At 43.7% G+C, this 72,089-nt stretch overlaps 1 long non-coding RNA gene across 1 annotated transcript; it reads left to right on the top strand.

Annotated features, from left to right (window-relative positions):
• Positions 1-40,229: 40,229 nt before the first annotated feature.
• Positions 40,230-46,068, top strand: LOC140708922 (uncharacterized). Its single transcript, XR_012089236.1, has 3 exons — positions 40,230-40,845; positions 42,014-42,260; positions 43,011-46,068. It is a non-coding gene; the product is annotated as an uncharacterized lncRNA (long non-coding RNA).
• The last annotated feature ends 26,021 nt before the right edge of the window (positions 46,069-72,089 follow it).

Raw genomic sequence — 72,089 nt, 5'->3', positions numbered from 1 at the left:
CTAATTTTTTGTATTTTTAGTAGAGACAGGGTTTCACTATGTTGGCCAGGCTGGTCTCGAACTCCTGACCGCGTGATTCGCCCGCCTTAGCCTCCCAAAGTGCTGGGATTACAGGCATGAGCCACTGCGCCGGACCTGCCGAGTCTGTCTTTGAAACAAACTGCTTTTATGTAATGAATGACCAGGAGGGAAACCTATGCAAACCTAAATTAGGAAAAGATTTGGAAGACTTCCTAAGAACGCAATTGCAGTACGTCATGTAGCTTTAATCAGTAGTCAGTTTCTCCCTGTTGGTCTTCAGAAGAAACCAAATTCGTTCCCAGCTGCCAAGCACAACATTTCTTCATCCGCGTCTACTGTAGTTGGTTTCCTAGGAGGCAGTTTTTTGTCCCAGTTCCCAGCCGTCTTCCAGGCAGAAGAGCGTGCTGATTAATCACTCATTCATGGTTCTAGGTGAGCTCAGTGTTTGAAGGAAAAGCATTTTCTTCGAAGGTCCCTATAAAACAACCACCCTCACAAATGACCTGTGAGTTCTCTGGTCCCCAAGCATCTTCCTCTCACCTCCACCCCAGCGAGCCCCTTATTGCTGCGCTTATAGACGACCAAGTCCTCACCAACCAGCAGGCTCCATCTCATGACTGAGCGCGCTCCCAGACATGACCATCTCTCTACCACCCCGCCAATTCCATCTCAAGCCAAACCTCATTCCAGACAGTGACTCGTCGAGGTCCCCTCTGAACTCCAATCCCTCAGTTTCTGAGAGCTGGCTCCTGACCGTTCTGCAACACTGCCCCATTTAAACTGTGTGCCGCAGCCTGATGACCACATAGTCTGGTATCACATCTGAAGTATTTCATCTATTTCCCTTCAGGGACATCAATAATATATTTTTTCCTACCTTCAATGAATGCCCTATTGAAACGCCTCCGGAAAGACAACTAACTGTTAAGGACATTTACCATCAGCATGGAAGTTCCGAGGTTTTATGATGTGCCTGACAGAACCAGACACAGATATCTTATACTGGGCGTTTATAATTTCCTGGAAAGCCAGCGTTGCCCTGCTGACACCTGGAGCCCTGCTGAGTGTTGCTGACTGGCGATTGTACCCAGATGTCATACTTAACTGTTGATGTTCAGTTTCTGGGTACTGGGTCATGTAAGAGGAAGACAGGCCCAGCAAAATCTGCTGTAAGGAGATGGTCTCCGTTAGTGTTTGTGCATATGTGTGTGTTGTGTGTGTGCAGATACAGATGCGTGTGTGTGTGTGTGTGCGAGCATGTGTGTGTGTGTGTGCGAGCATGTGTGTGTGTGTGAAGGGGTAGTATTCTAGCAGGGAAGGATTAATTCTTCAGAAGGACTAGGGAACCCAGGAGAAGACAGATCTGATAACAATGATTAGGGGAAAAAATTCTTTGAAAAGTTCTAAAGGTCAGCATGCTGTTCCTGGAGAGGAGGGTGAAAGCAGAGATGTCCTCTCACTTCTATCACATCTCCTTCCCTCAGTGTCACACTCAGCTCCTTACTGGAAGGGGGTGCTCTTTGCACCCACCAGTTCAGGACAGCCCCTTGTCACCAAAGTGCCGGGAAGATGAAAGGAGACAGCCTGTCTTCCTGAGCCAGTTCCCAGCTTCCTGCAGACGCGCCCAGCCCCATGCACACCAGCCATAGCTGTGTCCCGGGTGACTTTCTACATAGACACAGCAGAAAGGCCGCTGGGCCCATTCACAACCCAAGACAAGGCCAGGGGTAACAAACACCAAGCAGATGGAAGAGAAGAAAGGGGCTTGGGGAAGGACCTGTGTAACTCCCATGAAGAAGCTGAAGTCAAAACTTTGCTGGGAGAAAAACGATCGTTTATCAACTATTGGAAAAATAATCCACTACTGCTTGGTGCTAAGAAAAATGAGTGGTATTTATTATTTATTATTTTGAAATAATTCCAGACTTAGAAAAAAGTTGCAACAGAACAAAATATTTCCAAAATAACTACACCACATCCCCGAATGTTAATATTTTGCCTTTATCACATTTTCTTTGTCGTATTCTCTGTGTGTGTGTGTGCACATACATATATATAAATCATTTTAATATATCTAAGATATATAATTTTCTTTTCTGCACTTGATCTTAGCCAAAAGACCGAGAAGCAGTATATAATTTTCTTTTCTGAATTGTTTAAGTTGCAGGCTGACATGGTTTGGCTGTGTCCCCACCCAAATCTCATCCTGAATTATAGCTTCCACAATTCCCACGTGTTATGGGAGGGACAAAGTGGGAGGTGACTGAATCATGGGGGTGGGTCTTTTCCATGCTGTCCTTGTGATAGTGAATGAGTCTCATGAGATCTGATGGTTTTATAAAAAGGAGTTCCCCTGCACAGGTTCTCTCTTCCCTGCTGCCATGGAGAATGTGACTTGCTCCTCCTTGCCTTTAGTCACGATTGTGAGACCTCCCCAGCTCTGAGCCAATGAACTGTGAGACCTCTCCAACTGTGAGCCAATTAAACCTCTTTTCTTCATAAATTACGCAATCTCGGGTACGTCTTTATCACCAGCGTGAAAACAGAGTAACACATAGGCATTATGTCCTTTTACTCCTAAATTCTTCAGTTAATATCATGTAATTCATAGACTTCGTCCAAAGTTTTAAATTCTCCTAATCATATACTTTATAGCAAAATAATTTTTTTTTCTGGCTCAGGATTCAGTCCAGGATTGTGTGTTGCATGTAATTGTTTTGTCTTTTTAGTCGCCTCTAAACTAGAACAGTTCTGGAGTCTTTTATAGTCTTTGTCTTTCATGATCTTGAAATTTTTGTAGAATGTCCTTCAAATCGGATTTGTTTGCTGTTTTCCCTGTGATTAGATTAAGATAATGTGCTTTGGGCAGGGATGCCACTGCACAAGATGTGACTTCCTCATGCATTGGGTCAGGAGGACAGGACACCTGTTTGCTGGGTAAGTGATGAGATTGACTTTGATCATTTGGTTAAAGCTCAGCCTGTAGGTTTCTCCACTATTAAGTTACAATTGGGCCTTCATAATTAATAATAATCTTGTGGCAAGATACTTCACAACTAGGTCAATATCCTGTTTGTCATCAAACTTTCACTCACCAATTTTAGCACTCACTGATGATTCTTCCCTGAATCCACTATAACCATGATGTTTGTCAAATGATAATTTCCTAATTTTATTATTCCTGTAACACTTATTAGTTGGCATTCCACTTCTTTTTCTCTTATTTTTTATTTTTATTTGTATCTATGTGGACCCATAGATTCTGATTTTATTCAATAGATAATAATCTGTTAATGTGGTACTGATTTTTAAACAGCGACAGTAAAACATTGGGATCTGGAAGGCCACACAGAAGGGTTGCCTGATTGTTTAAGAGTCCTGGGATATAGTTTCCTTAGAGATAACTGGGAAATGGATCTTGGGAGATGTTGAGATGTCGTGAGACGAGTGAGATGTTGGTTTGGATTGTGGTCAGTGAAGGAAACTGAGTCCATGTGCCCAGCCTGGAGCTGTCCAGACTAAGTGGAATTAGGAGAAATCATTTCCTCCAGAAACCCAGTATTTGGGCCTTTAAAAGGTTACTGTACTTAATGGAAGTCAGAAAGCAGGAGCTGGAGGGTATGCTGGTCAACCTAATGGCCACGAAGATCAGGTCAGTAAAGGCTTCTCTAATTTTGGAACTAATTTGACCTTCATAAAAGGCAAGCTGAACAGTGACCTAATCTGAATGAAATATGGCCCAGGGTCAGGAGTGCCTTTTGAAGGAATTTCTATTGGCATGGTAGATTCTAGGGCCCTCTCATCCTCTAGGCTTCCTTTCCCCGCTACTGGCTTCCTCTTTCATCTGCCTCCTGCTCACCTCTTCCTTCTCTCTCTTTTTTTTTTTTTTTTTTTTTTTTTTGAGACGGAGTCTCGCTCTATCGCCCAGGCTGGAGTGCAGTGGCCGGATCTCGGCTCACTGCAAGCTCTGCCTCCCGGGTTTATGCCATTCTCCTGCCTCAGCCTCCCGAGTAGCTGGGACTACAGGTGCCCGCCACCTTGCCCGGCTAGTTTTTTGTATTTTTTTAGTAGAGATGGGGTTTCACCGTGTTAACCAGGATGGTCTCGATCTCCTGACCTTGTGATCCGCCCGTCTCGGCCTCCCAAAGTGCTGGGATTACAGGCTTGAGCCACTGCGCCCGGCCTTGCTTCTCATCGTTAGCTTATTTTTATGACTTTTTCTTTATTCATTGGCTTGTGCCTTAGGCACTCAGGGGCATAGCTCTCTCCAGAAAGTTGGTCCTCACATCTGAGGATTTCGCTTACTGAACTCTCCTTAGAACTGGAAATACCTGCCTGTGGTCACCTGCGAGTTATGCTTTGCAGAAACTGCGAAGGGTCTCGTATTGGTCAAAACACTTTGGTCGCAAGAAAGATAAATCAAATCAAGCTCTTGTAAACACAAAAAGACATTTGTTATCAACATAAAGAAGCATTGGAATGAACCCAGGAGCAGAAATATCAAGAGATCTGGGAAGGGATTAAATCGTATCTGAACAGTTGTCCAGACCCTCTGTGGTTTTGTCTTTGTACCTCTTTTGACGTTAGTTTTATTATCATTTCTCTTCTCTGCAGATTGAGTTTCCCTGCATCCCTGGTCCACATGGTGGAATATGCCTACCCCTTTGAATCCAGAGTTTATAGGAGATGGTGCCATTGAAATTCAGGGAAGGAGAAATATTTGTGCATTAGACAATCCCATAAATATCCCCTATGGTACTACCTCCAAATTTACCTAATTTATGTCTTAAATTTTACTATTGGTAAGTCACCATTTTGTGTTAGAAATCCTTTATCAAATATAATTAAAATAATTTTAAATGGGATTTAAAAGTAAATTGGTGTGGAAAAAAAACAAAAAAATTAAAGCCTATGCAAAATCTATCATCTAGTGATAGTACTGTAAATTTTCTAGTGTACATTCTTCTATCCTTAACTCTGTGTGTGTGTGTGTGTGTACGTGCGCATATTAGCCACATGGGAATAATATACATATATTGTCTTATAACTTGCTTGTCTCACTTAATTGTTAGTATGTTACTTTGACATTTGCATTTCTTCTGCAAAACAATTTTTTTTTTGAGATGGAGTCTCACTCTGTCACCAGGCTGGAGTGCAGCAGTGTGATTTCGGCTCACTGCAACCTCTGCCTCCTGGGTTCAAGTGATTCTCCTGCCTCAGCCTCCTGAGTAGCTGGGACTATAGGCGTGCACCACCATGCCCAGTTAATTTTTATATTTTTAGTAGAAACAGGGTTTCACCATGTTAGCCAGGATGGTCTCCATCTCTTGACCTCATGATCCACCTGCCTCAGCCTCCCAAAGTGCTGGGATTACAGATGTGAGTCACCGCACCTGGCCTGCAAAATAATTTTTGATGGTATTCCTTTATCTGACTGTACCATAATTTAACCCATTCTCTGTGTATAAGATATTCTTTGGGTGTCCACTTAGCTCACAAGCCAACCAGAGAATTAATAGCCTTTGCTCCAAAGATATGATAGCACTGTGGCTCGATTCTTCTGGTCAAAATATATTGGCCTGGAATGAACCCACAAACTAAGCTCAGCAAAGAAGATTCTCCTTCCTAGGAAATGAAATTTGGAGCCTATAGACTCCCAGTTTCTTGTGGAATTATAAACAATTTTGGGGAGGTGTGGAACAGCCATATCTTCCCATCAGAAAGAAGAAGCAGAAGATATGGATAACTGGAGAAGATTTTTAGAGAGAAGCAGGGATAAGAGATGGAAAGAAAGAAACTCCTTAGACTCCCTACAATTTTTCATTTTCCAGTTTCAGTCCTGTGTTGGGTTGAGTGTTGCCTCCTCAGAATTCGTGTCCCCTGGAACCTCAGACTGTGGCCTTGTTTTGAAAGAGAGTATTAACAGACGTAATTAGCTAAGGATTTCAAGATGAAATTGTTCTGAGTTTAAGGTGGACTCTAAATCCAATGACCTGTGTTCTTATATTAAGAAGAACAGACACAATAGGTTATTTTCAGTTTGTGGACATTATAGATTATACTACAGTGAACATTCAAGTGCATACCTTTTAGTGCACATTTCCAATTATTCCCTTAAGATAAGGTCCTAGAAAGGGAATTACTGAATCAATGGGTGAACTGATTTTTAAGACTTTTGTAGACCAAATTCTCCCCCACAGCGTAGTATAAAAGAAAATCCCTATTCTCCTCATCCTTGCCAACAATTACAAAATATCTTTCAGGGTTTTTTCCTTAACTTCAAATGCATGAAATCATTCGTGTAAATGAGTTAATCAGATCACTTTCCTGCTCCATGGAATATTCTAGAAAATATTAGGTCCTGAGTTTGGGGACCACACAGGACTTGCTACAAGGATTAAGGAGGTATACACATGGAGGAAGGTGAAGGCAAACATCCCTTATCTCAGCTGTGCCTATGGCCATGCTGACCCTTCCACCTTGAGGATGTGGGTGTTCGCACATCTCTTCAATATGTCACTTAAGGTGACTTTCAAACAGTGATTTGGAGGAAGAATCCCACGTGACCTTGTACATCTTACTATTATTATTTTTTTTCTGGAGAGGTGGAAGTGATATTAGTGGTAAAATGACGGAAGAGCATCCATATGTTCCTGTTTCTGAAGATCAGTGTGGCCTTTCTCGCCACTCCGTTAAGGACAAAGATGAAAGTGTGAGGCTGGAACAGTGGAGTATAGAGCTGAAGGGTGATGTCACAGTCACCAGTGCTGGGGAGACAGCGGGGACTTTTTAAAAAGAGTTGACAAAGGCTATAAAAGCATACAGGTTAGGGTGAAAGAAGAATAGGCATGATTTCAATACTAAGAAGAATTGAAAGCCAAAGATATTAGTCATCAAGTTCTTTCTGGGCAGTTAAGTTAAATTAAAACTCACCCTCATAATCTGCCCAGGTTCTCTGACACACACACACACCCATACACACACACTCATACACCCAAACAGGCGGCACACAATTCTTCAGCCTCTGCCTGCAGAAATAATATCAATATCATGTTGTACATAAAACACCTATTTAATCTAAAATTGCATTTTATAGTCCATTTACCCCAGCAGAGTAGCCCAAAGTCAGTCACTTCTTTCTGTTCATTTCTAAGCTGCGGCTCCCTTTTCATTGTTCTGTCAGTGTCAAACTTGCGAAGAGGCTTTGAAATAGACAAGAAAAGCTCCAAGAGGGAAACTGCAGCTCGGAGACCCTGGGTGGAAAAGGCACAGTGCACACACACACACACTCGCACACGTGCCTCTAAGCGGGCATGTATTTCTTTAGCTTTTCTTTTTGTTCTCCCAGTTCACTGTAGTATGAAGAAAAAAGAAAGAAAAAGAAAGAAAAGCCTCAGAAGACAGTGTCCGTGTGTGTGGTGTGTGGTGTGTGTTGTGTGTGTGTGCGCGCACGCCCCTGAGGTTCTATGTGTTGGGCACATGGGTTATGATGTCAAAACCGCAGACATAGAATCAAAGTGATGTCTATAGAGTATATTCTCTTCCTTAGGGGCCTGGGTTTTACTTGCGTAATCTATCCCTCGGTCAGTCGATTCAGTCCTGGCACAGTGTATCAGAGTCTAATTCATTCTTTGTGTAAGAAAGATAAAATTTCAACAAAGCAGTACTTATGCTGAGCTAAAACAGGCTGAGTTAACACCTGTCATCGGAAGCATCGTGTATATAGTTCAGAAGTTTTCACAAGACCTTGTTAATAGTTACTACCTATGGCAGTGGCAAACTCATTCCATAAATGCATGTGGATGAGAAATGTAGCTTTCTTTAGTTTCCTTGAACTCAATTTCTATTCTCAGCCTCCATCTGTACAGGTGACTGAACGTGTTCTTGGTCAGTTCAGGGTCCCCTCATCTCCCACATGAATTCAGGGGTAATGATGTCCTCTACCAAGATGCCAGGCAGGATATGGGTCCCCACTGCTCTGTGTTCACATTGGCGTCCACTGTGTGCCACTGCCTGGCCTGATCCTCAGAGATCCATGCACACAGATGATGGCACTCTCCCCTGTGGCTCTAATGTTCTGTCCTCCTCCAGTCACAGGACTGTCTCGCTGCTCTTATCCACCCTAGGACACTCAGAACTCTAGGACAGCCCAGCCACCTCCCTTCCTCTCCCAAGCACATGGGAATCTTTGGGTACGCCCCTTTCTGACAAGCTCCACAAGACCCCATGTAGACCCCACACAGCCCTCTTGCCTCTGGAGTCCACCTTCCCCACAAGGCTCTCCCTGAGAGGGAGGGTGAGTGTCCCCTCTGCTCTCCTGTCCCTCAAGCCCGCCTAGGACCCAGTGCTCTCTTAGCAGATGTATGCCTTTTCTTAGCGACTCATCTCTCTCCTACGATTCACTGCTTACCTCTGGCTCAGGGAATGCTCTCGGGTCTATAGAAGCTGTAGCAGATGATCACGTGGATTCTTTCAACTGCCCCGTTGTGCCAGTCCCCTGGCCTCTGTGTACATTTGCTTTTAATGGTGTGCACCTGTGACTCTTCTCTGAGATCTACCCTTGGACACGCACATGCAGAGAGCCTGAAGCGTCTTGGAGTTTAGATCCCAATCTCCCCACTCCCGGAGTGGTGTCTAGCCTTAGACTAATGGGTGAGGGAGTTTAAAAGCTCAGATCTCTTATCTTGGGTTGGCACACACTCTGAGGCATCATTTATACTCAGATCCCCTTGAGGGATGAGGCTGAAGCGAGGAATTGCACCCCCACTTGGCTGCTTCCCTTTCTGTAGTACTAGGACACTGGTGTGCCCTCCAGATTGGGGCTGGGGACTGAAGGACTTCTCCCCCAGCTACTGGGAGTGCTGCTGGAAGACAGCCCTCTGCTGGGCGCCCACAAGGGAATTCCCACAACTGAAGAGAGTAGCCTCCATCCAAAGCCATACCTGTCTCAGGGCAGCCTGCGACATGGATCAGCCAGTGACTGATCCATGCAGGAATATGAAGACCCAAATGGGTTGCCCCAGTTTGAGATGGCTCTGAAGGGTCACTGCATCCCCAGATCTCTCCTCTGGTCAGCCAAAGGCTTTCTTGACATAACCCCAGAGCCCAACTTCTTCTCCTATCCAATGCTGCTAAAGTCCCTTCCTTTTCACAGGTGGAAATACTGAGTACATTCCCAAGAACTTCCTGCACATTAACAAGGAGCTTGGTGCAGTGGTTTGAAACGTGAGCCCTGGAGACACACTACTGGGATAGTGAGCCAATTCTGCTACTCCCCGGAGAGGCTATGATGGGCAAAATACTCCATTTCTCCCTACCTCAGTTTTCTCATCTGTAAAATAGGGGTATTAACAGTACCTAACTTACTGAGTTGTAGAGAAAAGCAAACACACACACATAAAAGCATGCTTTAAATGGTGCATAGAACACAGAAAGTTCTCAGGAAATGCTAGCTATTTTTTAATGCTTACAAGTTCTTTGCATTTTTTCTCAGGGCAAGACTTTTGAAATTCAAAAGCCAGGAAAAAACTCCAGGCTTCCCCTAGGTCACTGCTTCCTGAGATAATGAATTTGGAACAGTGTAGCTTGAAAGAGGCGAACAGGTAAAAGGAAGAACAGGCAGGAGGAAAGGGGGAAAATTGGTTAATATTTTAAAATATTATCCTGCTGTGTGTACTTAGGCCCTTTCATCTCGGAATAAGCTTACGCATGTAACATGGAAAAAATCATCTCATTATCTTGATATAAGATTTTTTTTTTTTTTTAATTGGAAATCACGATGTTTGGTCACCATCTTCAGATCCTTAAAGTGCTGTTTAGCCAAACTTCAAGCTATAAGTTTTCAATTAAACCTTTTCTATTCTGAACAGGATCATAGAGAAAAAGACATAATCAAATTCATCAAAATCGTGTAGAAATAGCCTCATTTGGTGGGAGGGGAAGAGAAAGGTTAGTTCTCCGTTAACTTGACAATGAATTCTCCCCAAAACAAGGAACAAGGTCGTTTCACATTGAAGGGCTATTTTGGACTCTGCAGATGTAAAAAATAGGGCCTTGTTTGTAACAGGTGTGCATACGATGTTTCGCTCTTGACTTGCAAGAGACCTTTCCTCTCTGGTATAAAACAACAGCTTTAGGCATTGCCCGCTAATTAAAAAACAAGTGTAAAAGGCTCCCCCCTTCTAACCTTCATAACTGTGAGCATCATCCAGTTCTAAAGCCAGCAACGCTGGGGTGGGGGGACACCTTATGGACAATAATGTCAGAAGCACAGCTCGGATTTGGAATCAATATTTCTAATCCCTCTCTGGGGGAAGTGAGCTTAGCACAATGAATCCGCAGGCTTGGGCTCTCCTGAGGTATTTTTCTCTTTCTCCCTGGCACGGATAAAATCTAAACTGTACTTAAGAAACGGTGTTAAATGTGTTAGTTGACTGAATCTGGCATTTATAATGCAATTTAGCAAAGTTTTATATTGACAGCATGACATTTTTAAAGGGCCCTTTCTGATTAACAAGGTTCAGAATCACTCCCTTGATTATGCTTGCAGAGTGAGTATAAAACGCTACAGGCTCTGGAAGCCATGAATCGGGGCTCTGTTAGCATTAGACACATTTTGCTTTCTTAGTGACCATTCTGAGGGAGGATCAGGCTGGAACCACATTTTTTAGGACAGAAGAAAATCTGCTTTCTCACTTCACACGACCTTTTTTTGTGAGAAAAAGGCCTCTGCAGGCCGAGGAGAGGCCATAGATTCCAAGCCAAGGCCGAGTAACTTGTCCTCCTGGAGGTCCCAATGTTACTTACTGTTTTCTTAAAGTAAGTCTAAGAAATCCAGCTTGGGGCAGACGGAAGAGGGGCAGAAATTTCTCTTTCCAAAGAGCAAATTGACAAAGTTTTAAATTGATCTTAGCTCCATTATTTTCAATGATTCTATTAAACTAAATATTTCCTGAATATCCCGTAAAGATTCAACAATCTCATTTGGAGGTCACAAAGGAAAGATGCAAGGAATGTTGGCATCTTTTGACAAATGGAGCAAGGGCAACACGGAGAATCACTTAAATGGTTCCAGCTGGTTCACAGTGGACTCAGACCTGTGTCCAATCTCCTGCAAATGATGATCGTAGCAACCATCTATTGAGCTTCCAAACATGTGCCAGACACTCTCAGTGTGTCACCTACAGAGATTTTCAGTGTATGGGTATATGTGCAGTAAGCTATCCATAACTAATTTACAATTTTAGCCATTTTTTCAGTTACAATTCAGTGGCATTAAATACATTCACATTGCTATGCAACCATCACCAACACCATCTCCAGAACTTTTTCATTATTCTAAACTGAAACTCTGTGCCTATTAAACTCTAACTCTCTCTTCCCCAAGCTCAGTCCCCTGGTAGTCACCATCCTACTTTCTGTCTCTATGAATTTGACTATTCTAAGTCAAATTCATAAGGCACCTTATGCAAGTGGAATCATACAATATTCGTCCTTTTGACTGGCTTATTCTACAGAGCGTAGTTCTTCCTTCACCCATGTTGCAGCACATGTCAGAATTTTCTTCCTTTTTTTTATATATATATATATTTTGTTGGTTTGTTTTATTATGAATTTTTTTATTATACTTTAAGTTCTAGGGTACATGTGCATAACGTGCAGGTTAGTTACATATGTATACTTGTGCCATGTTGGTGTGCTGCACCCATCAACTCGTCAGCACCCATCAACTCGTCATTTACATCAGGTATAACTCCCAGTGCAATCCCTCCCCCCTCCCCCCTCCCCATGATAGGCCCCGGTGTGTGATGTTCCGTATGGCGATTCCTCAAGGATCTAGAACTAGATGTACCATATGACCCAGCCATCCCATTACTGGGTATATACCCAAAGGATTACAAATCATGCTGCTATAAAGACACATGCACACGTATGTTTATTGCAGCACTATTCACAATAGCAAAGACTTGGAATCAACCCATATGTCCATCAGTGGCAGACTGGATTAAGAAAATGTGGCACATATACACCATGGAATACTATGCAGCCATAAAAAAGGATGAGTTTGTGTCCTTTGTAGGGACATGGATGCAGCTGGAAACCATCATTCTTAGCAAACTATCACAAGAACAGAAAACCAAACACCGCATGTTCTCACTCATAGGTGGGAACTGAACAATGAGAATTTTCTTCCTTTTTAAGGCTGAATCATATTCCATTGTGTGTACAAACAAAACCACACATTTTGTTTATCCTTCATCTGTCAGTGGGCACTTGGGTTGCTTCTACCTTTTGGCTGTTGTGAATGATGCTACCGTGAACATGAATATAGAAGTGTGTGGACATGGGGGTATGTGAGTGTATTAATCTAGCTTACCTCTGATTTCTACAATAACGCTGGAGCAGAGGTTTCCATTTTACAGGTAAGGAAATTGGCACTCAGAGAAATGACCTGCCTAAGATCATACTCCCGGATAGGTGGTGATTCTGGATGTGAAGCAATGTCTATCGGCCATACTCTCTCCCTCTGTCCCTTAGTTTAGTGCAATCCATGTGCTCTGTCCATTCAGCATTTGTACTTCTGTAGATATAAAGTAATGTTTGGGACAATCTCTTTTTCATCATCAGTTGTGATGTTTTCTATTAGGGATTAAATCAGAAACTCACAAGAATTCAATAACAAATGCCCAGAGACTTCCAAGATGTTGAACGCCCCTTCCTCAGCATGCAGGGAAAAGGTGAGGAACCTGGGAACTGAGGAAATCGGTCCCATGCATGCCTGTACACTGGGATCTACCTTGAAGGAGGAGGGAAAGAGGTTTCACTCTCAAAGCCATGTGTCAACCTGGGATCAGAGGGGAGAGACCAGACCCAAGGGGGCGCACAGGTGTCTAATTCTCACCCCCTGCATTGCAGGCCACCAGGGGCTTAGGGAAAGGGATATTGAGACCAGTCCAAAGAAAAACAACTTGATGTTCCTGATACTTAAGATTACATTTCAACCTCTCTGGGCCTTGGACTCCTTACAGATGTTTCAGGAATACTATTGTGAACCCAAAGGAGAATTTAGTGTGTCTGATCACTTATGAGCAAGTCCAAAATAATTCTATTTGCAGAATCTTACTCACATAGGTTTTGCTTTGAACTAAGGGGGAAGAAGGAGCAGGGGATAGAGCACTCAACTGAGGGTATACGTGGGTGCACAACTGTGTCAGTGTGGCTGTGAGTTGGTAGAGGTTAGTTGTATAAAGGCACAGGGCACACACCCTGCAGTCCATGTCCCCAGTAGAAGGCAAGGGAGGAAGCTCTCCTTTGGCATCTTAAACCCCCAGGCCTCAGGGAGCACTGGGCGATGTGGCATTCTCCAGGGAGCAGGGGGCAGTGGAAGTGGGAAGGTATCTTCAGGAAACTCAGGGAGCAGAGGCTGTCACCACCTAGGAGCAACTAGAGAGGAAGACAGTGACAGGTGCTAGTGACAAGCTGCTGCCGATGGGAGCCCTCCAGACCTAACAGGGGTGAGACCTTGACAGCGATCCTACATGCATGAGAGGGGCAAGAGCTGAGACACCAGGCTATTGTGCTGTTTCTCTGGACCATTCTATCCCCACAGGCTGATGCTTTTAGAAATCATATAGCACCTCCCACCCCTATCATCCTATGACTCGAAGCAGCAATATTAACAATGTTCCACAGAGTACAAGAAAGACCGAGAAACCCACCTGGGGGGCAGGGGATCAGTCAGTACACACACCTAAAACGCCATGACAATGTCAGTTCCTTGAAAACAAGTTGTACATGTTGTTTCTGATGAGCCTGGGACCCACAGCTCCGTGCTGCTGATTCCAGCACTAATGTGAGACTCCTGGGCCCAGGCACAGCGTCTGAGCTCTGTGGCCCCCCCCAACGCCATGGTCCTGATGCATGCCATCCGATCCCCCAGGCACACTGCAGCGCTCCATGTCAAAGCAGCGCCTGGCAGCATGTCACAATTAAAGGACCTATCAGCATTTCCATTCTAAATACCCCCTTTGGAAGGATTTATTATTTGTCCATTAAAATAAATTGAAGGCTTGCTGGAACACAGAGCCTCAGCATGTAAGCAATTTGTTGGAAGGGCTTTATTTTGTATGTGTGGGGTGTGTGTGTGTGTGTGTGAATGTGAGACTAGATTCAAACCCAATTTATTTGTAAGCTAACAGAAAACACCATCAAAGGAACACTTCACAATCAGTATATTTTTTTTCTAGAAACAATAGCAAAGGACAGTCAAGGAGTGCAAATGTAACCTGGAAAGGAGCTGTCAGGCATCTTTTCTCTTCCTAAATATCAAAGTCAAGCTCTGTTTGTGGCTCAGCCCCAGTGGATTGATCTATTGACTATCTAAATGACAGAGCTGCAGACAGATGGCGCCTGTCCCAGGCAGTTTCTCTGGGTGGTTTCCTGCGATGGGCGGACATCCCCCAGTTCTGGTGAACGGGCAGCACCCTAACAGTAAGGCCACTGTTAGCAGAAACTTCTCCAACAGAAACTCCTGCCAGCCATCACCCCTTCCTCTTCTGTGCTTATTACTGGGGGAGGAGAGCCCTAGGCCCAAATCATAAATCACCTCCAACACCAGAGTACACGCTCTCACTGTTTGTGTTTCCAAGTGACTCTGGGGGCGGGGGAGGTTTGGGCTGGCCGCTTTTGTTTGTTTTAGAGACTGAAATGTGATTTTACTAATGCAGAGCTGGAAGACGCTTTTGCTAGGAAATTTCAAAGATTGTTGTCAGTACATTTCTTAGCCTAAGTTGGCAGTACCAAGAGCTGAGATGAAAAGGAAAGAAATCCCAGCAGAAAAAAAAAAGTCAGAGGTTTACCCAAAGATGGCTTGGTGAGGTAATGAGAGCCAACAACATCACTGTCTCTGCTGGTAGGTGCCGAGTCCTGTTCTAGGAGCTTCCAATGTATGGACACCAGCAATCCTAACGAAAGTCTTGCGAGGCAGGAACTGCTGCTACCCGGCTTTTACTGCAGAGGATGCCGAGGCCCTTGGAGAGTGGCTTGCCGAAGGACACATGCAGGGAGCGTGGCGTGGAGGAAGGGATTGGGCCAGGCACTGAAGCTGCACCCACACAGCCAGCAAGCCCGGCCTGCTCTCCTTTCACTGCTGTAGATGTGCCCAAAGAGAGGGCAGCCTGGATGAATTTGAAGCAAAGGATAATCTGAGCCTTTATTTTTCACCTTGAAAATAGGTTTGTCCTCTAACTTGGGCACTGAAAGGAAGTGTGTGTGTGCATGTGTCTGTGTGTGTGTGTGTCTGTGTGTGTTTGTGTGTGCGTATTGGAGTGTGTGAGTGTGTGCCCGTGTGATGGCACAAAGCTATGCATTATATGTCTGCTCTTTATGCTTGATGCCATAGCCATAAGAACTGAAGAGAAAGGACGTTAGGGAGAAGGCATTTGGTCCAGAAGCACGAGGTGACCGTCCACAGCCCATCTCACACACAGCCTCTGTGGGCCCTGCATCCCAGGCCTCCTGCTCAGTCCAGAGCTCTTCTCACTACAGAGGGTCCTTTGACAAAAGGAAAGGTAGGGGCAGAGTTTGCTCCGGGTGTCAGAAAAGACCAAATTAGACCAGTCCAGGAGAGAATTCATGTTAGCTGGACAGTCTCTGGTGCTGGGGCTTTCCACAGTCTTCCAGCAAATTCTAATCCTCATGTAGGAAACACACTTGTTACTCTTGGCAGAGGGAAGGAACATGAAGGGAGTGTCATGCTTCACAGACTGGAGCGCCCCATCGTTACACAGGATGATGGAACACCCACCCTTCTGGATAGATCCTTGTTCCTCACTTACAACTCTGCTTGTTTTTAAGGGGTCTAATTAGCAGAAAATGTCGTTGACAAATATTGCATAGGCAGTGCCCCAGTGGTGCTTGGAAGTCCCAGTCTTCCCAGCTCTTTGAAGTCCAAGAATGAATGTTGCTTGTCATCTGCCTTCCCACCCCCACCCCAGGGATTACTCAGAATCCTTGGAGAGGGGACAGACAACCTTCTCAGCCTCAGCACCCAGGATCTCTAGTAATGAATAGTACTAGGCCCTCTCTCTCAGATACTGCTGGTTTGGGTAAATTCTTTCTTTCTCTCTCTTTCTTTCTTTCTTTCTTTCTTTCTTTCTTTCTTTCTTTCTTTCTTTCTTTCTTTCTTTCTTTCTTTCTTTCTTTCTTTCTTTCTTTCTTTCTTTCTTTCTTTCTTTCTTTCTTTCTTTCTTTCTTTCTTTCTCTCTCTCTCTCTCTCTTTCTTTCTCTCTCTCTCTCTCTCTTCCTTCCTTTCTTTCTTTCTCTCTCTTTCTTTCTTTCTTTCTTTCTTTCTTTCTTTCTTTCTCTCTTTCTCTCTCTCTCTCTCTTCCTTCCTTTCTTTCTTTCTTTCTCTTTCTTTCTTTCTTTCTTTCTTTCTTTCTTTCTTTCTTTCTTTCTTTCTTTCTTTCTTTCTTTCTTTCTTTCTTTTCTTTCTTTCTTTCTTTTCTTTCTTTCATCTCACTTTATAGTCGAGGCTGGAATGCAATGGTATGAGCATGGATCACTGTTACTTTGAACTCCAGGACTCGGGTAATCCTCCCACCCTAGCCACACAAGTAGCCAGGACCACTATGCCAGGCTAATTTTTATTTATTTATTTATTTATTTTTGTAGAGACAGGATCTCACTATGTTGCCCAGGGTGCTCTCAGACTCCTGAGCTCAAGCAATCCTCCCACCTAGACCTCCCAAAATGGTGGGATTATAGATGTGAGCCACTGTGCATGGCCAGTTTGGGTAAAGCTTAAAATGTTAGGAGTATATATCTTCCCCTACCTAATTATTGTAGTTATTCTTGCACGTCTGCAGCTGTTCTTCTTAACCTCCTTTGTCTGGATGATGGAAAACTTTCCTTATCACTTTAGAGGCCACTGGCACCCCACACAATTTTTCAAAAGCATAAAAGCGACCTTCCCTTCTGCAGATTTCACCACTCTGGTTTTTCTTTGCTTCTCATTGACAATCTAGTCATCTGTGTCCCTCTGAGGGGAGCCACCTCCTCCTGCCCAGGACTTCCTGCTTGCATTCTGAGGGAGCTTGGTGGAGAAGGACAGACGGGCTGCTGACTTTCTTCTTCTGAGTGTCCCCCACCTAGGTGAAGGGTGTTAGCAGACACCTCAGTGGTGGCAGGGGATGGGCCAGGGTCTGAAACCTAGCTCAGTGACTAAAATCTATGTGGACAGGTTATTTAACTAGTTGTTCCTCAGTTTCCTCATTTATAAAATTGGAAAAATAGTTCCCACTTCATTAGGCCTGCTGCGATAATTAAATGAGATGACATAAATAACTTGTGCAGCAACTAATAGGTCCTCAGGAAATGTCAGTTCTCTTAGTAACTGTTAGGGACTAAATGTTTGTGTCCCTGTAAACTGGGAAATGAGGAGCCCTCACCAGACACCAGATCCGTCAGCACCTAGATCTTGGACTTCCCAGCCTCTAGAACTGTGTGAAATACATGTCTGTTGTTTAAGCCACCCAGTCTACGGTATCCATTATAGCAGTCCAAGCAGGCCAAGGTAGTCACCTAGAGCTGGCAAGACTGAATTCAGGGTTGGAGATGCCAGTTATTTCTCTTCCCATCTTAAGCACAACAAACAACTTTCCCTGTGCAAAGAAGATACTAAAGGCCAGTTGCTGCCATCATTTCCTATTTCCCTTAGTTTGCAAAAGCTACCAACTTCTTTCTTTTTTGTATTCAAAGTGCTAAGTTGCCAGACATTTTGCAGGTAGAGAGAGACATCAGACCACTGTGAACCCTCTAGAGAGCATGTTAACCCAAGCAGCCCTGCAGGTGAGGGCTTTGAGCAAGCGTGTAATGAGCATTCTAGGATTCCTCCCTAGATCACACACTTCCAGAGTGCGGCCTGAAATACAGACTTCCAGAGGACACAGGTTTTTTGCCTATTCAGTTCACTGAGATATATATACACATACACACACACACACATATATATAGACATATATATATATACATATATATCTCTTATAGAAAAGTGCCTGGCAGATGGCAGGCCCTCAAAAAATATGTGTTGAATAAATACATATTTGCTGACTGAATGAATGCTTCCGGGGCAAAATGGTTCCAAAACCAGCCAGCCTCAGGCCACCTGACCACCTTCTCTACCACTTATTCACTGTGGGGCTTCTTAAAAGTCATTTATCTTTCCCCTACTCTATTCCCTTATCCCTAAAGTAGAGAGAATCCCACCCATGATGGGGACAGTTTTATGGATTAGGGACTGTACCTGCAAAGCATGTGACATGAAGAAGAAATCAGAGTGACTTGGCACCCTTAGATACTGTACTGAGGATCTGGAGTCGGGAGGATCTGGCCCACTCTCTGAGGAAAGAACTGTTATCTGATTCTGGTGACCTCAAAAGTGTAAAGTGTTGCTACAACCTTCAACCACTTAGGGCAGAGAAGGAAGACTATGGGTTCACAATTCTTGGCCCCAAATGCAGTTTCTCAAGAAAGCTCATGTAATAAATTCATGGCCAGGTGCTTTTAATGAGACCTCCCGATCCTCCTAGCTGGTTTCCCTTGTGACAAATGATACTGTCTGGCAAGACCCTGTCTTTGTCACTGTGGGCTTGTGCTCACAACCAGTTACCTAGGCATCCCATGCCTTCTCACTTCCTCTTCCCTCTCTCCCTCTCTCATTCTGGGTTCAGTGTTTCAAGGCCAAAACGACCAAGATGCATCTTACTTATCCTCAGTGGGGATTGCTGAACCAAGTTATAGATTCTGAATTTGTGAAGTAATTTGGTCAAGTTTATACTTTCTATTTTTGGCTAGGAGTGGGAGGGGCAACTGTATACCAATAGGCTATCTCAATTCTAGAAACATCCCCTCTTGCAAGATGAAATTATCCCCACTATATCAACATTCACAGCCTGTTTGCACTGGTATGGTTTTGATAGAACTTGTATCAGTATAAATATTACTTTAGCTTTTAACTGCTAATTATATCAACATAAACTTAATTTATAGTGATAATCACCGTCATAATGTGCTGCTGCCAAACATCCCCACTGATGCTTTGAGGCATAGTGTAAACTCAGCCATTAGCAATCATGTAAATGTTCCCATTACTCATTAAGATACTGGCTAAAGAACTTCTCTAATTGACTTCTTCCCAAAGTCCATAATAAGCAAGAACAACAGAAGACCAGATAGTGTTGATCAATTTATGACAACCATCTTGTTTCTTACAATAGCCCATGCTGATAAATATAAAGTTGCAAAAGAGGACCTCAATATGGCACGAACAGATTCTCAATTCCGAATTTAGCTTTGGTCACATCAATCGAATCACAACACTATCACTGAGACAAATGCCAAGTAACACTTAGTTTGTATAGCGTGCCACTTCTATCTCCCTGTGTCAGCATGGAAAAAAAAGGGGGGGTTTTGCATCTTGTAAATTCATATTGCTTTTTAATTCAAGAGATTCAAAGTGCTTTACTGTTTTCAATTATTGCTCTTTTTTCTGTGGTAGTTTAGAGGATATTTGCCGTTTATACCACCCACTATCCACTCTCCCATCTAGAGGCAGCAGTGCCCTAATATTATTGGACATATACCCACCCAACTGTTAGCCTATATTGTTTTCATTCAGCCAACTCCATCCCCCACGCTCGGGAGTGAAGCATGTAATCTAGGATAATCCAATCACCACACTACCTGCCCCCTGTCCACAGCGATTGGTTCATAAGTGTGCATGTGACCCAAAGTCTGGCCAGTCAAGGTCAACGAGATTCAAGTCTAGGAATCACAATTTCTGTTTCTCCATTGGGTATGAGGCTCAGAGAAAGGCACTATGGGGCTACAGTCCCAATCCTGATGAGCAGAGTGGAGCTAAACCCAGGGTAGTAGAGAAACAAGCCATCATGATATCTAAGCTTCTAAATCACAGTGTATCTGAAACCAGCCCCTTTCCTGGCCTTTTCTATTGTATGTGTGTCAAGAATCCCATTTTACTTAACCCAGTTGGGCTGTTTACTGTCACTCACAACCAAAATAATCCTAATTCATACAGGCAGCCAGCAGACTTTGGGTATGAGTATGTCTGTTTCTAAGATAAAGAAATGTGAGCATAAAGAAATGATCTCTAGTCAGTAAAAGAGCTGTGTGAATTAAATACAGAGGCTGAAGATACCAAATATTCTAAAACTAAAGTGCCCAATAAATGCGTGAGTTTTAACAAAATTTAAAACTAAAAAGCCAGAGTTTCTGAACACATCCAATCTCAAATATTTCTGATTCTTCAATTGATTCAGTGCCAGAGAAACCAAATCTCCAAGTAGACAAACAGAAGCTTCAGGAAGGCAGCAGAGAATTCAGGGTGAGGCGGAAGGGGTAGCTATAGGGAGTCTATGAAATGATCAATTTCAAATTCAGAAAAGCCAGCAAGGGTCTAAAGTAAAATCTAAGAAGCTACATCTGTAAGATTCTCTGATACTTGGGAAATCTAGTTTACTGTGCACAGCTGAGTAAGTAAGTGCGAGGAAAACCAAATCTTGGGGGCTTGGAAAATGCCATTTTTCTTCTCTGCACCCATAGTCCCAGCACCCCACCTGCTGCTCTCTGCAGTGCCGGGGCATGTTATCTGTCACCGTCCCCCCAATTAGCACTTTGAATGCAATCACAACAATAGGGACCATGCCCTCATCTGCCATGGGCGGACTAGTTTCTGCAATTAAGCTATAGTTCAGGTTTTGGCTAATAACAGGCAAGGAATGTGACAGGGAAGGGAATGCTTACTCATTAACTCATGCTAATGGGTGCTAGAACCAACCAGCCACCAGCCCACTAGCGTGAGAGTGAGGCACGCTGTGTCACTCTGATCGTGGAGTGTTTGCAGGTTTATTTCACAACATTACTGGAGTCTGGCAGTTATCTAATCAGGAGAGGTTTTAAGGGAAAAGAAAAGGATAATTTTGTTTTAAGTGCCAGTCTTAGGTCTCAATATTTTATGAAATAGTCATTAATTTTCAATACAAGGCTGATGGTGATATGATGAGGCCTTCATGTTTATGCAGAAAACGTTCCTTCGATATCTCTAAGAGTTTGGTGCATGTAGGGGAAACAATTATCTCTTATTTTTGTAAGGCAAATGGTAATTATCACACCAGTCTCAGTTGTCTGAGAAGATAGGTTACTGCAAAGAAAGGGGTGGACTGACAGTGGGTGTAACACTGGGTAAAATGGTAAGTAGGAGAATGAAGCTATTTTGCTTGTGGCAGAAACCATAGAATCCATTCATTCAATCAATCATTCCTTCAACACAAATGTATTGAGTACCTACTAAGTGCTAGGCACTCCACTAGGTGCTGTGCCATTCAATACTAAATGAGGCAGAGGCTGTTCCTGCCCTCTGGGAGTTGACATTCTTTTGGCCACGAGGACTTAGGTCTCAGGAGACCCAGTTAGGTCTCTTGTATGCAGGAAAAATTTTAAAGCAGCAATTTCTGCCACCAAGTCTGACTACTTCTCACACTTGGGTCACCCAATTTTAGGCACTGGTGACCTAGAAAAGTATTGACTTTCATGTAAACATTATGTTTGAGTATTGGGGATCTTAGGGATTAACCTACAGGCATTGATGCAGACTTTGTTTTTTCTAGGTCAGTTGGATAAAGCAGGCACGTGGCCCCTGATCCTCTCTGTCCCAGTTAAACTATTATTCTCTATCTCACCGTCATAGACAGTACTTAGTCCCAGCCCCAGTTAGCTGCCTTGCATGTCCGCAGTTCAGAACACATAAAGGTAGGGCATGGATAAGGCTATATTTGTCATGACTATAGGATAAACAGCTTAAAACACATATTGGAGACATAATGGGTCATTTTTCAAAACTGATAATGTCTTCGAAAAGCCACTGAACAGGTTTAAGGACTACGCAAATCCACAGCACAATCAGGGTCACCTATTGTGGGGGTCATTTTGTTGGACTCTGTATTACAACAGCTGCAGATGTGTTCCTAAATTGATGCTTCCATTTTAACTATTAATAACATGAAGGCAAGTCCCAACCTCCCTCCAGAGTCCCATTTATTCAAAATTAATTTATTAAAAATGCATTCCAGTCATTAGTGCTAAGCAGATTTATGAAAAGCAGATTGACTAGGATACAGAGATGTGCAAGCCCTTAAGTTTAGATCTGTGCCATGTTTGCTATCATTTATCTATGATTCTGGTCATGTGTGTCAATATTTGCAGACTACCACTTTGCAGGTTATTTATTTCCACTGGTCCATTTCTCATGGTGACACGGCTTTTCAGCATTGTGTGACAGGTGGTAGTTGACACCAATCTATATTAACTTCAGTTTATGCTGAAAATATTCCACTAAGTGAAGACAGTGTTCAGATTATGGTCTGGGCATATGTCAAATGCTAGGAGGAGTCTTAAAATTTCTCCTCATTTTAAAATGGTGAGCAATTTGGCTTTAATTTCTTGACTGGCATTTTTACTATTCTTTTGGTAGGTTGTCAGCTGATTTAGTGACAGCTGGTAACACCAGCTACAAAATATATTTTTAAACGAAGATACTTAATAAGAACTCAGGTAAGCTGTTGTCTTGTGTGGGATTTCTATATTAACTATTTCATCAATGGAGGAATGGATTATGTAGGGCAAAAGCAGATTTAAAAAAAAAAATCAAAGACCTTTTTGTTTTTAAATAGTAACCATAAAAAGAGTTAATTTAGGGGCCAGCTGTCTATGCTGGAATTCTGCTTTCCTTGAAATTGTATTAAGCATTTTTAAAAATATAAGCCAGTTTATAATTTTAGAAAGAAAATTATTTGTGTCTATTCGGCATTGAATTTTAGAGCTAAAAAGGATCAGAGAGACCCTGTGGTCTGTTTAACTATTGAGCACACTGAAGTAAGGAGGTAAGTGGGTGGCTCCTGGGCGTACAGCTGTAGCAGTACAACCTGTGCTGGAACGCAGCTCTTTCCATGTCATCACAGACTATTAGCTCTCTGCTTATCATTCTGTGTGCATCTACACTTTCTATTACTTTATCTTACTGCTTACCAATGGGAAGGAGCAAAATGCAGAATTTTCGAGTTGGAAAAGATCCATTTACTGATATACATTGCATAAGTATTTATTTGGCTACCCTCTATTATGTGCCAGGCATTATGTTAGTTATTATGGAAACTCACATAAATAATATCCCTGACTAAAGTTTTTATAATTTGGGGTGTGCAAATGCACACGTGTGTGTGTGTGTGTGTGTGTGTGTGTGTGTGTTGGTGCAGGAATGGGCATGGGGGTTGAGAAAGACAATTGCCAAGGGAGAAAAGCAATTCAGGAAGTACACTGAAGTGTTATAGGGGATATAATACGAAGTCTGTCCTAGGGAAGGAGGGTGCCCAGAAGAAGGTGGGCTTCAGGCTTCAGAATCATCCAGGGAGTTTTAGTTCTTAAACCAAAATACACCTTCCAGGGCATATCCCAGAACCATGACATTAGAATTTCCAGAGCAGGTGGAGAACCAAATTTACATTTTAAAAATGCTTCTACATTGTTCTGCTTTTCAGCCAAGCTTGCCATCCACTGTCTATTCTACCCAGGGCTAAGGTGGCTGGCAGATCAGGAAGAATTTATAAGAGCAGACGCCTCTTGCATGAAAATTTGGAAGCTAAAGAAAGCATTTCCAGGCAGTCAGAGACGACCTTTGTATTAAGTCATTCTCACATTGCTGTTAAGAAATACCCGATACTGGGTAATTTGTAAAGAAAAGAGGCTTAATTGGCTCGCAGTTCTGCAAGCTGTACAGGAAGCATAGGGCAACCGCTTCTGGGGAGACTTCAAGAAGCTCCCAATCATGGCAGAAGATGAAGGGGGAGCAGGTGTCTTATGATGAAAGCAGGAGCCAGAGAGAGAGGGTGGAGCCAGAGAGAGATCTTTTAAACCACACACGTTTAAAAGATTAGCTCTCATGAGAACTCACTGACTATTGTGAGGACAGTACCGAGGAGATGGTGCTAAACCATTCATGAGAAATCTGCCCCCATGACCCAATAACCTCCCACCAGGCCCCAGCTCCAACACTGAGGATTACATTTCAACATGAGATTTGGGTAGGGACACAGATCCCAGACATATCAATGTTAGACCTAGTTAAGTCCAGAGTTCCTCGCCCAGTCATTGTCCCCACCAGGCCATCTCTGACAATCCCTGGCAGAACAAAAGCTAATGGGTGACCATACCCAACACCCTAGCTGAATGTTTTTCTCTGATCGGGAACCTGAGTAGTCGGCAGACAAAAGTACCCGGGGAGAGCTCACAGGACCAAGGTGTGGGGGTGGGAGAAATCTCTTCCTAAAATATTGGAAACCTCGCTGGCATTAAAAATAGGTCTCCCCGGAACCTGCACAATTCCTAAACAGTCGTCTGCGTTCCATTGCAAAGTCATGGCAAAATGAGAAAATAAAGGATGATAAGGTGAATTTTCCCTAAAGTTTAACTGATTTCGTTTTTAAAACTCTGAGTAAAAGGATCTTTATTGTTTAGAAGAATGCAAAATGATAGTTAATAACATTTTTTATGTCCTTTATTTGGAAAAATTAAAAGCTATCAACCATATGTCAGTCTCTAAAATTTTACTGGTCTTTGAAACCCAGATGTCTGGGGACAGTCAGTCCAGAACTTCTAAACAGAACTCTTCTTTCCCTCCACTCTTATCTTGTCACTCTTTGTCCTTACATACACTAAAATCCCACTGCAGATAACCCCTGAACCTTTATAAATTGCTTCTTTTTTTGTACTATCTTAACAAACTTTGATTTCTTTTTGATTTATCTTATTCACCGTTACTATACTTGCTGAAATCAATCTGAATGCAAGCACAGTTGAAACGACTTATTTAAACTTTCATTAGAACATGACCACTTATTTGAACCCCTAAAATTGCTAGACAGAATTTCAGAGATATTAACATTTTTTTCTTGACAACGAAAGTAGAAAGATGATTATTCCTTCTCCCCAAACCAGTTTCCCTGGGAGAGCTTTCTTTTTTGCAATCATAGTATTTGATGTCATCCACTGCTCCAGAATCTTATATCAGTGAGTAGAAGTACTTGTTTCCCTCATGGTTAGGGGCTCAATTTATGTGGATATGAATAAGATTTACAGTGTGTAATAAACATTACTAAAACGTGACAAAAGAGTGAAGATTTAAAGACACTTACTAATTTAAGATGACATTTTAAACATTCACAGTCTTTAGAGCAATACATATTTCAGGTCTTTATACAGGTTTCCAGGCAGAATGCCTATTAGGAAATGAAAATCAGCTGTGTACTTTCTCTCTCTTCACACAACTCCCCATCCCCATTTATTGCTACTCAGTAGTGACACTATCCATTAGTGTTTAGTGTTGCCTTTTTGCTCAGCACCTAGATGTTAAACAAATTAGAATCTCAATATATGAGGTGTGACCGTGAGGTCTAAAAGGAAATAGAGAAGAAAAAACATAAAAAAAAAAAAAAAAAAGACTGGCCACAACTTCATTATGGACGCCTGCTAGACCTCTAAGTTTTCAAGGACTGAAATTGACTTAGTGCCAGTCTTCTGGAAAATGCTGCCCAAGCTATTTTTCCTCTTACATGGGAAATTATACAAGTCAATCTACCAAGAAAACATGCCATGGAAAGTTGATTCTCGGCCAATTTTCACACATCTGGTTCGATGGGCAGTCTTTGCTCATCAGCTAATAAGGACTTAGGTGAACCCAGCTTAGTCCGGGCCAGCCCCCAATTCTGCGTTTGATCTCACCTGGATGCCGCCCTCAGCTCTGGCCTGGCACTCTTCATTCAGGGCCTCTTTTATTTCCAACACAAAATGGTCTCTTGTTGTTAAATGGTTTCTAATTTTTCTAATAGTAGACAGTAGAGTTTCTTGCTGGTTTTCAGTAAGTGTGCTTTATTTTGCCTCCCTAATTTGTTCCCAGTTGAATCTGATTGCATTTACTTGGGCAAAAAGGAGGGGCTGTGGCAACCCTGAAAGCCATGTGCTTGAAGTAGCCCTAATGATCTCATGGGGTGTTGTGTGTAATGCAAACCCCAGGTCTCCTCCACTCTGAGTATATGCCAGTCTCTGTGACTGACATGTACTTAAGCACTCAGGGCTGTTTTTCAGTGTGTGATTTACTCTCTCCCCTTTAATTACCCTGGAGATGGCAAGCAATGAATACTTGAGGCTTGGCTTTCAGGGTACAGAGTATTCCCTGGCACAGGTCACAGACAGCACCTGGTCCCTTTGGGGCCTGAGCTGATTCAGGGAGGAACCCCATTAGAGGTTCCAGGGTGGACTTATCTCTGCATGTCTAGGAATTTCAAAAATATATATCTAGGAGAGGAGTCTCTGTGGTGAATTATGGTCAGCCACAGAAGAGAATTTAACTCATTCTGAGAAGCCCATAATGTTCAACAACCCATATTATGGAGAGCTATTTTTCTCTCTTCTCACACGCAGCACCCCATGCCCCGCACATGGAGGGCTTAATAAGGATGGTTCCTCTTCCTCCATGGGTAGCACTCACCCTAGGGGCTACCCACATCCCTGCCACACCTTTATGAGTAAATGAGAGTTAAATCTTGACATCATTTCTAGTTCCTGCCATCAACCTGGGCACTGTTCGAACTTGGAAGAACAAGAAATGAGTCAGGGCAACACAGGTTGCAAAGACAGCTTCTTACACCTACGGGCTTTTGCATGGCCCTTCCCTTGAATGTGAGTGAGTGAGCCTATTTCCTCTCACCTTTCTGGATGCTGCACCTTACCTACCACTGTGCGGATACATGCCTTGAGTGAGTTTTCTACCGCTGACGGAGTTGTGGCTCATCAGGCCTGCCTTCTTCCCAGCGCAGAGAGATGCTCGGGTCTTCCCAGTTCATCCTGGCCTCACTCTCCCATCTGAGCTAACCATGCCACTGGGAGGGCCTTTTCCTTAAAAAATGGTAATTTTCTTATATCATGGTCCATTCTATGCTATCATCTAGTATATATCTAGCACTAATCTAATATATGTTGGTTACAAATAAAGCAAATGACTTCTTTGAAGAAAATGTCAACTCTTAAAGATACTTAGGGCTAGGCTCACCCCTTACCATGGTCTCAGACAGTCACCCTTCCTCACTCTTCCATGCCTTGGTACTTTCACCAGTACCTGGAGGCTGTGGAGCAGTGTGGTCTAAGGGCTCAGCCTTTAGTATCAGAAAGCAAGCAGTGTGACCTCAAATACACTTCTTAGTATATCTGGATCCATAAAATGAGGGTGTCATGGCCAAACAGTTGCTGAATTCCTTGGGGCACTAAAACTCTGTGATTTCACACTACCAATGGATGTGCAGTTTGGGAAATTTGCCTCTGTTTTTCACATTGTGCTCATCTTTACTCAGTGTCTTGCAGTTAGGCACATTGACTGTTTTTCTCTTCCATTCATTCATAAGGTTGACTGGCTCCACTTGCTTTTCTCTCAAAGCAAATGAAACTCTTCAGGCTTGTGCTTAAGCGGAGGTGCGAAAGCTAGATTTTCAAAGCAAACATAAGAACTATCAAGAAGGAATTGTAAAAGTCAACTCAGATTAATAGACAATTTAACTAAGCTAGCTGGGCCATCGTGAAAACTTTGTAGGAACCAGGGCCCCCAAAGTGTAGGCAGAACCAGCACTAACACTTAGTGAACCCAGCACGTACAGGGTGAGGTCCCCATGTCAAACTGCTGCCTGAAAAGGTTACCCCTCCCAAGCAGGTAGGAGTGAAATTACATCATATTAAACAAACAAACAAAAACGCCAATGTGGAGGGAAAAGATAAATGGAATAAAACTGGTATAATAATAATTGTTGACACTGGGTGGCAGATGATGGGTACACGGGGTCATTATTGTCTTCCCTTTACTTATGTGCATATTTAAAATTTTTCAATATAGAAAGTTAAAAAGGGATCACAGATTTAAATGTAAAACTATAAAACTTTTAGAAGACAATATAGGAGAAAATCTAGATGACCTTGGGCTTAGCCATGACTTTTTATATAATGACACCAAAGGCACAAGGAAAAAAATAATAAACTTGACATTATTAAAATTAAAAATTTCTGCTCTGCAAAAGATATTGTCAAGAGAATGAAAAGACAAGCTACAGACTGGGGAAAAATATTTGCAAAAGACATATCTGAAAAAGGACTGTTATCCAAAATATACATAACAATGCTTTGAACTCAACAGTAAGAACACAAACCATCAAATTTTTTAAATAGACCAAAGTCCTTAACAGGCACCTCTCCAAAGAAGATATAGAGATGGTAAATAAGCATATGAAAAGATGTTCCACATCATATGGGATCAAGGAAATGCAAATTGAAACAATAATGAGATACCACTATACACTTATTCAAATAGCCAAAAAACATTGACAACACCAAATACTGGTGAGAATGTGGAGCAACAGGAGCTCTCATTTATCAGTGGTGGAAATGCAAAAATGTACAGCCACTTTAGAGGACTATTTGACAGTTTCTTACAAAACTAAACATGCTCTTACTACATGATCCAGCAATCACAGTCCTTGGTATGTACCCACATGAGTTGGAAATATACGTCCACATGAAAACCCACACAGCATGTTTATAATGGGCTGTCTATAGTTGCCAAAGCATGGAGACAACCAAGATGTCCTTCATTAGGTGAATGGACAAACAAACTGCGGCACATTCAGACAAAGGAATATCATCCAGCACTAAAACAAAATGGGCTATCAAGCGATGAAAAGACATGGCGGAAGTTTAAATGTGTATTACTAAGTGAAACAAGCCAATCTGAAAAGGTTACATACTTTATGACTCTAACTGTGACATCCTGGGAAAGCAAAATTATGGAAACAGGAAAAAGATCAATGATTGCCAGAGGTTAGAGGGTAGGGAGGGATGAATGGGCAGAGTACAGAGGATTTTCAGGCAGTGAAACTACTCTGTAGGATACTATAATGGTAGATATACACCATCATGCATTTGTCCAAACCCATTGGATATCCAACACCAAGAGCGAATCCTAATATAAACTGTGGACTGTGAGTGATGATGACATGTCAATGCAGACTTATCAACTGTGACAACTGCACTGCTGTAGTTGGGGGTGGGTGTTGATAATGGAGGAGGCTGTGCATCTGTGGGGGCAGGAGACACATGGAAAATCTCTGTACCTTCTGCTCAATTTTGCTGTGAACCTTAAACTGCTCTAAAAAATGAAGTCTTAGCTGGGGGCGGTGGTTCACACCTGTAATCCCAGCATTTTGGGAGGCCAAGGCGGGCGAATCACGAAGTCAGGAGTTCGAGACCAGCCTGGCCAACATGGTGAAACCCCGTCTCTACTAAAAACACAAAAAGTAGCCAGGCGTGGTGGATCATGCCTGTAATCCTAGCTACTCAGGAGACTGAGACAGGAGAATTACTTGAACCCAGGAGGCGGAGGTTGCAGTGAGCTAAGATCACACCACTGCACTACAGCCTGGGTGACAGAGTGAGACTCCATCTCAGGAAAAAAAAAAATGAAGTCTTTTTTTAAAAAGTTAAAAAGGTTCAGCCCTGTAGCAGGTCCCACTCAAGGACTAAGTAATAGGCTACAGAAGATAGGGTGGAAGGCTGCGGAATTGATCTGGCTAAAGTCCCTGAAGGCACTAATGAGAGAGGAGGCTGGGTGTCCATCCTTCTTCCATTAACTGCTTTGGGAATACCAGAAGAGCCCTATAATGATTTTACTAACGTCAGAGTTCCTCCTTGGAGAGATGGAATTATTGCACATCATATCTAAAGGTGGACCACAAACCTTGAAATCAATTAGACAAGGTCCAGGAAATTATTTTCTTTTGCTTCATATAAGTTTACTTGACCTCATCTTCCCCCAGTGGGCAATAGTTGGTGTACGTGCCTGTGCATGTGTGAGTGCGTGCATGCGTGTGTGTGTGTTTTTGTGCATGTGTGTGTTTTGTGGGTTTTTCCATGGATGTTTTTAATATGAGCTCTGGAGGTTTGCTGCAAAGCTAAATTGGGTGAAGAATGAAGACTCGTGGTAAATATTTCTTTATGTGCCTGTTTCCTTGAATAGACTGTGACCTACTGATTTCTATATCCCTTGACTTAGCTAGCACAGGGCCTACTGTCTACTAAGGGCAGAGGAAATGCTGGTTGAATGGGGTTAGAATGATACTAAACAATGGGGTTTACCAGACGTGCCTAGAGGAAACCAAACCCTCGATGCAACCATGCTGACGAGAGCACACATTTTAGATTCAGACACACTCAGGTTCAAATCCTGCTTCATACAAGGAAACCAGGTGGCACTAGTTCTGTGATCTTGTCTCTGTCTCTCAGTGATGGGGTGGGTACCTCTGCTGAGCTACCTCACAGCATCGTGGTGTGACCATGAACCAGAATATAAACGTGCTTTGGGAATAAAGTTACATTTAAATGTATCATATAATTGTAAACATTTTAGAGATGAGTGCAAGAATTATGTGCAGTTTTTAAAAAATGGAAGCAATTTGTTTCAAAATAATAAATGTCCTAAGGTAATTTTTAACCAAAAGTCATAGCTATTTAAGTCCAAAAGCCTCACAATTGCTTAAAAGTAATGATTAATTAATCATTTCTTCCCTTCTCAATTGAAAATAGAAAGGTTAAAAATCTACACTGGAAAACACACTGGTGAACAGGCAAGAGGACTGCACAGGAGAGTCTGATAGCAGGAGCTGAGCAGCTTTGAGGTGTGTGGCCAGCATCAGCTGCAAAAGTAGTGCCGTATTTCTTCACTCTTTTTTCTGGCTAAATATGTATTTTTTTCAACTATCTCTCTAATACCATAGGAAAGCTCTAAATGTCATTCTGTTTTTCTTAAGAGAGAAAAATAAAGCACATCTGAGCTCCTATCCCAGCCCCTTGCCAGGATTTTGGGGTCAACGTAATCTCTCCCCAAGGCAGGAAATGGTATTCCAACCCTTAAGAGCAGCCTAAGCTTTCAAATCCTTGCCCTACTGTGCCCACCTGGAGGCTCCCAGACCTCCCATGCATCAACCAGCCATGGCCAAGATCAAGGCTGGCATATTGTGTTCCACTAGTCATCAGTGTATCTGACTTGCATTTTAGGTACCAGCTCAGCCACAGGTGGGAAGAGCATCAGGTGGGCTCTTGGGGCCCCGATTCCAGGCCTTGGCTCTTGGATGGCATTTCCGGACCTGGCCTGGGCCAGACGGGAGCCTGCTGCTCTGAAGTGGTGAGTCCCAGGTTTGGCAACATCCACACAATCTGACTGAAGAGCCCTTGGTCCTTAAGCAAACACCGGTGGAAGCCTGCAGTACTCCCTGTGGGCCTGTGGTGGTTCCTGTGCCTGTGGGAAGTAGAGGGAAAAGCAGCAAGAGTGGGCCCTAGAGACAATGAGCCTCTTGCTTTCTGTTGTCATCACTGAAAGGAAGGAGGGATATCTAGGGCCATGTCATCCATACACAAGGTGCTAAATGTGACCTCTTCATTGGACAAACATTAAGAGAAATGGAGGGCTATCTTCATAGCTATAACTTGTGGATCAACCTTGGACACAGCTTGATGACTGGAGCCCAAAGCTGCTGCATGTACCAGGCTGTATCCGTTTGCTTTAGGGGTGGACTCTCCCCCTTTCAACCTCATACTCTAGATCCTGGAGGAGGCCAGAGGAATTATGACTCATGCTGGCAGCTCTAAGGTATTTGGAGAAAGGCACACAGGGTTATGAATGACCTTTTCACACCTTTTCAGCCTCCCAGCCAAGCCCCACTTCCAGGCTCCAGGAAGTCCTGCAGACACAGAAGGAAGTCCTAGACCAGTATCAGTTGTTCCCAGGCAGTCAGAGACTCCCTGGAGTGAGCAGTAGAACCCTGTCCAAGTTCTTCCTCTTCAATGCTTTATCACTCATCATGTTTGTCTGTAGTGTGAATAGAATATTCAATCATTTATTTACCCACTGATTTATCAACTATCTATTAAACGCTTTCTGTGTTCAGGTGTCAGACTCTGGGGGAAGGATAGTGAATGAGATATCTTTTTACCTTCAAGATCTTTTTCAGGCCAGGGTGTGTGTGTGTGTGTGTGTGTGTGTGTGTGTGTGTGTGTACTGGTTTTGTTTGGTTTAGTCTGGTTTGGTTTGGTTTGGTTTGGTTTCAATTCTTTGTCTCAGTGCCCAGTGAGATAGATGCCTCTTTGCCTTCATGGTCCTTCCAGGTCAGGAATTTTGTTTGTGGGTTGGTTTGTTTATTTGTTTGGTTCAGTTCTTTGTTGCAGTGCCCAGGATGGTGGCTGATCCTGAGTGGTTGTGCAGTGTGTCTCTGTTATTACTAATGAAAATGGCCAGGCCCACCCGCATGGAGTGGTGGACCCAGGACACTTCACGCCTTACGAGACTCATTCTCTGCCCCCTTCACTTTCCCTAGAAGGTAACATCTAACCAAAATGAACAACAAGAAAACCTTAGGATAGAAACAGAAGGACATTATCCAAAGGGGCAGCTTGCACCCGAAGTGCAGGTGAGGGAGCATGGGGTGTGGGGACAAGCAAGGAGAAGAGGTTGTTGTAGACCAGCGGTAATGATGTTCTTGGTATGTTAACTTTTCTTGGTATGGGAACTTTAAAACCCTTTCCACAGGTTTTAATTAGTACCTCCCACTTCCTTTCCTCAGTCCCCTGGCCCCAAAGTGGTTTTAACTGCCTGGTTTTAAAACATCACAGGGCACCAGAAAACCCCTAGACCAGGATTGAACATTCCTTTTTCTCAGCCATAAGAGAGGACCCAGGAGCCAAAAGAAGCCAGGAAGCCCCATCTCCTCTCCCTGCCATCGGCAGCAGCGCTGCTACCCAGGCAAATCCTTTTCCTCCTGTTCCCCAAGTGAGGGCTCCTGACAGAAAGCCAGAGCTGAAGATTAAAACAATGGCATGGAATCCTACACCTCTAATTGGACGAAACCAGAGAAAAGCATCGGAATGGGGCAAGAGGACATCCACAGAGCAAGGAGCCACAGAGGTTGGCTTCGTAGCTGAGCGCCCTTGAGTTGTCTCCTAACTTTTCTGTCTTGTTTCACAGTTCCCCACCCTCACCCCATAGGCAAGTCATGAGGATCAAAGGAATAATCCATGCAAAAGGCATTTCCAAAGTTCCTGCCTTAATTTTTTAATCTATAAAATGGGTAGAGTAACAGCATCTACCTCATAGGGTTATTGCAAAGGTTAAATATACATAAAGCATTTAGAATAGGGGCAGAGTTAAGAGTAAGTATCTATGGCCAGGCGCGGTGGCTCGGGCCTGTGATCCCAATACTTTGAGAGGCCGAGGTAGGTGGATCACGAGGTCAGGAGTTCGAGACCACCCTGACCAATATGGTGAAACCCCATCTCTACAAAAGATACAAAAAAATTAGCCGGGCATGGTGGTGGGTGCCAGTAATTCTAGCTACTCCAGAGGCTGAGGCAGGAGAATCGCTTGAACCAGGGAGGCGGAGGTTGCAGTGAACTGAGATCATGCCACTGCACTCCAGCCTGGACGACAGAGGGAGACTCCATCACAAAAATAAATAAATAAATAAATAAATAAATAAATAAATAAATAAATAGTAAGCATTTATATAAGATTTATATAAGCGTTCACTATTGTAACAATCGGGTCTGGGCAGGGCACACATAGTGCAGAGAAGAGTTTAACTGAAGAGTTATTCAATGTTGATACTATTTACACAGGTGGTAGCAGGTTTCAGGAATCAACAAAGAATGGTGAAAGGAATAAGAACTAGCCTGAGGCTGGAGCTGTGCAAGAGGCCAGGCAGGGACTGGAGGAATGAACACACCAACCTTTCTCTCCTCCCACCTTCTGATCTCCTCTCTGTGTCTCCATTGCCACACCAGCCAGAAGCAGAGGGCAAGGGAGCCCACATGAAGCAGTCCATGCGGTCAGTTTTGTGAGGCATAGAGCTTGGATCTGATGGAGGAGAAAAAACAAGATAACTAGCACAGCTATTCTTAGGAGTGCAGTTGGCATTAGTATTAATATTAGTATTAACCATTGCAAATTAATATTATTGCTATTACTATTGTGTATCTCTAGTAATAGGACCTGCTTCTTCTATTATAGATTTGAGTTTTCTGCTTTGTGTATATTTTATTTAATGGGGCCTGACTTTCTGTTTGAAGGATTTGTGGATGTGGCTCTTTTCATTTGAGCAGCTGTTGTTGCCAATGAATTAAAGAGTAACCAGGGCTCAAAGCGACTGGAGTCTGGTCCTGATTTGGAATCCACTGTGTGGAGCCCATCCATCCTCAGGAACCTCAATTTCCTCTATTATAAAAAGGAAAAAAAGAGTTATAACTCTTACAGCAGAGTTGTAAGAAAGACTACCCTGCCAGAACTGTTCAAATATGAGGAACTGGCAAATATAAAATTCTAAAATATTTCTTAATAATATGCACAAGTTCTGACTTAACAAGCATGGCATATTGTGACTACCCTGTTAAAAAAATCCGCTGATCATTTTTCACAACTTATTTATTCTTGGTGCCTATTTCCTTTCCAAGAAAGGAAAAGGGATAAAAGAACTTTAACATCTTTTTTCGTTACCCAGTGCTTTTTACATTATTCCTGAAATTCACTTCTACACGCAGAATATATTTAGGAGTCTGCCTTCTGATTTAAAATATATATTTATACATATCTAAATCATTTCCTATAGACTTTTTAAGCATTTTGTTCATCTAAATGTGTATGTTTCTGCTGTAATTGAAATTCCTAAATAGTCACTTTCTGAACTGTCAAAATTGTAAAGCTGTTGATGGGTGCAGCTCTGGGGTTTCCATGGCAACTACTTTCATTGCCTAGGAGATGCTGGTCTGCTGATACTATCACTGAACTGGCTCAAATCTCGAAAACTTGGCGGTGCCCAAAAATGTGCAAGCATGTACTGAAAGTTTAACGGGCTTTTATTTTTAATGGCTGGCACCAAGCGTGGCCTCATCAGGGCTTGGGAAGAGGCAGTTCTGTTTCGAGGTTCTTCATTGTGTAGGGGATGGGAGATTTGACAAGCATGCTAATACTACCAGATCCTCTTTGGATGGTAAGCTTTTATGTGAATAGCTCCCAAATAACACTACCATCACTCACTAATACTGGGACAGAAATTGAGTTAGGATAACAGAACCTGAGTTCCCCCATGAGATAACAAGATGCTTCTGAATATAAGTCAAAATTGGAGTGTAGACTGTCTCACAACTCTACTGTTTTTTGTTTCTTTTCGTCTTTCTTTCTGTTTTCTCTTTTTGTCCCTCTCTTTCTTGTCTGAGAGGCTGGGATGCTGAAGGCTGTAAACATCATGCTTTGTTACACACTTTCGACGTCTGCTCAAATGTGGTGTACCATTTCTAAACCACCTCCTGTTAAACCGTTTGTGGGAAAGTTACATTAAAAATAAATCATTTCATGATCAGCAGTTTTATTGGTGCGTGGTCAAAAATTACCCAGGGAGAGAGAAATCATTTAGTTCACCCTTTTTTTCCTGTCTAAGGAACTCGAGTTTCTTCTAATTACATCCGGAGGATCATTTAAACAGGGTGGTCCATTTTAAAGCAGTCACATTTAAATCTACTTTGCATTAAATGAGCTTGCTTTTAGATGAGTTTGGCTGGCTCGAGAATACATCACAAAATGCAAATCTGATGATAAATAAAGCTTTGGCTACATCGTAGAAATGGGGAGCATTTCAAAAAATGATGTTAGCACTGACTGCTAAGTGAAATGGCATTCCCTGAACACTCCTCATATTTTAAACATTTAAATGTATGCTACTAAATCAAATATGTCCATTTAATATGTGGCAATTTGTAAGCCACACAAAATAAGATGAGGTGCTAGTTTTTCCTCACAAGTTAACACTGGTGAAAATACAAGGGTGGAATAGGGCTGTGAGAAGTCAAAAATAGGAGGAAATGGCTTTGCATACTTATTCGAGGAGTGTTTTCAAGTAGCTAGCAGGCAGAATGTGAACTGCTGTGTGCCAATTATACCACATCTCCTTGGGACCTGAAGCTGTTGAGTTGATGCCTTCTTAGTCTTGGCTCCTAGAAGAAGCTAGAAGTCACGAAGGGGTAGAATATTAGTTATGACTAAAAATACTTTAATGAACTGTTGAAACAAACATCTCAGACTTTATACATGCATAAAACAAAAGATTCGTCCCTTTAAAGGATTAGCCTTGTTAATACTTTAAAGTATTACCCTCGTTAGCCAAAGCGATTATTACAATGATCCCGCTGCCATTGTTCAGATGTTTGAATGCCAGTTTCCATTTTTTTAAAAAACTGCTTTCAAAGACTGCAACATGTCTGTGGCACATATTTCTTTCTTTTATTTGTATTGTACTTTAAGTTCTAGGGTACATGTGCAATGTGCAGGTTTGTTACATAGGTATGCATGTGCCATGTTGGTTTGCTGCACCCATTAACTGGTCATTTACATTAGGTGTTTCTCCTAATGCTATCTCTCCCCTGCCCCCCCACCCCACGACAGACTCCAGGGTGTGATGTTCCCCGCCCTATGTGTTCTCATTGTTCAATTCCCACCTATGAGTGAGAACATGCAGTGTTTGGTTTTCTGTCCTTGTGATAGTTTGCTGAGAATGATGGTTTCCAGCTTCATCCATGTCTCAGCAAAGGACATGAACTCATCCTTTTTATGGCTGCATGGTATTCCATGGCGTATATGGTCTGTGGCACATATTTCTAATTATTTACCAAAACTTATTCTTTCTTCTTTTGTATTATGTGGAAGCTGAGTATGTGGCTTCTATAATAGTAAAATGGCATTTGTGCACATGGCTACCCAGCTGGTGACTACCAGGCATGGCCACGTGACTAGGTTCTTAACAGAAAATAGAAGTGCTGTGGGTAATTTCCAGACCTTGGTACAAAATATTGCACATGAGCTCTCCATGACTGTTTCCATCTCCTAGGAACCATAGGAACCCAGCATTGACCTAGAAGATGGCAGCTACTCTGATTATTATGCTGATAATACAAGAAGCCTGGGTCCCTGGATGACTGCATGAAGTAGATCCACCCTGCCAACTGGGTTCTCTCTTTTTGAACTGGTTACAAGAATGTAAGTTTCCTTTTTCTGTAAATACCACTGCATTGTTGGGTCTTTGGGTGCAGAGTTCCAAAAAACATGTAGGTAATGAAAATGATATCTCTAATGAGAAACAAAACCTAGTTGGAAAAGTAAGGCCTTGTGTAGATGTTTAGGAAGGAGTTTCATTAATTTATAGTTAGTTATTGTACTAGGCTCGCCAAGTGAGTGAATCAGAAGGACACAGAAAAGTACCTGGAAAGGGCTGACAGGAAGACAGGTAAAAGAAACATTGGAGAAAACACGATCAAAATTCATCTGGTCCAATATTGTAATTTTTAAATACAGGATATGTTGCTCTAAACTTTTTATGTTCAGCCTCACTTTTACATTCTTCTGCATATAATAGAATCCTACCTAACTGAGGTGCGTCTGGGAAGGACATTTTGTGAGAATTTGTTGCCAAAATACTAAACTTTCAGAAGGATCTTGATGGGTCCATGTTTCAGTTAACTGCTACTGTGCAACAAACCGTCCTAAACTTAAAGTTTAGGCTTAAAACTGTAATTTATGGCATATCAGAGTGCTGCAAATTGACTTAGGGCAGCTAGGATGGTCTTCTACTCCATATGGTATAGCTGGCATCACCGGTCTGGCTGCATTCAGCTGGGAGCTTGGCAGAGACTGGAACTTCCGAGATGGTCTTTCATCCCTCAGGCTCTCTCTCAATACAGTTCTTCATCTTCCAAACATCTGAATTTCCTAAAAGTATGACAGCTGACTCCCAAAAGGGAGCATTCTAAGAGAGAAAAATTAGAAGCTGCCAGCTCTTGAAAGGCTTGGGCTCAGAAGTTTTAGAATGTCACTTTTGGGAGTCAAAGCAAGTCGCATTCAAGAGAGGGAAAAATAGACCCACCTCTCGAGGTGGGGGACAGCTTGCACCTACAAAAAAGGAAGGTGTTGTTGTTGGCCCTAGTTGGAATGCCTACTACAGACATTGTACAGAAAATAACTGGTCATTATCTCCAGTTCCTGGCACACAGTTTCAACAACCCTTGGACTTTCCTGAATGATAGAACTGTCTTGTTATTCATAACAAGCCTCTTTCTACCATCCCTGAGTTTATGCTAATAAGGTAACTTATTACAGGGCTCCTAGATAGCTTCAGGATGGGAGCTGGTCCCCAGATAAACCAACCACATGACTGAAGAGTTAGAATTTCAGCCCCACTCTGAACCTCTGGGGAAGGTAGAAGGACTAGAGGTTGGGTTCAGTCACCAAGACCCGTATTTAAATCAATCATGTGTATATAATGAAACCTTAATAAAATGCTGAAACAGGGAGGCTCCGAGAAGTTCCTGGTTTGTGAACACGTCCATGTGCTGGGAAGGCAACGCACCTGGATTCCATAAGGAGTCCATGGAAGCATGGAAGCTCTGCACCCCGCCTCTACCCCCATGGCCTTGCCCTGTGTATCTCTTTCTCTTGCTATTCATCTGTATCCTTTATAATAAAAGGGTAACAGTAAGTATAGTGCTTACTTGAGTTTCATAAGCCATTCTATTGAATTCTTAAGCCAGAGGGAGTTGTGGGAACCCCCAAATTTGTTGCCAAGTCAGACTGAAGTGAGGGTAGCCTGGGGACCCTCTTTGTAGCTAGAATGTGAGTAAGGGCAGTATTGTTAGGGATCCTGCCCTTTAACTTGTGGGTTCTAATGTTACATCGGGGTAGTTCATGTCAAAATGTATTGAATTGAATTGTAGGACACCCAGCTGGTGTCAGAGAATTGCTGTTGAAATGCAACCACCAAATAGAATCACCTTGTGGCTGAAACAAAGGTTGCAGAATGCAGAGGGCTTGATTAAATTACTTACCCTGGTATTATCCATGTGGCTCTCACAAAGATTTAGTTTTCTCATTGTAAAAGAAAAACTACCTATATTCAGGTCTAATATGCAATTTAAATACACAGGGGAAAAAAACACCTCATAAACTGAGCAACACAAAGCAAATATTAGCAACTATTATGGGCCAGATGCTAATATAAAAACAAAAATTTTCTTTATAACCCAACAAGAGCACTGTGGCCAGATTTTTACCCATTTTCAAGTCAAGTTAGAGAAATAATGAATGTAGATTCCCAAAGCTAAAGATACAAATTTGGTCCTATGTATCTTCTGTGTGCATGTCTGGGATTTTTTTCAACCAAGTTTTTTCCATTCAGTTCCAGGCAGAAACTTGACAATTTCTTCTCATGAATCATCTTTCTATGGCACTATTCCACACCCGGCAGAAAAATTATGTGAGGCCACGGTCTTTGCTGGCCGGCACTCAAAGAAAACATGCAAAACCGAACTCCATGTGGTCTTTGAGCCATCCCTCAGATCCTGAATTCCCTCAGCCCTTGAACCTGAGTCGGGTTAGTGGGAATCCCAGCTGGGTGCCAGGGAGAAGGCTGCTCTCAGGACCCAGCAGAAAGGGATGGGATGGAGCAATGTGAGTAAATGAGGGACATCTGCTCCCGGGATTTTGCTGCACCCACTCATCGGAGGTAAAATGAGCCTGTAACATTTTTAACAATTCAAGGATCTGGTGGACAGGAAGCTGATCTCTCAGGTCCAGTATGCATCGGTCCAAAGGCAGTTGAAGATAGGTAAGATTTTATAAAACAGCACAACAAGGCAACAAGAATATATTGTGGACAAACTGTGTGCCTAGGATCCTAGGGATTAGAAAATACGTGGAAAACATCCAACAACCTAATTCCAGCATATATTAGGTACTTCCTTTTCACCAGCACAGAGGATGCATGACATAGAGTTTCATGTAGTCAAGGCACAGTCACTGATATGCAGTTTCAAATGTTCTATGTACACGCACACACACGCGCATACATACACGTTAGAAGAGATGATCCACAATGAGTATAGCATGTTTACATGCTTATCATGAAGCCCTTACAAAGAAAACCAAGAACAGTTCCTCAAAACTCCATGCACAGCTTCCTCTTTGTGGATCCTGACTTCAAATGCTAGGACTAACTAGCCAAACACTCAGCGAGTCAGAGCTGGTGTGCAGAGAAAACCATTTCTCTCTCGTTAAATGACCTCGCCTCATCATAAAACCTTAAAAAGAAAGCTTCCAGATCATTTGTCTCCATCACAAAACTTATAAAAATGAGATGGAAAAAAAAGTTAAATTATTTTGGCTCATAAGTTTCAGATGGAGTTGTATATTTCCCTAAAGGGTCAAAAATAGAACATTTATTAAACGACGAGTTATTCAAAAACCGGCACAGGCCCCAGTTGTCTTTCAAAAGCTCTGATTTACTGCATATTTCTCCCTTGAGAAAGGCCTTTTTTAAATGTTCATTTCCATTTTAAGAGACTGTGGGCTTTGATCTGTTGGGAGCATTCTTTTTCTTTCCCTGACTGGGGCCTGTCGGCTACTCAGGCCTGTGTTTTTCCACGGCCTTCCCCAGCATTCACACAGCATCTCCTGCATCTGCGTTCACCCTGGTTAATTTGGAGGTCAGAACTGGTGAGTCCCTGTAGCAGGTGACACCAAGAACCAATGAGCCACATTTGCTCTTCACACCTCAATAAAGATCCTGCTTCCAGGAGGCAAGAGAAAGGTGAGATGGGCTTGGGCATTCCTGCATCCTACAAAAGCTGTCAAGTTCTACTTTAAAGTTCATTTGAAATTTCATAATAAATTTAATCTTGTTACTCCAGGAAAGTCAAGGCACAGTCACAGTGATATTAAAATGTCTTTTGCTTTTGAAAGAATCATGCCCTCCTTTTTTTATTTTTTGAGACAGAATCTTGCTCTGCTGCCCAAGCTGGGGTACAGTGGGACGATCATAGCTCACAGCAACCTCAAACTTGCCATCCTCCTGCCTCCGCCTCCTGAGTCACTGGGACTACAGCTGCACACCACCACTATACCTCACTACTTCATGTATTTTTTTTTAACTTTGTGTGGGTAATATCAATATGTACTTGGAGTCTGCTGGCCACGAGTTTTTCTATTCCAGACAAGTTGGAAGATCAGGGTGACATGGGTCATTTTTTTTTTTTTTTTTTTTTTGAGACGGAGTCTCACTCTGTCCCCCTGGCTGGAGTGCAGTGGCACGATCTCGGCTCACTGCAAGCTCCGCCTCCCGGGTTCCTGCCATTCTCCTGCCTCAGCCTCCCAAGTAGCTGGGACTACAGGCACCTGCCACCGTGCCCGGCTAATCTTTTGTATTTTTAGTAGAGACGGGGTTTCACCGTGGTCTCGATCTCCTGACCTTGTGATCCGCCCGCCTCGGCCTCCCAAAGTGCTGGGATTACAGGCGTGAGCCACCGCGCCCGGCCGGGTCATTTTTAATATCAAACCTGTTGCCCTGCTTTGTTTTCATATCACACCACTCTTCACCCTCTGGCCCCACTAGGCGTTAGTGCAAATTAGTAAAATCCTCCCCCTTGAGGGGCATATACAGGGCCCTGCCACTGTGTCCATCTTGGTGAGACACCAAAGGCTGGGTTTTAGTTCCTACTTGCCTTATACACACTGTTGTGCCTGTACTCCCACTTTGATTCCCCTGCCCACAAGTGCCCAAAACACACACACACACACACACACACACACACAAACCCTTTGAAATCACTGGAGTAGCACTAGATGATTCTCCCAGTGCTAAACAATTTACTGTTTACCCAACTCTTCCCTTCCTCCTCTCTTTCCTCTTCTCATCCTCTTCCTCTTCCTTTCTCTCTCCCATTCTCTCTCTCTTCTGTAATAATACAGTGAGTGTTTATGTAAGTTTCAAATCCAGCAACCTGAAGATTCACCTCCAATGACACAGGGCTGGACCGCACTCAGAGGTGGCTGCCACCCAATCGTCACCCAGCATTTTATCACTGGGCTATTCTATTCAAGTGTATTCCACATGCTAAGCAATTGTTCACAGAAATAAGATAATGGAAAGAACAGAGACAGAATGAGCAATGGGCAGAGTCGGGCCTGCCACGGCTCTTACGGCCGTTCTTCACAGGTAAATGACACATATAGGCTTAAAAAGCAGCTCTCCCTTTTTTTGTAGCCCACTTTTGTTTGTTTGCCAGATTGCATGTTCAATCAATTGCGACAAGCCACTGCACCATGTGAGGCATCGTGCAATCCAGCGTAAACCCAAGGCTCCACGGGCAGAAAGGAAGCCATCCACACTGCCCTCTAAGGGCCGTTACCCACTGCAGAGAGAAGAGGCGATCACAAGGGATTTTTTCCCAGCTGACTTTCTGTGGCAGGGAGGGAAAGAAATTGTGTTCTCCAGGAGAAAGTGGTTAATTTTATTTTATTTTATTTTATTTTATTTTATTTTATTTTATTTTTGTAGCTGCAGGCAATCTGTGGATAAGTGGGTATTACCATCCTGGTACATCTCTAATTAATAAGATCAATTGCCACTGTATTTTCTTTTACAAACTCATTTAGATATGTCAGGGCTGCAATTATTTTGCGAATGATCTGTCTTTACGCTTATTCATCTTTCCTCTTCCTCAAGGAGCAAATAAAACTGTCAGCTTAAATGCCCTTTGAAGTCTGTTTTAGATCCTTGATTGAAAATTAAAAACAAAGCTCTCTAGCCTAGTGCCATTTCCAGGGTCAAAGTTCCTGTCCTCACATTGCTTTGTGTGTATGTGTGTATACACAGGCACGTGTGTGTATTGATTTCTGTTTTTAAAAAGGTAACATGCTGGCTTTTGAATCTCGATGTTGCACCCCTTTCCTTTCATCTCCTTAGATCTGCAAGAACCCTGAACTCATAGATCATGTCAAAACTGAGAAGCACTGGACAGTCATTTTGCTTATCTGCAGTTTCGCATTTCTGAGAAGAATCTCTCTCCATATGGACATTATCACTTTTGTTATAATCTTGAGAATGGTTAAGGTAGCTTTGATCACCAGTTTCGTATCTCCTATGATAATCAGAACCAATGAAATGTGCAGAAATCCATCCCTATTCCTAAGGATTCCTAATGTCATCTCACCAGGTGGGATGATTTTCCTGCATGCCCAACTCCAACAGCTTCACCCAAGCTTGGGGACAGGCTTCATCCTGCACCCAGAACCTGTGCGGTTATTTGGCCCCTTATTGAGAAGCCTCTCACGGATACAGGCAAAATTAACTTGGTCATCCCTGCAGCGCCAGAGGGAAACTTCTGGACTCTCTGTTTGGGGAGTGTACACGCAAACCATTTCAAGAAGAGATTTAAACCTCTTCTTGGAGAAGACTGAGGCTGGCACAAGGCTAACAAATCAAATAAACTGCACCGAGGCAAAGCCGCCGTCTCTCCCAGGCTGTACCCTGCCTGCTTCTCCCATCCCTGCCTTCTGGCCGATTTGTCTTTAAGGTTTTAGCGTTATCCCTCTGTTGACAAATGAATGCTTTTCTGGAAAATGAGGTATTTCCAGAAGCAGGCGGACACTGGCTGGAGCGCCGTAAGAGCTCTGCCTCCCTCGATTCGTTATGTGAACGGGAAAGGCCTGGAGGTTTTGCACGAGCATTACATTCAAGGTGATGATAAATGGAGTCTGGCTGGGGTGGTAATAAGGGAATTTCTAGCCAGGTCCTGTCTAGACCACGGTTTGTTATGGAGGGAAAGCCACAAAAGGGGGCTATAGTACCCCGTTCCTCAGAGAAATTGTCCTCAGGGAGAGCCAGGCACATTTCCAGTCTGAACCTTCGTCCGGCCCCTCACTGAGGCCGCTGTAAATAACATTAGCCTGTCTTTCAGCAAGCTCTGGGAAGCTTATAAACCGAACATGGTTTTTGTTGTCTGTAGTTGTGCATTAAGCTCAGTACTGTCAAGTCTAATTATTCTCATTAAGGTCTGAAAGTTTTAGGGATTAATTAAGCAGAGAGCCAAAGCTTATGCAGAACAGCAATATTTTCCCCCTGAAGGATTAGCCCGTCATTCTGATGGGGTTTTCCTTGAGCGTTGCCCATTACTTTATAAGATAGCAAAGTGTGGAGCTCATATAATATGGATTAGAAATCGCCTACATTTCACATGTGCTATTCAGCCATGAAAATAAGTCCTGGCCCTTGTGCCTGTAACCCGGAAGGCTCACTAATGAGAACCAGGCAGTGGGGCTAATGAGAAATTCAATACGTGCCGTCTCTCCTTCCCATTTCCCTTCAGTTTACTTTCTACAGGAGCCGACATGTGTAGGAAAAGTCTGAGTGGATGCTGGTATTCTCCTCTTTGCCTGGTGGGGATCTTAGAAATTATCTGATTCTAGTCCTTCTTGCTATAGAGGTGACAACTGGGATTCAGCAACCTGCTTAAAGGGGCCCAGTTAATGGCAAAGCTACTTGAAGAGAAGGTGACAGGAAACTTCAGGAGGTGTACAAATCACTGGGTACGTTAGGATGCTGAGGGTCCTTAGTCTTAGGTTTTGGCATGATGGAAAACGCTGCAGAAATGAGAAGGTCCCACAATGAAGGGAGGATGCTGGTGGGGACCTAATTTGCAGGCAAGCCCCAGGAACTCTGGCGCCCTGCTTGGTAAAGGATTTCAAGGCTTCCTGGAGAAATGGGGGTAGGGGGAGGGATCGTTAGGCCCTGGCACCACAGATGTAAAGAGGAAAGTCAGACGTGGGTAATCACCCTGTCTTCACCCAGCAGCTCCAGTTTTCAGCAAAGCAGAGGGGGCACGTCTGCCTTCCATCTCCCCAACTTCACATCAAGGCGCCATTGCATTTGATGGCTTGGAATGCAGCCTTCCTCCCTCCTACACTCCCAAATCCAAGCCTTATTTATCTCTTTAGAATGGATCCCGGATGCCTGCCCACCACGCAGCTGGAGAGGCGCCAGCATCCCCAGGGCGGGTCTGTGATGACTGATGGGGTCCGCCATCTCTACCCCAGACCCTCCCACACCCAAAGACTCCCTCTGCCCAATGAAGTCCCCTTCGCCCCAGCATTCCTGCACCGGGCACATCCCAAGGGTGGCCCGATATCCTGCAAGTGGCAGGAGAGAGCACCCTCCTCAAACACCAGTCTGATATGTAGCCAGGAGGAAGCAGGCGGTCCTCAGTGTACCCTCTTTTCTTGTCTTTGGGGAGGTTGTTTTAGCTCCTCAAGATCTCAGAAAAAGTACAGGTTGTAGAGGCTGCATTCTCAGGACAGAACCATGTCCCAAGACAACTGGTTAGTGAGGCCAGGCGTGACAATCATAATCGGAGCAGCAACTGTGCAACAGCATAGGCAAGGGGGGACGAAGGTGCAGCAGCCACCACCATTATAGTCAGACTGGGCACCATTTCCTAAATGTCACACGTCCTTCCAGCCCCTTGATCTTTGCTTATGAAAAGTGGCATTCCCTCTACAATCCTCTAGAGCTCTTTGTAGGTTTTTGTTTGTTTTCCAAACACTGTACTTGCTTCTTTGTCTGTCTCTCTATGAACTATGAGTCCCAGAGGCCCTCGTGGTCCTCAATTATCTTTGCTTCACCATGGCCTGTGCCATGGGGCTGAATGTTTGTAGTCCCCAGAATCCATATGTGGAAGCCCTAATCCTCACTACGCTGATATTAGGAGGTGGGGCCTTTGGGAGGTGATTAGGGTTAGATGAGGGCATGAGGATGGGGCCCTCATGATGAGGTTAGTGCCCTTATCAAGAGGATGAGACACTAGATCCCTTGCTTCCTCTCTGCCTGCAGTCACCAATGAAAGGCCAAGTGAGGACATAACAGAAGCCATCCCTTCCCAGAACCTAGCCATGCTGGCACCCTGATCTCTAGCTTCTCAGCCTCCAGAACTGTGAGAAATAAATGTTTGTTGTCTATACCATCCAGGTTGTGGTCATTCATTATAGCAGCACAAACAGACTAAGACAGTGGGGAACCGTGATTGTTACATTATAGGTGCTTAGCAAACTTGCTCACTGATCAGCTGAGGTCTCTCCCCTGCCATTAAACAGTGAAGCAACAATTAGTTAGCAAATGCAATTTCAGCTTCTACTGAGGGAAAGATAATACACCAAGCAGTGTGAAGAAATTTCTTTGCAGAACCAAACTAAAGGTCCAAGTTACTTAACACAGCATTAGTTTTTCTAAAATCAGTATGTGTTGTTATACATGCAAGCCTAATTAATCATATTTCCAGGGTATACACTGAATAATCTGAGAGAAGAAATCAATTACCTAAATTCGTGGTTCTCATAATTTGAAGTAGTCATATTTCAAAGTGTATGTTTTAAATCAGAACTGTTGAGCATGATGGATGGGGACATGGCAGGGAGGTGTGCTTTTTACATTTTAAAGAAACTTAATTTTATAGCAACCTGCATCTGTTGATAGGTTACATCTGTATCTTTTCAATGCTGCAAACATATAAGGCAAAAGAAATATTTTATAAATAATTCAACTAATTGACAGACTTTCTGTTATTTCTTTGTGGGTTTTTTGTTTTTGTTTTTGTTTTTGTTTTGTTTTGTTTTGTGTTTTGAGATGGAGTCTCGCTCTGTCACCCAGGCTGGAGTGCAGTAGTGCGATCTTGGCTCACTGCAACCTGTGCCTCCCAGGTTCAAACAATTATTGTGCCTCAGCCTCCTGAGTAGCTGGGACTACAGGTGTGTGCCACCATGCCCGGCTAATTTGTTTTGTAGTTTTAGTACAGACAGGGTTTCACCATTCTGACCAGGCCGGTCTCAAACTCCTCACTTCAAGTGATGCACCTGTCTCGGCCTCCCAGAGTGCTGATAACAGGCATATGCTACTGCACCCGGTCTCTTTTCTTATTTCTAAATCTACTAGCAGAGGCTGTTGACTTAGTACTTCTGCCCAAGCTCCTTCAAAGGCAAAACCAAGCAGGAGGTGGGGAAGGTGCCTAGAATAAAAGGATGTAACAAGTACAAGATGAGGAAAAAGTAATATCATTTTTCTTATTGCTTGTTAATTATAATAACTCAGATGTTGAAGCTTAAATATATCTTCTTGTCTTTTTTACTTCTTCTTTAATTAGTTCTGTTGCATGAGCACCCCGGTTGGCATGTGTAAGATGTGCTCAGGAGTACTCAGCCAATGACACTATAGGATTGCCAGTTTTAGCAAAACTGATGTTGTAAAGCCGCTTGAAACTTCTAACATGTGTGTAGAGAATTGTCTGCACTTTAACAACAGATACATTTTCTTTCCTCTCCTAAGCTGCATTTGTGCCCATCCATTCTTGACCACATGCCTGTATCGCTGCTGTTGCTAGGGAGCCGCGATGTGACAAAGAGCTCTGCAGCTCAAAGATCAGAGGGACCAGGATGCTGTGAGCAGCTGCCAGTGGGAACCTGGGCAGCTAAATGCAAGGGGCACTTTCTGGTCCCTGGCAAAGCAGCATCTGGGGGCTGCACTGGTTCCTGCCCCCACAGTCCTCTCCCTCTCCTCCTCCCTCTCTTTTGTCCCCCACATCTGCCTCCCTCTCCTCCTCCCCCTCTTCCAACTCACCTGCCCACCAGGGGCTGGGTAATGAGTGAAACAGGACAGGGTGCCCATCAAAGTGGCTCAGTGAGTGGCTACTGCTCAGTATTGCCCCACACAAGGGGCACTTCTGATCTTTCTATATTTTTCAAGTAATGCCAGTTATCTGGGTGTTGTGTGAAGTCACCATATATATATATATATTTTTTGAGATGCAGTCACCATTTTTTTTTTTTTTTTTTTTGAGATGGAATCTCGCTCTGTCACCCAGGCTGAAGTGCAGTGGCGCGATCTTGGCTCACTGCAAGCTTCACCTCCTGGGTTCACGCCATTCTCCTGCCTCGGTCTCTTGAGTAGCTGGGACTACAGGTGCCTGCCACGACGCCCGGCTAATTTTTGTATTTTTAGTAGAGACAGGGTTTCACCTTGTTAGCCAGGATGGTCTCGATCTCCTGACCTTGTGATCCTCCCGCCTCAGCCTCCCAAAGTGCTGGGATTACAGGCATGAGCCACCGCATCCGGCCATAGTCACCATATTCTTAAGCATTGGTGACTAACTTGAGTCTTTGAAAAACACTGTGCAAGCTAAAGAAAATGTCTCTGTGGACTTCCTAGCTGCAACCTCTGGGTTAAGGGAAGCCCAGCAGGTGTTCCTCTTTCCTGTCCTACCACCCTGAAGCCTGCCACAGATTCATCCAACAAGTATTTCTGGACATTGAATATGTGCCAGGCACTGTTCTGTGCTAGACATAAGGCAGTGAAAATTTAGATAAAATGTCTGTTCTCAAGAGGCCACACTCACTGAGAGATGGACAGTAAGCAAAATGAGTAAGAAGAAAATGTGCAGTATATTAAATAGTACACAGGGCTATGGAGGAAAACAAAGCAAGATGACAATAGGAAAGGTGGTTTGAGGTCCACTTTTGAATAGGAAAATTGGTGAAAACTTCAGTGAGAAGGCAGCAAGTCAACAAGAACCTGAGGGAATAAGCCACCTAGAGAACAGGAGAAGAACATTCTAGAGAGACAGGAATGGCAAGTGCAAAAGTTCTGAGGCATGTAGCAAAGGGACTAGTCAACAGGAGAGGTGGGAGTGAGTGAGTGAGAGCAAGGAAGAGTAGGAGGGAGGCCAGAGAGATGGGGTGGGACAGCCCACTGAGCAGCCTCTGCAATCCAAGAAGCCATGGGGGAATTCTGAGCAGAGCAGAAACATTGACCTTGCATGTTCTCACAGGTTACCCAGGCTGCTATGTTGAGAGCAGACTGCAGGGAGGCAAAGTGGAGGAAGGAGGCTATGACACTGATCACAGCAGTGGAGACGATGGCAGCTCAGAGCAGGAGGACAGCACGCAGGTGGAAAGAAATGGTCAGATCCATTGCTAGGAAGGCCTCAGGAAATACTGGGTATGGAATTTCCCATCTCCTGGATTGTTTCAGTCACCTATCAAAAGTAAAATGTAGCATCATGTTTGAAGAATTTTCCACTTACAAAACCAAAACTGTTCACTTAGCTGCCTTAAAACTCTTTGCTGCCTTGATAGTCTGGCTTCATCCCTGTGCACGGAGAGATCTGTTGACTCTAGCAGGATGAGTTAAGTGAGATCACAAGACACAGAAAGAGGAATAGACAGATCTGAAAATAAGCACTGGCTCATGCACCCAGAACCTAAGGAAGACCAAAATAAACCACATCCTCCCACCACTTTATTTTTTTATATTTATGGGTTTTTTTGATTTTTAGCAAATTATAATTTTAGAGGTGGCAACCAGTTTGAAAAAAAGATGAGCAGGAGGAGAAGGGAAAAAAGAGGAGGAGAAAGAGGAGGAGGAAGTCGAGGAGGAGGAGGAGCAAGAAAAAGAGAAAGAGGAGCAAGAGGAGGAGGAGGAGGAGGAGCAAGACGAGGAAGAGAAGGAGGAGGAAGAGGAGGACGATCCTTAGCCAGGAGCCCAGGAGCCAGGAGCAGTGCTGGCCCTTCCCTCTATCACCAGTGGCTGTGTGTATGGAGAATGAGAATTGCAGACTTGAGCTGTTCAGAACCTCAAAATGTCTCTGGTTATAGACAGACTCAATGTCTGCTATATGTGCTATGTGCCACAGCATTTCCTGTTAATTAAAAGTCATTCACAGCTCTGTGGGTAAAAGGACCTATTCCACACTCCAGATACTCCTGAAAGTGCTTAGGAAGGGGTCAGGAGGAAAGGCATGGCCCACCTGAAAATGTTCCTGCTTCCCTTGAGACCAGGGTGACTAGCAAATCACCTTGGCAGGGCATCTTCTCCCCTCGACAGCAGAGGCTCAGCCGCTCCATTAGAAAGGGAAGTAACTGCCATCTCTCGGTTTCAGGAATCCCTCCAGGCTCTGCCCGCCACTGTACCTTCTTTGGGCTCCCTCTCTGGCCTGACTTCCCAGCGGCACCATGTTTAGGTTCTCTTATTTGCCAAGACTCCCTAATAAAGATGCCTTGGCACTCAGCCCATATCCCCTCCACACTTCCCTAGATGTCTGAGGCTGCTCACTGCCAACCCTGGCATTCCGCTTTCTGCCCGGTTTTGGGAAACTTCTAGGTCCACCTGCAGAGAATCCAGAGTGCCAGGTAACTGCCCAGAAAGCCCGCCTCAAGCAATCGTGAGCAGGGAGCTGTTGGAGAACGCCCAGCTTCCTCGTCCCGCAGATGGATTAAATCCAAGGCATGTTCTAAAGTGTCTCCGGGAGCTCCCTGTGGGATCAAACTCCAGGTGCCCACTGTGGCAAATGGCTTAATAAGTCCCCTTGCTCCCCTCCCTTCTCTGTCTCCCTTCCCCCATCCATGCTTCCTGGCCTCACTTCCTAAATAAATGACTTGTGCTTGAAGTCTTGCCTCAGTGTCTGCATTCGGAGGGATCTAAGACACCCATCCACCGCCTCTGACTTGTGCTTCCCCAGGAGAAAGTTCTGCCTGCCCAGCTCCTCTGATCCTGCCCTGACCCCCACAGGCAGGGCCTTTCCAGTCCAGGCTGGGGTCCTAGAACAGCTCTCCAGCACAGCCTGGCACCTGCATCCTTGCGCACCAGGGGCAGGCATTATTGCCTCCTTGCCTTCACCCCCACCCACCTCTGCTGGAGGCTCATGCTCCATCCTGTCCCAGGAGCCATGGCTATGTGCAGGGTGCCCCTCACAGCATTCTGCAGCCGCTGCTGCCTGGCAGCTGTGGTTTCCTATCAGCTGCTGCGCGCAGACTGAGGGAGACACTCCTGGGCCTCATCCCAGACTTCCTGGCTTTGCCAAGCTCGCCGCTGCTGGGATGAACAAGGGAGCCCAAGTGTGGAGCTGTGTAGAGTCTCTCCAGGCCCAAGAGCATATTGGGGGCTGCCAAGCTCCACACAGAGCTAAAAGAGCTGGAAGCAGAGCTCCAAAAGTGGCAATAGACGACAGCCAGAAGAGGGTGCTCATTGGGGTGCATCTTGAAGTCACTTATAATTTGGATATCTAATGGCAATGTGGCCTCTTCATGCGGGGCATGGCTGGTCAGGCCTAGGCTGATTGCCTACACACCAGGCTGTTCTGGTTGATTCTTTGACCGGTTGCCATAAAGTGCCTTTGATCCAACCCTGACACTGGTGGGTTTCACAGCTCTGAGGGAGACACAGCCATCTGGCAGTCTATCTATCTAGAGTGGGAGCCCAGACATCAGAGGTTTCTGGAAACATCTTTGGGTATTTTTAGTGCCCCATTTCTCTCCCTTCTTCCCTGACAGCTCCTAAAACAAACCTCAGCAAGCAAGGAGGTGCCTGTGTTTCTGCAGCTGGGGTCTTTCTCCGCCTCCACTCCTGACACCACATGGGCTGACCTCAGCGAGCTTCTTGCCTTAGCTCTGTGATCAGCCTTTCCTCCCCTCACCCTGGATACCTCTGCCTATGTGCTCGATTCTCACAGAGGCTGGTCCACAGCAAAATTAGTTGCAGGGGGACCAGGACGCATCTCCAGTGCCTAGAACACCGTCTACACATCATAGGCGCTTCATAAAATTTGCCCTATAAATGAATGAATAAAGTGACTCATCACTGAGGCTCAAAGCAGTACCCAGGCCAGCTGCTGAGGCACGTACCCCAGTGTGGGCTCCGCCACTGCACTCTGCCTTGTCTGGCTGGTTAAACACCTTACTCCCCAGTTTTACCCTGTGTAAAGTGGCATACGATGGAGGTTGTGAAATGGAAGTGGTTTAACTGGACTTTCTGAAAGAAAGTCAAATCTGGCAGAATCACAGAGGTTGAAATTAACAGACCCTCTTCCTTAGACCAAAACTTTATTTGGGCTCCTCTGAGTCCTCTGCTTGCTGGGGGCCTGACCTTGGGCTTCCTTCTCTGTCCTCGTAGAATCCAGTCTGAGCAAGAATTCTCCTCAGTTTAGCAAAAATCCTCTCTTTGGGGCCTGACCATCCTCAATGCCTTATCACCCTGGCCTGCCTTTTGCAGTAACTGATCAAGTCAGTTTAGCCAGAAACCCCTCATCCTTGATGTTTCCTCTTAGTCATTTTCCACCTCCCCCTCACCCCCCACTCAGCTCCCTGATAAATCCCCACTTGTCCTCGCTGGAGTTGAAGTGGAGTCTGATCTCTCTCCCTCACTGCAAGACCCTGTTGCTGTGGTGCCCATATCCTATCGCCACGGCTCCCCTTGAATAAAGTCTGCTCTGCCATCCTTAACAAACTGAACCAAGAAAATTCTAGAAGACAAGAGCGGTCAGTGCAATTATCAACACCAGTGAGGCAGCAATGAAGATACAGAGGTGTAACGTGACTGGGAAGGAAGCGGACAGGGTTAGGGAACCAAGTGGATGAGGGTGGCAGGTGACTGACAGCCTGGAGTTATGGGTGGCTCTAGATTTTTCTGACTCAAAACTAGAGAATAACACCATTAACCAAAATCAAGAACATATCAAGAATATGTAAAAGTGCACTTTTCCCTTAAGTACCACAATCTCAGCAATGGCATGGCTTGACTCCTAAATAATATCAAATCAGAAATTTCTCATTTCTCTGTCTGAGCAATTTGATTGAGACCTGTGGATACATCTTTGCTAAACCAGGCCACAAAATGTGTACCCAATCGATAGATAATTCCTCAAATACCTATCTTGTTTTCACCTTCCTTCTAGAAACATACATGACCTTTTTAAACACACACATTTTCTACAGAAACGCTCAGGGCACAGAGGGCTGGAGGTCACAGCCATCTAGGGTGTGTTGCCTTCTGCAGGCTGTCTCGGGGCTCATGTGGGCCAGAAAAGGCTTCTCTGGTCTGAAGGCAATACTTGGCATATGCAGAACGCCTGCTGTCAGCAGTTGCTTTTCAAAGGCGATGTTAATTCCAGCTCATTGTTCTACCCCATTTTCCATTCAGAGGCGCAGCATGAGGTATTTGGCAAGCCATGAACTAAAGCTGCACATGTATTCCAGTCTCTTTGGGGGTGGGTCCCAGCCTTGTTCCCACACTCTCCCTCTCTCCTCCCACTTTTAGTATTTCAACGTTCTTCCCCTTTTCATTTCTGCTTCCGACTTATGTACTGCACTGGTGTGACCTAGTGGAAAAGTAGATTGTTCTTTGGAAATAGAGCTATTCCCACAATAGGTGGAGATGCTGGGATAGATTGGAATGATCCAAACACAAATCTCAATCCAGATCCTGTGGATACGAGACCGTGGCTGTGGTCTAGATGAGGAAGGCTGGCAGGCCTAGAAGGATCAACTGGACAAACCTTTATCAAGCCCCTATCATGCTCGGCATTGAGGATGTAACAAAGAACAAGGGAGACCCTGTTCTCAAGGAGGGTAGGGTCCAGTGGGCCATGCGAGACCTGACATCACCTCCCTGAGAAGGAAGTCTTGTCACTGCCATGTTAGAGATGGGCAAGCTCAAGTGTAGAGCCATTACAACCTTCCCAGCAGCCAAGCCTCATTAGAGGCAAACTTCCAGGTCTACTGACTCTGCCCCCTCTATCACAGCTGCCCACTGGCTTAACAGTGGCATCAGTACACCCATCCTGGATGAGTCTATCCATGACTTCGAATGATCCTTACAACATATTAAGCAGGAAACAAAATTTAAGAACCCACATCCAGCTTAGTGCCAGTTTCTAGCGGCATCGCCTGATGTGTTCTTTTTGCCTGCTGCACAGATAAAACCAATTCACTGAGACAGCAGTATTGCAGTAGAGAAAGGATTAATAATTGCAGGGCTAGCTGAGCAGAAGGACAGGAGATATTACTACTCAAATCAGCCTCCCTCAGAACTCAGAGGCTATGGATTTTATAGATAGTTTGTTAGGCAGGCGGCTAGGGAATGGGTGCTGCTAATTTGTTGGGGATGAACTCATAGGAGTATGGAAAATGGTCCCCCTGTGCTGAGTCAGTGTCTTGGTGGAGGCCACAGGACTGGTGGAGTCATGAGTCATGGGTCCAGGTGAAGGAAGTTGTCAGGATGCAAAAGTCTGAAAACCATCTCCAAAGACCAATCTTAGGTTTTGCAATAGTGATGTTATCTATAGGAACAATTGGGGAAGTCACAAATCTTGTAATCTCTGACCACATAATTCCTGAGCAGAGAGGAATTATAGAAAAGCAAGCTAGGGAACAATGGCTGGTTATTGTTTAACTGTACCTACATTTTAGCAGAATTCAGGCCCCTCCCATAACCATAATCTTTTAGCCTTTTACTGTTTTACAAATGTGGTTTTGTCCCTGAGCAAGGAGAAGGTTAGTTTTCAGGAAGGACTATTATCATTCTTGCTTCAAAGATAAACTACAAGCTAAATTCCTTTCATGTTTAGCTTAGCCTACACCCATGAAAGAATGAGGACCAACAGCCTGTGAGACTAGAAGCAAGATGGAGTTGGCCACACTAGATTGTCTCATTGTCATAATCTTTGCAAATGAGTTTTCATCTCTAGCTTCCCTTTAAGTTCAAGGTTGAGGTTGCATAGAATAACTTGAAAAATTGGCCAATTATTCAACAACCTTTGTGATAAAGATTACCCCAGAGGGTGTGACTTTAACTCTGAAACATCCTATTATTCTAACAGAAAGGAGTTAGGCTCTCAAACCTGCTCAGTAAATGCCAGATCCAAATATTCTAGGAAGCGCATAGATTTGGTTACCTGGGCTCTCCTTTTGTTGAGTATCTGCTGTACTCCAAGTACTGTGCCCATTTCATCACACTGTGACCCAATCCTACAGTCCAATCACAGGAATGGATGGTTGGCAGTGTTATGATTAGCCTGTCCCAAAAGCCCTAGTTCCAAATTTACCAGGCAAGGAGAGCAGCAGGAAGACCAGCTGCAGAGGGGATTGACTTTCTTCCATGTGGTCAGGAGGTTGGCCCCTTTGAAATTCAAAGGCAGTTCCTTAAAGCTAAAAAAATAAAAAGCTAGTCCGGGTCCTTCTGATCAGGGAGGTGTGGAGGATGGGCGTGAGTCAGCTCTCCAGGCAGCTGCTGTGAGCTGATGGAGCTTGGGTGGGAGGCACCGCACTCCAAAGCACCTACCGCCCAATGTGGCTAGTTGGGGAATGCCAGCACATGCCACCCTGCCTTGGGATTCTCCAAATGAGTGACTGCTTGGCACCAAAGGCAGCATACCACCCACTGGAGGGCTGACAGGCAAAGCCACAAGTGATGACAGGCCCTAAAGGAAATAGCGTCACCATAAGCCAGACTGGAACCTTACCAAGGGTGTAGTCTGGAAAAAAAACCCAGATGCTGTGTCAGCTCAGCCACACCCAGCCACAGGAGAGCTGGAAAGGAAAAGATCACCTACAGAGGTGGGGCAGCTGGGCACTCTGCAGGGGAGAGAACCAACATCAGGCTTTGCGTTGACCTCAGTAAGAGCTTGTCCAACAAACAGGCCTTGAGTGAGGTGAACCCAGGTTGGAATGTAGGTCCGCGACTCCTGATTGTGTGGCCTTGGCCAAATAGCTGAACCTCTCTGAGTCTCAATTTCCTCAAAAGTGACAAAAATAAACTTCAGATAGTCACTGTGAGGATTTCATGAGACAATATGTGTATGCACACACATACATGCCCCTAGCACAGTGCCTGACACATGGTAGGTAGGTACTCAATAAATGTTAGTTCTTTTGTCACACCCTGCATCCTACTCACTCATCTGTGAAACCACTCGGAGCAGGGATCCCTGACAGAAAGACCTTCATTTATAGGATAAATGTACTAAGTACAAGTCTGAATCCTACCCATCCATTTAGAAGCAAGAATATAAATAGTTAATTCCACAGGCTTCCCAGATGTGTGCAGCCTTCCTTCCCAATGCATCACTGCTGGTTTCCCCCAGCATTCACCAGTGCAGTGGAGACTGGAGCTTCAGAGCCTTCCACACTGTCCACTGAACAGCCCCACCCTGGTGCTCAGGCTTTCCTTTCCCGTAGACCACCCTGTGAGAGTCTCGGTGAGCCCTGGTCTTCTTTCTGTGCATGATGTGCCTCTCGTTACCCTCTTCATTCTTACTTCCCTCGTCCCCCAATTCTCCCCTCCAGGTCCAGGCTCTTTTCACCTGCTGGGAAGCTGACTTCCTGTTGTCCACCACGGCTCCTCCCTCTTGGTGGAGCCCAAGCTCTCACTCTCCAGGGAATTCTCCATATTGACACTGCCCATCAGGGAGGTCTTGAAATTACATCCCATTTATGTTTCCAAGTGTATGCAGAGCCCATGACTGCCTTCCTTCCTTTCAATCTTTCCAAAGTCTTTTTTTTAAAAAAAAATTATATATAAGCAGCACAAATCACCTAGCAAACCATTTAGCAGGAACCTGTGACTCCCTTTTTACTTAGACACTGCTGATCTGTAAGTGGGTCCTCAGAAAAGGAGAAAGCTAGGGAGTGTTAGGAGGAAGAAGTTGCCCAATTCTCCGCACATGAGAACATCTAGAAAAAAAGCAGAGTGGTAGTGTCCTTCTCCCCACACCTCTCCTCCAGCCTGTGAGCTTTGTCTCACTAAAGAAAAGGAGTGAGGAGGGAGAAGGAAAGCTATCTTGGGAAGCCAGGGAAGGCAGGCCCCTCTGTCTCCACGCTAAGCCCCTCACTTCTTAAAGCCCTGAGGGAAATGAAGCTCTCGTTTAAAGAAGAAGCATTTCCTCCACCTGTGCCTCAGCTATCAGTGAGGGAAGAGAAGCAGCACAAAGAGTTGCAAATTCCCCTCGAGGTCAGGCAACCTCTAGCTTCCACCGGGGGAGCTTCCTCAGCTCACTGGCCCTACAGCAAACCAGAAAATTGAGTGTCTCTCTTTGAGGGTGCCATGGTCCCTGCAGGTGAATACACCCAATAGGAAGCTTACCCATTAGTGTGAGATTGTGTCCTGTGACCTGGACATAAAATGGGAATGCTGGCATCATTCCAAAATGGCAGATTTGGCACCAGCCTTGGGCCTTGGTTCTGCCACCATTGTTATAATAAACAGCGGTAACATAGGACTGGGTCTCACCTTTGCTGGATTGAAGGGTTTATTCTTCACTGCTGTTGGCCAAGGGCACGTGGGAGTGTAATGGGCTGAATGGTAGCCCCCAATAAGACGTGTCCATGTCTTAAATCCCAGAACCTGCAAAGGTGATCTTATTTAGAAAAAGGGCTTTGCAGATATAATTAAGGATCTCGAGATGAGATCATCCTGGATTATCCAGGTAGGCCCTAAATCCAGTGATAAGTGTCCTTATATGGGTCACAAAAAGAAGAGACTCGTGAAGAAGAGGAGAGGCCATGTGAAAACAGAGGCAGAGATTGGAATGGTGCAGCCACAAGCCAAGAAATGCCTTGAGCTACTAGAAGCTGGAAGAGGCAAGGAAGGATCCTTCCCTGGAGCCTTTGGAGGGAGCATGGCCCTGCCAATACCTTGATTCTAGTGCCAACACCTTGACCTCTGGCCTCTAGTACCATGAGACAATAAATTTCTTTATGTTAAGCCCCTACGTTTATGGTAGTTTGTTACGGTAGTCCCAGGAAGTTAGCACAGGAGTAGGACAGATTTGCCCATTAGAGATTTGCCCATCAAGAGTCCTCTTTTTGTCTCCACGAACACCCCTTTCTTCTACCTCCTCTGCTCTGTACAGCTACACAGGTGCCCGAGTCTCCAAAAGAACTGGAAGAACTGTGAGATACTTTGAGGTATGATATATAATTCAGTTCCCTGTATATGGAATTAAAGCATGAAGCAGTCCTTTTCAGGAGAGACATGCAAGCCCTCAGCATAGGGCCTAGCTCAGCATCAGTACCCAACCAATGAATATCCTCCTTCTCCTCCCCTCCATCACTTCTCCCCATTGAATGACAAGCTCTTGTCCTGTCTGGGCCTAGTGCTTCAGTGACAGCATCAACAGGGCTGCTGAGAAAGGCTGGGAGTATGTGCTGCACCAGGTGGCTGGCCAAGGGGGACGTGGGAGCTGAATTCCACCACGTCCCATTCACCAAACCAAAAGTGGACAATTTTTAAAAAAGAGACAGGGTCTTACTGTGCTGCCCAGGCTGGTCTCAAACTTCTGGGATCAAGCAATCCTCCTTGGCCTCCCAAGTATTATAGAGGTGAGCCAACCTGCCAGGCAGCCAAAGAGTACAATTGACAGCCCAAAGTTCAGTGACTTTTTTGTCAGTTTGCCCAGTTGAAGATGGCATTTTTCAAAATCAAGGAAAGATACTATTGGAATGATGAAAAAAAATTGGAAATAGATTGTAGAACATGGTGCATATCATTAATATCATTGAATTGTACACTTAAAATTGTTAAAATGATGAATTTGGTGATATATTTTTTACCACGATTATAAAAAGGTTAATAATGCAATATACCAAACTCATTGAATTATACACGTTAAGTGAGCAAATTATATGGTATGTGAATTATATCTCAACGAAGCCATTTTAAAGAATGCAAACAGATTTTTTAAACATATTTTTTTTTTTTTTGAGACAGAGTTTTGCTCTTGTCTCCCAGGCTGGAGTGCAATGGCGTGGTCTCAGCTCACTGCAACCTCCACCTCCCGGGTTCAAGCGATTCTCCTGCCTCAGCCTCCCAAGTAGCTGAGATTACAGGTGCCCACCACCACACCCAGCTAATTTTTGTACTTTTAGTAGAGACGGGGTTTCATCATATTGGTCAGGCTGCTCTCAAAATCTTGACCTCAGGTAATCCACCCACCTCTGCCTCCCAAAGTGCAGGCATGAGCCACCATGTTCAGCCTTAAAAAACACATTTTACAAAAAGAAAAAACTGAAGACTCCAATTAAATTCATTCTGTGAAAAAAATTTTTTCAGAAACTGTGTGCTAGCAGAGGCTCTCGACACAAAGTTTGCTCTGTCTTTCACTGGCCATTGACTCGTGGAGTCCAGCTTTTGGTGGCTGTTCAATGCAGGAGATAATGTTCACCCACAGGTAGAAACCTCTGTGTTGGAATGCTGATTCTTTGGCCACTCAGCTCATCAGTCAGGCTGCCCACCTCTCAGACTCTGACCATAAAACTCCCATTTTCTCTCTTTTCTGTGCCCTAAAACTCGATGTGCAGGCTTTCCCTTTGCCTTTCCCATCTTAATTAGCACATCCTGCATTTTCCAAACCAACTCTTCTATTTCTGGTTTTCCATTAAGCCTTTAGCTTTGCACTGCATCCTGCCTTTGATGTTTTGAGAGCTGCGAGCAGGGTCATAGGATGTTTGGAAGGAAAGAATCATTAAATAGCAACAATTTTCAACACGCTCTCTATTTGTACATAAAAAGTACAGGTAGACACAAAGAAACAGAAACAACTTGTCAATTCACCCCCTCACACTACATTGGGAAGGATAATCTAGAATTCCTGACACACTGCATTTGCCATAAATGCAATATGAAAGCAGATTGGAAATACTCACCTAGCAATGACAGACGAAGCAGGTCGGAAAAACATCTTATGGATAAATGAGTATCTGTTGTTTGTGGGGAGGTGCCATGTCCAGATAAGGGTGTGTATTGTGATTAAATTTAATACTGGTGTAAATACCCTGCAACCTGCCATTTTCTCAGTTGGATTTATGATTTGCCCATATAAGACAATCAGCAAAGAGTGGCAGAGAGGCGTAGGAGTCTAAAGGAAAGTGATTAGGGCTAAGAAAAGAGGGAAAATTAACAACAGTCTCAAAAAGGTAACATCCTACCACACATAACGGGTAATGTTTGGGAAGAAGATGTTAAGAGATTGAGAAAAAGAGAAGAGATACTGTAAGAGCGGTTGTAAGCATGTTTTATATGATTCTAATTTTTAGAAAGTTAGCAATTTGCATACTGCACCTGTATTAATCAGACACTTGATTGAGCAGAGGCTTCTCATTCCTTTACTCTACCAAATTGTCTAGAATGACACTGGGGGAATTGACTCTGATGTTCAAATAAGTAGCAGGGAGGAGAGTCTAAAGTCACCACTCAATAAAACAATTTGGCACTTTTATTAGGAAATTGTTACATTTACCAAAGGCAAACCTTATTTTGACTGGAAACACAGAAAAACCAAGCAAGTAATTTCAAAGCCAGCATGGGGAAGATGAAAGTATATATCTGTCCCCAAAGAAAGCCAAGCTGAATAGGTAAATCCAGCTCCCAATTATTCCATTCTAGGTGGATTATACAACAGTTTTCTCTCGATTTGTGATTCTGAGTGACTGTTGTTTGGCACTGTTCGCTGGCTGTGAAAGGCTATTTTGAACTACTGAATATTCACTTTCCAGTGTCCTCTGTATTTAGGCTTGTCCATGTGACATGGTTTGGCCAAGGAGACATCAGGGTTTGCTGAGGGTGGGGGCTGGGGAAAGGAAGGCTTTCCTTTCCCATAAAAGGGACAGGTGGGACATAGTGTGAGCTATACTATCTCTTCCCCTTGTTTCTGTACTGCATGTGGTCATGATGCCTTGAGCTACATAGCCATTTTGTAACTATGAGATGGCAAGGATAAGGGACAAAAAGCCAACACTTAGGATGTCACAGTGATCAGATAGAAAACATCTGGCTCCCTGATGATTCAATTGAGCAGCTGAACCAATACCAGCCTCTACCTACTTCCCAAGTTCTTAATCAGAAAAGCTAATGCCTATTGATTTAAGGTACCATTGGCTGGGATTTCTCTTACTTGCAGCCCAAAGAATTCCTAACTGACACACCACGTAGCAGGGGTCCCAAGGGGCATAAAGCAAGAGCTAGAATTGTGGTGTCTGAGTAATGAATGTCACAAGCAGCCTGCAGGCATCAGTTTGCACTTACAGAAGGTTGATGACAGGGGCCTAGGGGCAAGACACAGATGAAAGGGACAGCACGGGGTCTCTTTCCTGATCAGAACCCATGGACTAGGCTTTGTCTATGGAGAGAGTGCCAGCAGGCAGGAGTAGTTGAAAATCCAAGGGGTTTTGTGTGAATAGGGACACAAGAAAAACTGCTTTAGACCTCTGTTATGAAATACAGCACACACCTGCTCCTTATATCTGTGAGGAGCTCAGTGTGGCTCAGGTCCAGTTGAGATAGGAAAAACTGTAGTACCGTTTGGTCACTAGGAGGGCTTCTATAGATAGCATCCTGGGCAAAGAATGGCCATTGATTGGTTACAGGACATGCTATCCCCAAATGTGGCACCTTGGCATTTAAGAAAACAGCAGAAGCAGGAAAGGAATTTTCACCTTCCCCACTGCCCTTCTCCCCTGAGGCAGGTCACGAAACCTGGGAAGGATTTTCTGACCTTCTCCTGAAGCAGATCATAAAATCCTCATATGAAAGATGCCCTCCCTATACCCAGAGGAAAATATTTATTTTCTTTTTTTGAGACAGAGTTTCGCTCTTGTTGCCCAGGCTGGAGTGTGTGATCTCAGTTCACTGCAACCTCCGCCTCCCAGGTTCAAGCGATCCTCCTGCCTCAGCCTCCCACGTAGCTAGGATTACAGGCATGTGCCACCACGCCTGGCTAATTTTTGTATTTTTAGTAGAGACAGGGTTTCTCCATGTTGGTCAGGCTAGTCTCGAACTCCCAACCTCAGGTGATCCACCTGCCTCGGCCTCCCAAAGTGCTGGGATTACAGGCCTGAGCCACTGCACCTGGCCCAAGAACGTTCTTACCTATGAGGACACAGGGACACAGAGAAGATTCTAAACAAACAGGCCTCGTTAGATTCCCCCCAGTTTATTACCATTAAGTCATACCCCTTTGTCCAATTACTTTCTCCATCACTCTCAACTCTTCATCAAGTCTAGCATAAAAATACACAAGCTGAACTATTTCTTTGGAGCTCCTTTTCCTTATGAAGGCTCCCGTGTTACATAAAACTTACAGCAAATAAACCTATATGCTTTTCTCTGGGGCCTCAGTCATGAACCCAAGATAGGAAGGAAAGTGTTTCTTCTCCCTTATACCACAATGAGGCACTGGCTTGGGCCCTCAAAAGCACTGGACATCAGTAAGAGGGCAGACCTGGAAGATGTGGGTGAGAGATGGCCGCCCAGCAAACAGCAGGGGTGGAATTGCTGAGTCTTGCGGTATATGTGGGCTCATATACCACAATGAAGTAGATACCACCATCTAGTTTTTATAGTAGACACCATCATATAGTTTTTCAAGGTGTTGTTTTTAAATTCATACTGTATAACACCACAGCGCATAGTCAGGATATGAGAATTTCAGCTGGACCTCACATGTTCACCAACACTGAGTGTTGTTGATCTTTTTAATTTTAGCCATTGTAGGGGATATGTAGTGTTGTTGCTACATTATGGCTTAAATTTTCATTTCCCTGAAACTAATGAGATTTAACACCTTTCCATATGCATATTAGCCACTTGGATGTCTTCTTTTAGAGGTGCTCAACAAGGGTTTTTGCACATTTATCTATTGAGTCATCTTTTTCTTATTGATTAATAGGGTATCTTTATCTACTCTAGATAGGAGACCTTCCTCAGGTAGATGTATTGCCAATATCTTTTTTCTCCTGTCAGACTTGACTTTCAGTCTCTATTAAGAGTCATTTTTGTGAATAGACATTCTTATTTTTTGTGTAGTAAAACTTATTAATCACCTATTTTATAGTTATTATTCTTTTGTGTGTGCCCAACTTAAGAAAAAATTTTTCACTTTAATGTCATGAAAGAGCCTGATTATTCAACTAGAAGTTGAATTATTTCAGCTCTCATATTTATATTCATAATTTTCCTGGAACTAATTTTTTAAGATATGCTGTAAGACAGGAATCAATATTTTTTTCATACATGTATTTCATTGATTCAAACTATTAGGAAAAAGGTCATTTTTTTAAAAATGCACTGCTATGTTAACTTGGCATAAACCAAATAACTTTATATGACTGGGTCTATTTTTAATACTTTCTTCTGATACTTTGCTTAATATTTCTATTTTACATGAATACTATGCTCTCTTAATTACTGTAGCATTATAATCTCTCTTAATATTATAAGCCCTCTAATTTAACTTTCTTATTCAAGGAGAACATAGTTATTATTCTTATGTTTTCATACACATTTTATAATCAACCTGTCACTTTTCACAGAAGGAAAAAAAGCAAAAAACAAACAAAGTGTCCTAAATTCTTAATATTTAGATTAGTTGGCTTTATTATAATATTGAATCTCTAATCCATGAACATAGTCTATTCCTTCTTTATTAGACCTTCTGTAATTTCTTTCATAATACTTTCCTGCAGATTTTTCATTAGACTTATTGTGGCATTTGCTATTTGGGGATCCTATTATAAATGGTATGATTTTATTTTCTTTTCAATTGTTGCTAATATATAGGAATACAATTGATTTTTGTATGTCAACATTGTATTCAGTGACTTTGCTGAATTTACTTAATGATTCTAATAGTTTTGCTATAAATTATTTAATCTCTTTCTAAGCACACATTTACAGATACTGATAGTATTGTACCTTCCTTTTGAGACTTCATAGATTTTTTTTTTCTTGCTATACTTTAGGAAAACGTTGAAGAAAAGTTATCCAGGAATCTCGACTCATTTCTAATCTCAAGGGATGGCTTTTGTATTTTACCTTTAAGTATAGTGATTGCAGCAGATCTTTTTAAACAGATGCTTTTTGTCAGATTAAAGAAATGCTATATTCATTTTGTTAAGTAAAGATTTTATCAGAAATGTATATTGAATTTTATCGAATGCTTTATCTACATCTTTTGATATAGCCACATGGTTTTTCTCCTTCATTCTATTAATGTGATAAATTACAATTGCTGTCTTTTGATTATTAAGCCAATCCTGTATCTCTGGAATTAACTCAGATTGGCTGTAATTTATACCTTTTATAAGTCGCAGATTTGATTTGCTAATATTTTGAAAAATAATTTAAAATTTACATTCATAAAAGAGATCAGCCTGTAATTTCTGTCTTGTGATTTCCTTGCATTATTTTGAATTATATCTGGCTTTACCCATTTTAAAATGTCTCTTGTTTTCCCATTTCTGAAAGAACTGTATAAAATCAGTTATTTATTTATTAAAGTTTCAAAAAAATTATTGGCGAAACCATCTGGGCCTGGAGTTGTCTTTAGGGGAAGGTTTTTAATAATGAATTCAATTTTAATAGCTATTGAGCTATTCAAAATTCCTATTTCTCTCTATTAATTTTGATAAGATCTATTTTTATAAATTATGAAATGTATTGGCATGAAGTTATTGAAAATATCTTCTCACTTTTTTAATGTAAGGAGAATCTGGAATAATGTCCCTTTTTTCATCCCTAACGTGATAATTTATGTGTGTTCCCCCCGCTACATACACACACAAATATTAAATACATAGTCTTCCTCGGGGGTAATATATTTTATTAGCCCTTTCAAAAAACAACATTTAATTTTGTTGATTTTCTCTGTTATACATTTGTCGTCTATTTCATTAAATTCCTACTTCTACTATCTTAAAGTTTAATTGTGTTTTATATTCCCAGCTTCTTCGTGTGAATAGTCACATCATTATTTTCAGACTTTTTTCTTTTCTAACATGTACATTTGAGGCTGTGCATTTCCTTTAAGCACATATCTTAATAGGCCATATTTTATTACCATTTCATTCATTTTTGTGATTAATTTCTAGCTCAATTTCACTGTAGTCAAAGACTATGATTTTAATAGTTTACAGTTTGTTGAAACTACTTTATGGTCCAGCACATAATCAATTTGGAAAACGTTTTACGTGTACTTAAAAAGAAGGCATGTTTTGTACTTGTTTGGTGAGTCTCTGCTGTATTATAATAATTCAAACTGCTAGGCCTGTTGTTCAGACATTCTATAGCCCTCCTGACTTTTGATTGCTTGTTTATCATTTACTTATACTGTTAAAACCTTCCACTATGATTCTGGAATTTTAAACACATCATTTTATCATCTTCTGACTTCCATCGGTTCTTTTGAGAAATTCGCTGTTAGTGTTGCTCCTTTGAAAGTAATATCCTTTTAAAAATCTGATTACTCTTAAGTTTTTTTCTGTCTTTCATTTTCAGCAATAATATAGAAGACCATGAGATATCTAGATGTATTTGTCTTATGTTTACCCTACCGGTGTTTATTAGGCTTCTAGAGTCTGTGTCTGGATATTGTTTTTCTGTTCAGGGAAACTTTGGATATTACCTCTTCAAAATTTGCTTCTGTTTCATTCTCTGTCTCTCCTTTGCTTCTAGGGTTTTAATGAGAGTCAGGGACTCCAGTTCCACGTACGTTAGGCCTTCCCTGGACACCTCACAGCCTACAACTAGAAAAGGTTCAGGGGCTCCAGCTGCCCCAAGGGAACGCAGCAATCGGCATGCTCACAGCCCACCTTACCATGTGCCTCCTTGGGAAGTTCTTTCATAAAGTTTCTATCGTGGGCTTCACCCAGGTCAACCCTTTATGTTTCTCCCTAACCACACTCCGGAATGCCTCTTTGTACCAAAGACAGTTCTGCTGTCTCTTGTTTGGGCCCCACGATACAACCTGCCTTTAAACTTGGGTCCAGAAAGAAGACTCCCTGAGCAACTGGGGAGAACCCCGGGTCTAGGCTTTGTGTTTGTCAGCTTCAGGCTATCTAAGGGGCATACCAGGAAAAAAAAAAAAAAAAAAAGAATTAGTTAGGAGAGCAGAATAATGCAAATTTGGAGTTTAAGAACTGCACGTTTTTCTCCATGGGAGGATAAGGCACCATAATCCCTTTTGGTCCTGAGTAGAGTCTCATCTTGTTCTTTAAATGATGCCAAAAATAATTTTATTTTTTAAAATTTCTTGTCTTAACCATCTTCTTTTCCAAACAACAGAAAAAGCAAGCAAATTTTACAAACTTTGTTTATTGTTCCTTGTGCTCTCCTTGTAATAACCCTGTGATATAGATTCATTATCTCTATTTAGAATGGGAAAAACAGGCTCAAGTAACAGAGGCAGTAAGTGGAATAGGCAGGGTTTGAACTCAGGATTGCCTGTCTCTTTTCAAGTCTGGGCACTTTCAGTGCTGCAAAAATCCCACCTCCCTTAGTTCTCTCCCTTTCCTCTCCACTCTCCATTTTTTCTTCCATCAACACATTCAGTAGATCTAATAAAAATCAGGTGACACAGGACAAGCATCACACTGCTGCAAGCTTCCCCACGTAGATCTGACTTGGATTTTAAAAAGATGTCCGTGGAGGGGCACACAAAGAGCTCTAGCTTGTCTCTCTCGTTATCAGGTTTTGATGCTTTTGCTTGAATTTGTGACAGCTGTGTGGCTGCAGCTTCTCCTCCGATTCTCTCACCCTTTCCCTTCTCAGTGATTCAATACAATTTCTGTGTTTGTGATCTTCAGGGGAGCTGTTCTTTTTTTCATGCAACAATGAACCTTCAGGGAGGGCAAGAGCTAAGACACTTGTTTAATAAAAATGGAGACACTTTTTACAAAGCAAGCAAGAGGAGAGAGGAGTTAGGGTCACAGATGGCCTGAAGAAAGCGAGCTCTGGCCCGGGAGTTGGTTTTTGTGTGTGCTCAGAAGCCGCTGGAAGTGTGTGCTCACGTGCTTGTGTGCATTTTGCTGGCTGCAGTCATGAACATAACCAAAGAAGGGGCTGGGTGGATTTGACAAGGGTGGGCAGAGGGGGAGGGATCCTCAGGTGGAAGGCAGAGATGGGGGCTGTGTCTGTGGCAGAGCTTGTAGCTGTTTGGGAGCATGCTGATTGACACATGATTCCAGGCAGGCCATCACCCATGGGCGCATCATCCTGCCATTCAGCCTTAAGAGACACTCTGTGCTTATTCGTGTGGAAGGCCTGGCTCGGGCTGGCCTCTGCCTCATTGGGCAGGCCGCCACGGCCATCAGCCGTCATCATTCCAGAGGCCTGTCACACGGCCCGACACCCACCACAATTCCCAGGAACTTGAGAAACACGAAGTTGCTTTTCAGCACCTCAGGATCTGCGGAGGAGCCCAGCACCTCTTGTCTCCTTCCTGGTGCTCCCTCTGGCCCAGTTGCCCACCCGGGCCCCTGCACCCCTGACAAAACAGAAAGCCCTCGCCGGCCCCCAGCAGCCAGAAACTGGGATTCTGTTTTCCACCGCAGTTCACTCCTAAGTCAGGTGTGAGGACTGGGGCTGAGGTGAGGCTGGTAATCAGCTCGGCAGCCCTGATTGCATCTTAATAACAAATGCAAAGCACCCAGAGCAGCAATTTGCAGTCATGGGAAAAATCAGCAGGTCCCTGGGATTTGACAGGAAGTAAACACTCTCCAGACTCCAATTTGGGAGAGAAAAAAATATTTGTAAGAGTACCCTGGCACTGCTTAGAGCTGTGAGGGCAAGAAAGTGGAAGAAGAGATTCTAGCTAGACTGAGGGAAGGGAGGCTGAGGCCAGAGCCCAGATAACTTCACCCTGCCTCCTCCTTCTCTTTCTCCTCCTCCTCTTCTTCCTCCCCCTCCCCAGTTCCATCCCTCCCCTCTCTGCCTCCCTATGTGAGAAAGAATATCACATTCTCTTCCTGTTCCTTCTACCAAACACCCACCAGGAACAAACAGAAAAGACCCCCACCAATAAAAACTGGCCAAACAAGCATACTCAAGACAAAGTATCCCTGGTTGAGGGGTCCCCAGGTAAAGGCTCACTTTTCCCCACCAGTCTTTTCTTACTGTGCACACACCGAGCCAAAGCGGGACTGGAACCTCATCCATAAAATATCCCTGTCCTGCTAGGAGATTTTCCTCTTATAATCTCCTTGGAATGGAAAGGAATACTTATCCCCATTAGAAGGTGAAACGTTTTCCACAGTGTCAATTTTTCTTCCTCTTTGAGAATGTTCCCCCCACTGAACACACATATTTTTCTTACATGTAATTTGATTTGGATGGTTTCTTGACCTGCATCCAAATCGAGCTGTGGGTAATTATTACTGTCACTATTGTTATTAATACAGATATTTATCATAATCTCACAAATGGCAGGGACAGCCCTTAATCTCGCTATTTAATTTGGTTGAAAGGAAAATGTGAGGCCCTGGCCTCCCTCCCAGTTTATTCTCTTTCACCAACTTCCTACTATGTGAATAACTAGCCCAGTTTCCAGAGATCTGGAGTCAGTATAACTCTGAATTGCATTCAGAGGATAAAGTGGGATGAAAGTGATAAGAGGTCAGATTTCTCTCATTAAAATGAGAAACTATCTGATTGTTAGATGTCCTGTGAGGTAGTAAGCTCCCCATCACCAGAAATATTCAGCTGGAAGCCGAAAGACTGTCTGTTAGGTGTCGGGTATGCTGTTTTAGAAAGGGATGAATGAGGACTGTGGTTCTCACATTTTAGTTCTAATAGAATCACCTGGAAGGCTTGTTTACTGATTTCTGAGTCCCACCCAGAGTCCCTGATTCAGTGAGTCTGAGGCAGGGCCCAAGAGCTTACATTTCTTTCTTTCTTTTCTTTTGAGATGGAGTCTCACCCTGTTGCCGAGGCTGGAGTACAGTGGTGCAATCTCGGTTCACTGCAACTTCTGCCTCCTGGGTTCAAGCGATTCTCCTGCCTCAGCCTCCCAAGTAACTGAGATTACAGGCACCCATCACCACACCCAACTAGCTTTTTGTATTTTTAGTACAGAGAAGGTTTCACCATGTTAGCCAGGCTGGTCTTGAACTCCTGGCCTTGTGATCCACCCACCTCAGCCTCCCAAAGTGCTGGGATTACAGGCATGAGCTTGCATTTCTAACAAGATCTCTGCAGTTGCTGGCCAGAGGGCATGGGTACTTTGAGAGCCACTGAACTAAGGGGAAGGTCAGTCTAGGTCATTTAAAGCTTTCCTCCTACTCTAAACTTTTATGATGCCATGTGTGATACTATAATTTTATATTATGATTTTATATATATGTGTACACACACACACATATATTGATTTTCATCTGCAGTTCCTGAATCATAACACCCATAACCCTTATTGCAGTCTTTTGTTATAATGTTGGGGTGCTTTAGACCTCAGAAACAGGCCTCTGGAAATAAAATCTCTCTCTCTGACCTCCTGTCCTCCTTTTACCTGCCCAAGGCAGGACTCTAATCTGATTGTGGATCAAAAAGACCCTCATTCCAGAGAGGGTCTTGCCCCATATCCTAGAGGAAGGAATGCTATGCAGAGACCAAGAAAAGTCTGAACAGACAGGCCTTGCTGGCTTTAGATCATGGGCTTTTTATCCAGTCACATTTCTACACTGTTGTCAACCATGCCTATGTAACGTCAATCATGCCTATCAAAAGCCTCCATAAAAACCCAAAAGGACAGGGTTCAGAGAGCTTCTAGATAGCTGAACACGTGGAGGTTCCTGGAGGGTGGCACGCCCAGGGATGACACCTGGAAGCTCCACGCCTCTTCCCCCACACCCCTCCCTATGCTTCTCTTCATTCCTATCCTTTATAATAAAGTGGTAAACACAGGTGTTTCCCTGAGTCCCGTGAGCTGCTCCAGCAAGTTAATCCAATCCTAAGAGGGGGCTATGGGAACCCCAACTTGAAGAAAGTAGATCAGAAGTTCCAGAGGCCTGCTCATGTCACAGGTGTGTGAGGTAGGGGCAGTCTTGGGGACTGAGTGAGCCCTCCATCTGTGGAATCTGACACTGTTTCCAGGTAGGAAGTGTTGGAATTGAATTAGAGGACACCCAGCTGGTGTCCACTGTCGGTGTGGGGAGAAAACCCACATATTTGGTTACAGAAGCCTTCTTCTGTGTTGATCGTTGGGGTGTGAGAGCAGAGGGAAAATGGTCTGAGACAGGTTTTCCCCAAATACCATCAAGTGAGAATGATTTAAGAAGTGACCGAGAATAATTGGCTCAGGTTGAAGGGATAAGATGTGGCAGTTCTCTCACTAACTTCATATAGGCATTTACCAGAAGGACAACTTTTGTCTTCTTCTCTGAGCACTGTCCTGTCTCCATAGATCTATCCCATACATGCTTCTAAGCCTGCTTTTCCTTCCCGCTGTCTCATTTAGCGGGAGACCTCCCACTGTTTCATTCAGTTCGGGAGGGAAACCACACTTACTCAGACAAGTAAGCCCTTAGTTTTTACTCTCCCTGTAAAAACTGTACCTCTTCTGGCTCTGATGCCTTAAAACAAAAATAAAACAACACAGAAGTCCTTTTCCCTGACATGTGGTGAACACAACACGGTAACACCACCTTATCTGGTGATCTCTGTTACTCGGTTTCATTTGGGGCTGTGAAGTCACCTGGAACAATGTTTCGTGTACACTGTATAGGAATCCCATGGGCAGCTGTAGCGGGGAGTATGGAAGAGAAGCAGTCCCAATCATGCCTTGTGAGACATGATCTTGCACATGGGCTTCAGGGCTACAGAGCAGCTTCCATGCACATTATCATACATGATGCCCAAAACACCACGATACAGAAAACAGGTATCATTAACTGCATCTTATTGATAAGAAAGGTAACACTTGGAGAGTTTCTACATTGCCAAAAGGTCACAACAAACACTGTAGAAGAAAAATTCAGGCCGGGCGCGGTGGCTCAAGCCTGTAATCCCAGCACTTTGGGAGGCCGAGATGGGCGGATCACGAGGTCAGGAGATCGAGACCATCCTGGCTAACACGGTGAAACCCCGTCTCTACTAAAAAAATACAAAAAAACTAGCCGGGCGAGGTAGCGGGCGCCTGTAGTCCCAGCTACTCGGGAGGCTGAGGCAGGAGAATGGCGTGAACCCGGGAGGCGGAGCTTGCAGTGAGCCGAGATCCCGCCACTGCACTCCAGCCTGGGCGACAGAGCAAGACTCCGTCTCAAAAAAAAAAAAAAAGAAAAATTCAGGTTTTCTGACTCTTGGAGCAATCTTTTCATGTACCTCACCAAGTTGCTCTTGGAAACAAAGCAGTGGGGAAAGAGGCAGGACAGGGATGATAGCGCCCAAATGGGAATTTTTGCAGCACTAGGTAGGGACAGAGTCTGGACAACCACCAGCTCCCACCTCCTTCTCCCCAGTCTATCTGGGAAACTTCCCTCCCTCATCTGCCCATCCATCTATTATAAATAGCCATCCATCTGTCTCATTTTAAAGATGAAGAAACAGGCCCAGAGGGGTCAACTGTCTTACCCAGGATCACACACCTGCTTAATAGCAGAGTCAGGACTAAAACTAACCTGGACTCAATCTTTTTTTTCTTTTTTTCTTTTTTTGAGATGGAGTCTTTCTCTGTTGCCCAGGCTGGAGTGTAGTGGCATAATATCAACTCACTGCAACCTCCGCCTCCCGGGTTGAAGTGATTCTCCTGCCTCAGCCTCCTGAGCAGCTGGGATTACAGGCAGCCACCACCATGCCCGGCTAATTTTTGTATTTTTAGTAGAGATAGGGTTTCATCATGTTGGGCAGGCTAGCCTCGAACTCCTGACCTCAGGTAACCCACAGCCTCGGCCTCCCAAAGTGCTGGGATTGCAGGCATGAGCCACTGCACCCGGCCAAACTCAAGTCTTCTGATGCTCAATACTGACTATATACTGGGTCACTTTTCATGAGAATGGCAGTATGATCTTTGGGTAAATTTGCTAATGTACATTTTCCTTGTGTTTTCTGTTACCTGTGTCCTTCCCCTTTATTCTAGAAGTAGCTCGATATGTCATGCTTATCGCCTGAGTGAAGGAGGAAGAAGAAAAGAATAAAGTCACCTGAGAGGGTACGTGGGGTGTTACATTTAAGTTTAGCTTAAAGCTGCCTCTTTACACATTTTAAGTTCAGCCTAAGGTTTCTTCGTGCACAGTGAACTGTAACCTACCTGAATGTGTAAACAGACTATAACCTACTCTCATGCCAATCGCTGAGTTTCTCGGCCAATCACAGGTGGCCAAATGCTCAAACCCTTTTCAAATAAGGCGCACACCGAGGTGTAACCAATCCAGCTGTTTATGTATGTCACTTCCATTTTCTGTACATCACTTT

The sequence above is a fragment of the Chlorocebus sabaeus genome, chromosome 17, assembly GCF_047675955.1.
Source record: "Chlorocebus sabaeus isolate Y175 chromosome 17, mChlSab1.0.hap1, whole genome shotgun sequence".
Classification (NCBI taxonomy): Eukaryota; Metazoa; Chordata; class Mammalia; order Primates; family Cercopithecidae; genus Chlorocebus; species Chlorocebus sabaeus.
The sequence above is the reverse complement of the archived record's forward strand: the minus strand, read 5'-3'. Positions and strand labels throughout refer to the sequence as shown.